The following is a 72,089-nucleotide window of genomic DNA, read 5'->3' on the forward strand; positions in this document are numbered from 1 at the left end:
CTCCTGAAAGTTGCTGCCCAATAAGCATACTTTTGTTGTGAGCTTTTTTTTCTGACCAGTTTTTCAGTACCACCATGTCCCTAACAGCTGAACTTCTCCTCCATTTACCTTGTACTCCAGGTCTTCTACAGATTGCGGGATTTGATAAACTCCCTTCCATCTTATCCCATGTCTTGCTCTGGCTCTGAGCCTGGATGTCCCTGGATGTCTAGTGCCATGAATGGGATAGACAGACTTCTTGACAACCCACTTGATTAGCATGGATTTGAGTATTTTAATTTGGAAAGGGAAAGAAGAACATTATTTACAGGTTCACTTCTAGATTTTTTTCACAGACTGTTCTAAAGGGTAAAAAACGGAACAGTGAACTGGCTAAATAAAAACCGAATATACAGTAAGTATGAAACAAAAAAGCAAAGAGAAGGAGGCAAAAATACCAGCAGAAACCGGTAAATACAGTTTACATGTGTTAAAAAGTATGTTTTTATTTCATGTATAGATACCCTCATAAGAAACACTGCTATGATATCCAACGAGCTGCAGTACCTCAACCTAAAGAATCACCCCTGCACTGTGGTTTTTCTTGCAGGAAGACTCTTCTGCCTGTATAACTATCTGTTCAACTGGGTGATCAATCCCATCTGTGATAATTTTATGATTTCTTTATCTCACATAGCCCTTATCTGTTAGGCTTTTTCTGGCCCATAAGGAAGATTTTTTCAGTGCTAACTAGGTAACTCTTTTTTTTTTTTTTTTCTAATGCCTTCAAGCATTTATATTTTTGTTACTTACTTCATATGAAAAAAAAAAATAATAGTGGCATAATTGGGAAAATGTTTACAAATGCTATCATCTTTTCTCCACCAAAAAGATTCAGAGGACCAATTAATGTTATACTTCTCTCTAATAAAAAATGTTGCTGTATAGCTCCATAGAACATGTTCCCAATCCAGATCTGTGAATCCCAGTTGACTGGGGAAGGGTAGGAATTAATCAGAGAACATTAAGGAACATTTATAAGGGCTGTAAGCAATGCTCTACATATAACTTCACATAAGTTGAGCATCTGACTGAAAACAAAGCAAACCAAAACTGAACCCCTCGGACAAATAATCTGGATGGTCTTATTTCCTGATTCAGGTTATATTTTAATGCATGTTTCTTCCTTTTTTTGGTTAATTGTCTTTAAAATTAATCCAAATATTTCTATTTAGTTCCAAAATAACTTAGAGCCTCATGATGCTTGATAAGCTTGATTATCTGTAGCTAGCAGTCCATGGTCCATGACTTTGGTAGGAAGTTATGCTCTAGAGTTAGGGTCTTGTAGGTAGGAAGACAATTAGAGGGTTTCTGAAAGGGCTTGATATGCTTGAGTGCCCCACCATGTTAAAAGTCTGGTAATTCCTGCAGCACTAAATCCTTCAGTGTGCTCTTCTGGGGAAACAAGAACAACATATCAAGAAAATTATGCTGTCCTGCCTTGCAGGCAACCTCACAGACGATATACTCTCAGTAGGTGAATGGATCCTCAAGGTGAAGAAGCATGCTCCTTACCAAAATTTGAGTTAAGACATTAGTAAGTGCCCCCTTACAACCATTATCTATGGACATCATTTTCAGCCTCTGACTTTCTTTTAATTAAAACTCCATACATATAGCTATTTAAATCTTGCAGATTACAATATTTTAACAAAAATCATGTATTTGTAACACAAAAATATGTTCAGTAATGCCTTTCATTCAACTTTCTTATATTACTTAATGCTGGCACAACAGACACAATAAAACATGGTACATTGCTTGTTCCTGTACCGTTGAAGTGAAAGCAGAATGCAATGAATATAAAAGACACTGTAAACAAGATCATTGTAGAAAAGCCTGAGGCTTGTAATTTCTTACAGTGTTTTTGCTGTAAAGATTCATAGAAGTTTGATTTTTAAAAATATCTCAAGGACTACCTTTTTTTTTTTTTTTTTTTTCCCTCTTTCTCTCAAATTTATGAGAGTTCTTCCTTTGAAAAAATGCCTGATAGTCAGTGTTGCTTCAGTCTTTCAGGCCATCAAAAAACCTGTGGGTGTAATGCCTTATACTTTTCCAGTGGGATCATTACAAGGAACAATCTTTCACATGCTTCGATCTGTGCTACTGCATTAGTATAGCAGGGATTTATTTAGTGCTAGTTGGGCAGAAGTTTTATAAATTAATATCTACTAGGTCATAGACTGAAATTTCTAAATTATGTCATATCAAATAATTTTAGATCATAGTGGTTTTGGCTCATGGTCTGCCAAGTTGGACTTGGTTTGAAATGGTCACCTTGTGATAAAAACCTCCTTATCCTACTCATTGTATTTCCAATTGTAATTTAGTGCTGTACAGAATATGATCTCAGGTTGTGTGGTTCTGGAGAGGGCTTAATTGACACCTCTTACTTCCCCATCTGTACTTATTTCTTTGTGCGGAGTACAATGCCACAGAAACAACCCCACTGTGTGTTTTATATTGTTGTTTCATAACAGTGTTTCAGAGCAGTCTTGATTCTGCCACTTGGCAGAAGGAGTCTTCCAGAAGAGAAGCTACCAAAGCCTCTCTTTAATGCATCAGCATTACTAAGTGAACAGCATTTGCTTATTTAGTTAACATTGCTCATGCCTTAATAGGTTTTGGTTCTTCTGGGAGTAGAGGAAAATTCTCTTTTATGGATTCTGTGTTTTCAATGTAGGCTCTTCGCTGTCATAAATTATGCTTTTTGATACATTTTGGCATTGTTTCCAGTTGCTGTACCTAGTATGGGTATGTATAGTGAAAGCCTAATGAGAAAAAAGACTTCTTGTAAAATCTCTTTGGTAGCCTAGCTGGCAAGTTTATTATTTTTTGCACCATTATCATCATCTACAAAATAACTGTTCATTAATGATATTGGCAAAAATACATCCTTGATAAAAATGTTCAAAGCATAGTTTCATCTTGAGAATACCTTACATCACAGAAAATATAGGTATAGGCATTGGGGAGCAGCATCTAGGTATGCCATATAAATAAGAGCTAATATATATTCAATTCAGTATACTACTTCTCTCTAAATTCTGTCTGCTCTCTTCATGCTCATGAGGGTCTACTTATGGTGAGTAGTATCTTACCCCAAAAGAAGCTATATTGATTTCAGGAGAAGAATTTAAGAGGTAAAACATTAACCAGTTCAAGGAACAGCTGCAGAGGCTTTTGCAAGACTCTTCTCCAATATGACTTCATGCACTACTGACACCTTTCAGATGTAGGAGGGAAATCATTCTATAATAAAACACAATGATCAGTCAAACTCTCAGGAGAAGCAGTGAGATGGTGTAAGGATGCATCCATTACTCAGAAGCTAGATAGAGGATATAGACTTCTATGTTCCTTTGGAAGGAAATGCTTTATTACTAGAAAATCAATTACATTTATTTTGAATCTTATGGTGGCTTAGAGGTGTTTGTTTGTTTTGTTTGTTTTTTTTTTTACCCCCTCTATAACTAGAACAATGACATACTGCTTCTCTGTGATCATGAAGGATCAATATTCACTAGGTATTGTATCAGAATTTAGCACATTTTTTTAAATGCTGCAAGTAAGTTGAATGTTCCAGCAGAACTGAATTAAGGTCACCTATCAACACAAGTATAATTTACTTTTATATTCATGTGTAAAATATATCACAGTCTTATGTCTGATACATCACATAAAATGTGTTGGCTTTCCATGGCATGTTTTACAGCCACAAAAGAACATAGTTGTCAAACAAATTAAAATTAAATTCTTCCTGGTATATTAATTTCTCAGCTTTGTAACCTGGCAATTAAGTGTTAACCTGCCTGGCTTAGCATTGTATTACATCAGTCATACAAGGTTGAAACAGGTTAGATGTACTCATTTCTATAACCAATACTAGATACCTCCTTCACGTACGCATTCTATTCGAAGGCATTGCATGGTTCATTTGATATAAAACTTCATTTGTGTTGCTGTGTTCATACTTTATTTTGCCTATGGATGGGGAGAAATGGTTGTTTTTCTGAGTATTTCCTCATCCTGTCGTTAGTAGATTGTATATGCCTCCATAATTTATTGGGAAAAAAAAAATAACAAAATACAGATACTGCTGTTTCCAGAATACCTTGAGGAATTTTTAGCTTCAGCAGTAGAAACTGTGGTATCGAGTGTCTGCTATCAATAGGCACATGTCAAAACTAAAAGGGAAAAAAACTGCAACTGTTTTTCAAAATTGTAATTTCAAGATACAAATTCAGTCCTGCCACTTGTAATAAAGAATTTGGATCTTCTCATCATCACAAGAATATATTAAAAATATCTTCCCTGGCCATGGATATGGACCTTCTCCAATATGATAGATGTGGCAAAGGATCTCCTTTCTGCAAGACCTGGAATTTGTGTGGTAGATTTAGATAGGAGTTCAGCTTCTGTAATGATTTCTTGGGTAATATTAATATTTGGCATAACTAAAAATCCTTCATCATTACTATGTGAGATTACACTCAATGAGACTTACTGTACATTTATTATCTCAGCCTTCTGGTGGGTCCAGATTATGAAAGAGAGAGCCCAAGATATAACTGGTCCCAAAGCAAAGCAGTACCAAGAACAAGATGCATATGCTCCAAATGGAATACCACAGCTGGGGCTGAAGAATGATTTTGGAATCTTGCTTATTACAGAAATGTAAGTGTGAAGTCTTAATTTTAAAGTTGTCAAGGGCACTTGGTGGGATACTAGGAAAGCTTCTGGATTTCTAAATGGAAAAATGAAGATTTATTTGGTCTTTATGCTGGCATTTGACTTTTGAATGTCTGAGGAGTTCTGACTAAGTTTGAAGAATGAAGTCATGATTATTTTAGGTTTAACGCTCCAGAGTTCAGTCCTGCATTCCTTCCACACCCAATCAGCAACCTTCTGCTGAGATCACTGAGAGTTTCTTGTGCATAAAGAATGCAAGATCAGGTTTCAAAGATATGTTTGAACAGTCACTGTGAGACTTTAGTCCTTTTGTAAAGCCTTTTGTCTTGGTTTCAACCTGATGTCTGAGTTCTTGTCTTCCTTGATGCTTATTATTTATGAAAAATAACTCAGGATTCATTTGCACTGTTGAGCACTTCCAAGAGATTTTTATAAGACATTTTTATGTGCAAGGACCATTTTGGAGAATATACATGCTCTTATGTTCAGTCCTCACTCTAGTTTCTCTTCCTGGCAGTTATAATTATTTACCATGGCCTTCCATACTGTGGTTAGAAAAGAAGCAATAAAAACATGATGAAATCCTGACTCCATTGAAATAGAAAGGAACTCTGCAAAGGCTGTGTCTCCACAACACACTTTTCTCTGGTTCTTGCTCGAATGAGAACTGCCTCATGTGCAGTCAACTCATTCAAAGTCTAATTCCTTTCTGATGGCCGTTTTATTAGAAGTTCAGGTTCATCAAACAAAATCAGGTTTTAAAAGCAACAGAAAATACACCCCAAAGTGCAGCAGGAAAATCTTATTCATGTTTAACAGCTTTTGAAATACTTTCAATGCTGCACTTTTCAAATTATCAAATAGGAATTTGATACTTACTCCAAAGAGAATTTGACTTATGCTTCCTTGGTAAAACTATTAATCTGCAAACTCTTTATGGCTAATCACATTTACCCTTTGTCTCAAGTAGTTGTCAATGATGATGTTTTGGACTTTGCTGCACAGCACGTTAAGCTGCCTTGCACCTCAGAATCAGTGACATATTAACAGAGCTGTCCCCAGAGAACTGATACAATCCCCATGGATGCTGGTCTCAACAAAGAGCACAGGTACAGCTCTGCACATGTGATACTTATGAAGTAGCAAACAGAAAAGCATGTTGTCCATTTGCAGAGACAGTCCTGGCCCTCAAGAGAGATAGAGGCATTAACCTAGATTACAACAAATATGAGATCTTGTGGCACCATGAGCAGGCACAGTTTAAGACTAAACAGAATCAAAATTTTTTGTTTAGTTAAGAAATTTAAACATTTTAAGTCATTCCAAAACCCTACCCCACAAGTCTTGATATTCAACCAATTTTCAGTTGATTTGGTATTTGGAATATTTTATCATCTTGTGAAAAAATATTTTTAGGAAGTACACTTTCTACTAAATAATACTTAGGTGGAAAATCCCCAATCAGTTTTACTGACATGAGACACTGCAAGGGACTGACATGACTTAACAGATCTATATGGGTATGTTTATCTTCTGGTTTTTTTTTAATTCAATGCAGTCACTTCTTTACTTCTCTGTCTATGAACCTCCTGACAAAGCCTACTCTAATCTGTGAGATTTCAACTAATCTTAAAGTTCGTGTCTCATGTTGCTAAATTTAAGTCATATTATAAACATTAATTATTTTGTATTTTAATAATCATTTAATAATGCTAGAGTTACATAGAAATAGCTTCAGAGACCTACCATATGGGTTGTTCATTAGATCTTCTTGCCTTTTCCCAGCAATTGCCGATTTGCTGGCAGGCAGTAGTTTCAGATAATTTCCATCTAATGGTTTGATATCATATAAAGAACAAAGTAAAGTTATAATGAATCATAAAAGACATTTTCATTATCCAGGAAGAAACTGGATGCAGTTACTGAATGAGACAGTTCAGTGTTATTGTATCCTGGAAAATTTCACTGAATTGTAGCTAACAGTATCTTACGCCCACAACTAAATATGAGTAGGAATGAGATTCATGAAGCAAAAGCAGTAATAAAAATTCTGAACTTTCTGGATTTCAAAAATGCATTGAGATCAACATTGAATTCCATTTACTAAAATAATTGCAGTCCTAGTCTATTTGATGACATCTTATATAGAGGAGGGAAAAAAAAAAAAAAAAAAAAAAAAGAAATAACAGTAGAACTAACAAGTATGGTTTGTCACGGATGACCAAATGTATGAATACTATCTTTGCATTTAAAGTGAATACAGAGCTGTGACACAGGGATTGCATCTAATCTAAAAGCAGTGACATATAGCTGCAGGAACATTGTTAGAATTTGGCCTTTTGTCACATCTCCTTTCCATTTTTTTCAATTCCAAACAAAAGGCTAATTGATTGTGCTTGCCTATGGTAGGGAGACTCCACTAAATAATGAGAGAAAAAATGCTATCTTAAAAAAATAATCAGCTAGTGCAGTGCAGTGAAATGCTTAAAAAGTTAAGACCATCAGTTCTTCAAGGGAACAATTCTGTAAATATTAGTTGGTCACTGAAGTCAACAGAAACATTCAAATGAGTAAAATTTTTGCTTGAATCCTAGCTTTGAGCTTGCCATCAAAATTATTTTCTTACCAGCTATTCAGTAGCACTCATCAAATTCACCCATGGAGTTGTTTGTAGCAGTAGCAATGCTACTTACAAGTTGAGTGTAGTTACCCAGGTACAGTATTTTACAAGAACATATAAATCAGGAGCCACTGCTCATATGAGTTTATGCTTATTAGACTGGGAGTGAAGCATCTTGGTGATGAAAAAGATAATAGTTTAGGAGAAACAACAGGGAGTCATTTGGGCAATATCTTTGTAGGAAAGCAATATTATGTAGGTCACTGTCGGCTTTGCTTTTTCATTACACTGAAACTTTCAAAACCTGTACCTCAAGATCTTCAAGTATTTTACTCAATTCGAAAGAAGATTTCAAAAGACATCCTTTGCCCTTATCAATGCTGCTTTTTATCATTGCATGGTTGCAGTCAGAGGGGCGCTTCATTTCAGGCACGGGTGGTATGAAAAAGAATTGTCTCATGGTGGATGTGTGTGCTTTTCATCTTGCCTTGAGATATCATATACAAAAAATCAAACTAGTTATGAAAAACTCACAAGAAGTTGCAGTCCCATTGCTTCCATCTACACTGGTATAAATGACTTTACAATGTGCTGTAAAGTCACACCACTCTTTATTCTATTTTCAACCTTGGAATATTATTATTTAGCCTAAGACAAAAATAATTTCATTTTTCTGGTTCTTCTTTCTCCTGTAAATATGAGATCAAACTCAAATACTTACGTTCCCTTTAAGTGCTTATAAAATCATAACTATAAAATAATAATTTATTATATGCTCATCATTAATTATTCTTATAATGTTTTTTTCCTACCCATATACCTCCTCTTGCTGATCTGGGCAAACAAGTTATGCAGGCCATGAATGGAAACAATTTTTCATATGTGGGAAAAGTGAATGATTGTCTTTTGCTCTGTCATATAACTGGTGACTCAAGTACAGTTCTCTTACAGAAGCATTACAAAGTTTGTTCTGGTAAAAGCACTTAGATAGTCATATCTTACCAGTTCAGGAAGTATGGATGAAAAATGTTTAAATTGAACGCACTATATCCTGGAAAATTATCTCAGAAGCAGAATACTGGTATCAGATAACAGATCTTATCCAGTGTAACAATTTTTATCTTTTTTTGCTCCGTTGCACAAAGTATTGGAAAATCCAGATCATAAAATCCTTAGAGGACATAGTCCTGTCTTTGTATTTATAAAGTGCTATTCGCACTTACGATGATATTAATGGCATGTCTTACCAGTAAACGGGCAACATAATTTTCAAATCAGCATCATTCTTAAAAATCACAGCAATACAAAAATAGAACGATGTCATTGTTGCAAGGAATGAGTGAGAAAAAGAAATGTTATACACATAGATGTTTATAATTATAGGTGGTTGTTAGACATGATAGATACTATGCTTACTATGAAGAAAATAGTTTTATAATTGATAGGTATCTAGTAGGAAAACTGCATGAAGTGTCTGAAAGAATAAGACAAAAACTTGATCTCATTACTTCTGAAGTCTCTTGTGTTGATTTGGATTAGATCCTGTGTATACTGCATCATAATCAGATTTGTGTTTATTTTTTCATACTATGCAATGCATCAGAATTCAAAATCAGGTATACTTAGCTTTAAGAATATAGTCTTCTAGTAAAGCAGCAGCTACACTAAGCCATTTACTGGAGAGAATTGGTACTAAGGAGAAGATCCATTATATTTTTATTGAGAGAAATCATAAGTCCATACTTCACACTTCTGGGAAGGCATTAACAATAAACTAGATAGGAAATCATTCAAAATGACATGAAGAAAAATAATTGTATGATCACTAGAGAACCTTGAAGAGACTAAGAGTTACACTTGTAAAAATTACAATAAGAATACATACTTTACAAATGTCTTATAAAAGGAAAGGTTTATTACCTTTGTTGTATTTTGAGAACCTCGTTTTTCTGGTGATCATTTGAAAATGTTCAAGTGATTTTTGGCAACTCTACTCCTAGGGAAAGTTCTTTTTTATTATAATTTTTTGGAGCTTGGAGGAAATGATAGATAATTTTCACATTTTTGACAGGGACACAGGAAAGAATGGGATAGCAAAAATTGGGAAATTGCTGTTTATTGATAACATATATCATATTTACATCCCACTTTCTTTATTCCTTTAGTAAACAATGAAGGAGAGAGACATGTTTACATACACAGTTATCATCCATTTTTTATAAAGCTCAACAGCTGTTCAGTGCTACACAGCTATTGTGCTTTAGTCAGGGACAGGAAATAAATGTTTTGACTGGATCTGACAAATGCCTTTAGTTAACCACAATATGCATATCTGAGATATAATATGGACAGGATTGTAACTTCTATTTGTGCTAAAAAATCAGAAAATTATTTCATAGCTTCAATAGGGCAGAACTGTGTTCTTATGTATCAGTTGAGATGACACACAGCTATGGGACTGGTTCACGGCCAGTTTCCATCTTACTGTTTGGCCCTTTCTAGCTTATGATATATTAATAGAAGAAAATTTAATATCTGCAGCTGAAAAGAGCAAACAACTTCTGGAGAAAAAAGAAGTGTCATTTTTCTATTCATTTACTTATAAGGATACACATCAATATGTTTGTCCTCTATTTGTGCATAGGTTGCCCCTTATTGTTGATAGGAACTCCACAGATGAATATGCCCTTTGGTGTCTGTAGTGCTCTTCCAGTCACAAAGCCAGCATCTGCATAAAAGTACTTAGGTATAGTATTCACAGATCTTATAATTTTGAAGGAATATTCAGAAAAATTGTATTTTGCCTACCTAATTAAGTAATTGTAAGTTTCAGAGTGCAAGTTCTAACAGGGCTTGGGTAAGAACCTAACATCCTCTGTTTTGAAAACGTAAAAGGAATTTACATATGGTAGCCAAAGCTCATATGTAAATGTCTGTAGTATCCACTTTGTTGATGAGTTAACAAAACAGTAGGATTCAGGGGTCCTGTTATTTCTCATACACTTGTCCTCATTTCAACCTCACAACACTGTAAACTAGGACAACTGAATTCAATAGCTACAATGAATTGCACTAAGGTCAATAGCATTATGCTACTGTAAAACTGGCATAGTCATGAGAAGAATCTGTCTCAGTATCTTTAACTGTCAGTTGTCTCTTTTCTTCTGCTTCCTTCAACTGACAATGACTATGTGAGACTTAGACTCCCAGGAAAATCTATCTAGCATAGACAGGCACAAAGGAAAGCCAGAAGGACAAATGTTACGCTCAGGCTTATAAATCCCTGATGAGACAAGTAAATAAGAAGATGATTTACCAGAGAGGCAATCATAAGTCAATAATGAAGTTTTTCTGAAGCTAAGTAGAGTGTGTATCTTAGTTAACTGCTGAAAAGATTGTATGATGGAATTTGCAACTGTGGTTTCATAAATATGTGTGGGTATTTCCACCCTTCCTAGACCAGGATACCTCTCTGAGTGACTTTTCCTTTAAACTGCAGTAATTCTAGTCTACAAAATAAAGAACAGAAATCCAGAAAATAGGAATACACAAATCTCAAGATATACAAGCCATATTCTGCCAAAGTTTATAAGTAAATTGTCTCCAGAAAATAACTTTTTTAAATGTTAAAATCAGAAGTAAGACAAGAGAGAATAAAAACACCACTGTCCTTGTTCGGGCTGGCATAAAGTTCATGTTCTTTTGGTATCTGGAGGAGTGCTGAAGCACACTGAGATTCCAAAGGCTCTCTAGATCTGAGAGCCCTTGCCTGTGTGCCGTGGGTGGGGGGAGCACAGCTGGAGGGCTGGGCCCAGATTGGCTGATATTCCATGTCATGTGACATTGTGCTCACTATATAAAGGCAGGAGAGGGCCAGGAGGGGCTGCCACTTCTGGGAGCGTTGCTGTGGGGCCTTTGTGTTTGGGATCGCTGGCCGGGAGCAGGTGGGTGTTGGTCGGCGGGTGGTGAGCAGCTGTATTGTACATTACCTACTGATACTGCTGTCAGCGTATTATTCTGTTACTGTTAAACTGTTTTTATCTCAACCTGTGAGTCTCCCTTTGCCCCTCCGATTCCCTCCCCATTCCCAAGTGGGGGGGTGGGGTGGGGTGGGTGAGTGGCTGTGGGGCGTTTAGCTGCCAAGCGGGCTCAAACGATGACAGTCCTTTTTGGTGCCCAATGTGGGGCTCGAGGGTTGCGATTAGATAAGGACATTAATTGGAAGAGATAATGAGCAAAATACAGATTGAACTCCAGTAGTGGAAAGATCTTTATCATGTCTGTAGCTGTGATTGTGGGGAAGTTTTTGTCTGATGTTGATGTGTAGACTATCCTCTGTCCTGAATGTTGGATCTCTTAATTCTTAAATACATGATTCGCAGAGGCAAGGGGTGGAAAATGTCCTGGGTTGAGTGAATGGTGGGGGTCTTTTTTGTTTGGTGGCAGGGGAGGAGGCTGCAGGGGTGGCCCCCTGTGAGTGCCTTCTCAAAGCTTCCCCAGATCCAAGTCAGCTCCACCTCTGTTTGGAAACTGAGCCCATCAGCTGCGCCTCTGCGATGATGTATTTAAGAAGGGACGTGGTGACGGGAAGTGGGACTTGTGAGGAGGAGTTGCTGCAGCTGCGTGGACACCAAGGTCAGTGGAGGAACGGAGGAAGAAAGGAGGGGGCGGGGGGAAAGGTGCGCCAGACCAGAGACTCCCCTGTATCCTGTGGTGAGACGGCAGGGCAGCCCCACCTTGTCATCCATGAAGACCTATGGTGGTACATGCGTTGATTTGTGGCCTGTGTTTGTTTTCACCTGGCTGAGCAAAGTGCTGTGCCTGAAGAAGGCCGGGGTCTTGTGGGAAAAAGTAGATCCACTGCTGCAACTCAGCGCTGAGAGGATTGCAGCATGCGGGGGTGCCCACACCGGAGCAGCTCGGGAAGGGCTGCAGCCGTGGGAGAGAGACTCCTGTGGAGGACTGTTTTCTAGGAGAGGGGGACCATGATGGAGCAAGGGAGGACAAGTTCCAGAAGCTTCCCCCACCGAAGATGGAAGAAGCAGCAGCACTGACTGCACCCCCCATTCCCTGCCCCTGATCCGCTGGGGGAGGAGGTAGAGATATCGGGAGCAGAGCTGAGCCCGGGAAGAAGGGAGGGGTGGGGGAAGGTGTTCTCAAGATGTGGCAATGCTTCTCACTGTCCTACTCTGTTATGTGTTGTTAGTGTCTGTAATAAATGTATGGGTTTTGTTCTTCCCCTAACGAGTCTGCCTTTTGCTCATGACCATCTGTGGTGGTTGGCTGTTAACTCGACTCAAACCACTACAACCACAAAGTTATAATCATTTACATAAAAAGGATGGTTTGAGAAAAGTATTCCTGGGCAGCTTTGCTTTGGCAAATGCGGTATGTCTACAAAATGGCTGATGAGTATGAGCATCTCTATGTGATTTAAGAGCAACTGAAGGCTACTGGTTACATTAGAAATATTAATACTTTACAGCATTAAGGTCATAATGTTTTCTCCATCTTCTTCTACTCCCCCAACTTTGATATCTTTAACACATTTCTCCAGATATCAGGGATATGCTGGTGGTTACTCTCCTTTTAAGTTTTTAATGAGTACACTGCAAGACTTGCAGAGGGCAAGTCACTATGCCAAGATTTTTTGGTGAAGGTTTTTACGGTGACTCAGCTAACACTATGAGCAAGCCTCAGTTCTGGTATATGGATGAGGCTACACTGACTTTAGTGGAGTCAGAATTAAGCAGCTGATGGTCTGACATTATCTGTCAACAAGAGGCACATAAGGATCATAACCATTTTATTATTCTGGACTTTGAATTGACTCTCCCGTTAATATATACTGGGAGCATTAGCAATTTTTGTTGTGTATTATAAATTACAGTTAAACAGGATAGATTTTCACCATAAAAAGTATTATGAGAAAAATTGCTCCAGTTTGACAATAATTTCCATGATATAAAGAGAAGTATGCATGAAACTTTCAGAAAGTCCATTCCCTATGTGCAATTAAATTACTTATATGATGTATAATTAATATGTTCGGTGATTTTGGTAAAGAGGCTTAGCTTTTAATCCTTCTTTAAATATAAGAGATCGCAAGAGTGAAATGCAAATTTGAGGTCTTAATTTATGTTTGTACAATAATATCAAGCACTTTTCACTGTGGATGATTATTTAAAAAACCAAGAAATCCAGAAATCCCCATAGGCTAATGATTACACTATCAATGCAAGCAAATTCCTCAGCACAATGCTGAAAGAATTAGGCATAACAGCAGTTCAGCACTGTCTGAATCCGTGGTGTAGAAGATCAGAAGGTGTTGAAATATCGTAGTTTCCCATAGGTAATTTGGATATCTAATAGGTGTAGTAACTAAGTGCTCTAAATCAATTTATTTAAGGAGAAATCTTCCAAGTTTCATAGGCTGCAGAAGCCCCATATACTGCTGAACTGCCAGTTTCATTACACAAGGTTGGAGAGAGTGAGAAAGAGAGATAGACAGATAGACTCCAGAGTCTCTCACGGCCTGTGGCATCACACTCTACATGCATAGAAGAGATGTCACAACTGTGGTCTGCAAAGTGTGTAAAGCTAGTGGCCATACACACACTCCGATAAAGTATAAAAAAAGACCAGTTCCAGAGCAAATCCCAAGAGATGAAGTCTGATTGATTCATGCATTTCCACTGATACATTTACTCGAGTTTGAGTGGTGTGAAAATTTCAAAAAATGCTATACATACATTTTCCTGTGATGCACGTCACTCACTATTGTTGAAGCTCACAATTAGATTCATAATCAGTTTGTACAAATAGTCAAGCTCCTCAGTGAATTAATGAAATCTGATTTCTTACTGATTCACCTACTACATCTCTCTACTTTCTCTTATCATAATAAAGCATCTCTCTCCCAAGCTCCCTATAACCATATTCTTTTTAACTATTTCCCTTGACAATTGTATTCTCTAAACTATACCTCCCTGCCCATCATCCCTTATGCAGGGCACCTGCTGATTGCAAGTCAGTCTGGTGCTGAGAAGCTCCCTGATAACTGCTTTCTGCCTGAGGAGGAGGAGAGCAAGCAAAAAAAAAATACTTTCTTACCCTGACTGGAGGGTGAACATGGGTCCTACTGTTCCTGTTAGCTGCAGATTTTTATGCAGGAGTTTAAGCTGTCAAACCTCTGTATCTCTGTTAAATCTAGTTGAGGTTGAACAATGGATGTAAAAATTGCTTGGTAGGGATTGACAAGCTAATGTGCAGATGGACATTGACAGTGCCAGGATGCATGGGAATGGTTCAAAGCTGTGCCAGGAGAGGTTCAGACTGGGCATTAGGAAGCATTTTGTTACTGAGAATGTGGTCAACCACTGGAACAGGCTTTCTGGAGAGGTGGTTGATGCCCCAAGCCTATCAGTGTTTTAAGAGGTATTTGGACAACATCTTTAATACTGTGCTTTAACTTTTCGTCAGCCCTGAATTGGTCAGGCAGTTGGACTAGATGACCATTGTAGGTCACTTCCAGCTGAAATAGTCCAGTTATATTCTAATGACATTTTTCATTCACTCATGAAAATTTTGTTTCCATATTTTGATCAAAATTTCATAATCTGGAAAATGTAGAGCAGCCTTTGATTATTTAGGTTTTTGCTCTTTCTAAAAATAGTTTGGTTTTGTGTGATTAAGTATTTTTACTATTTATTATCTTAATTTCTTGTTTTGTTATTAGCACTATAGACTTCTTTCAAGGATTCTTCTTAAGAAGAGATTTGGAACATCTAAATGATGCATCTGATTTTAGGCAAGCAGATCATTATCCCTTTCCTTTTGAAGCATGAGTGACGAAGAGTCATCAGGTTAGATCAATCACTAACATCATATAATAGTCAACCCATCTATATTCAGACAAATCCTGTGGGGTTTCAAGCACTTTTGAAGGGGTTATGGAAATCGTTACCTTGGGAAAGTGGTAGTTATTGCTGGTACTTTCACTCTGGACGTATGCTTTAATAGCAATTCTGTGCAACTTTTTTGATTGTTTATCTCCCTAAAGGAAAAGGCTGTTTACATTTCTTTCCCCCACATGAAGTTGGACAAGTGGTAATGTGTTTTGCTGGTTTTAATCATAGCTATCAAAGCTTCATGGCTGTACATGTTGACTAAAACTACTAAACTAAAATTACATAAATGAAGGAAAATGGAAATTACTTTCTGCAGAAATTAAATCCAAAGCCAGAATATATCCAAGGCCAAGGGGTTGATAGAAATATGTATTGAAATTTCACAATACAAATAATAACAGAAAAGCAGTAATATCCTGTTCTTGTAAAGTACATGAAGTTTCCATGAAAACACACTGTTGTGGGGTTCAGGTTTTTTGTTTGTTTGTTTTGGGGTTTCTTTGTTTTGGTTTTTTTTGTTGTTGTTGTTTGTGGTAGTGGTTTTTTTTTAATCAAGAATGTGGGTAGCTAGGTAACTTTCAATTCTTGTGAGAGAGATAGGACATTATAGCTTGGAAAGAGTTGGCAGACAGGAAAAGTTATTTGCTCCATGGCTGGCAATAGCTGTGTTTGGTATTTGCACAGATTTCAGCAGCACCCCAGTGTAAGTAAACCTAGCAGTGATGATCACATAAATGTATCAAGGTAGCAATGTAAATTCTGTTCAGCCTATATTAGGGAGCTCTGTTAGACATCTAATAGAACTAGTAGTTTCAGATTATAATACAAGATTTTATCTGTTTAATTGTAACTGTAGCGTGGATCTACCATATACACTGCATTTATGTGTACACCAAATAATATCACAGACTGGATTTGTACTAATTTACCCACTGTATTTAGGGAATGCACTGGTACATATGGCTTTCTTCATTTCCCTCTTTCTCATCCTTTCCTAATATCAATATGGTTTGCTGCTATCTCATAGTGTAAAGTGATTATTCTGCAGTGAAGCTCCTGGATTTGATCTGTGATAGCTGTCTGCACATACCAGCATTTTCTGTTACGTAATTGCTCCAATTATTGGTATTGTCTTTGAAAAGAAATGTGCTTTAATTTTCAAATGTGAGCTATTTTATGGACCTATTTTAGCACAAGCAAGATTTCTTGCTCTAAAAACAAAGTCAGGAAAATATGTGTACACTAGATAAAAAAAATTGAAAATATGGGATCATGCAAGCATTTAAAATTAAGTCAAATTAACCCAGACAGAGTGAGTCTGTATCAAAGACTGCATAAGGGAATGTCATTAATTTTTCACATTCATAAGAAGTCTTCCATTATTTTTATTTTTTTTTTTTTTAAGATACAGTCATTCATCCAAACATGAAGAGTCATATCTAATAGGTTTAGTTCCCTGTGAAGAGTATTTATGCCTTTGTTACTGTAAAAATTAAAACAGGGTGGTGGTTCTAAGAAGCTGCAGGGATGAGGTGGTTAGGGGATATATGATCTTTCAGCTCTAAAGCCATAATCTTCCCTGGATGCTACAGTTATCACCTCAAAACCACCCACCAACTTCACGTCAGAAGGGCAGCATTTGTTCAGGGCAACTAACAGGTAACAAAGTTGTTCATGCTTTTTCACATTAAACTGCCCTTTTTTGGTTTTTTCCCTCCTATTGCAAGCTATGATTGCTCTCAAAGGGTCATTTTATGAGACTGATCACTAGAGAAATGCTCTGTCCTCTACGAAGAACCTGACAGAGCACAAATTCAGGGGCAAGAGGAAATAATTTGCTGATGACTTGGTGCATCAGTGATAATAAATATTTGAATGATAACTTGAGCTATGATAGCTGACCTACAACAGTTTTGTAGCAACATTAATGCTTTAAAAAAGCTACAAAGGTAAGGTCATATGGATACAAGGTTCAAGGAAAAAAATAATTCATATGCATCATGAGGAAATAGGAAATTTTCATCAGGAATTTGAAAAATGCATAGTGTTTGCATTGTATCAGAAATCCCTGTGATGTATCCATTTATACCTCCTTACACTTTTCAGGATATCTTCCCAGCTCAAGATACCATAAATTGTCCTAAACAGCCTCCACAATTCCTCCAGGCAAACACCCCTGAGTCCCACTGCAGTGGGTGGTGACCAGAGCTACTACAGAAGATAAAGTCTGACTCCATATGAAGAATAAAGCCCCTGCGTAATATTATAAAGAGCTCATCTAAATGTAATAAGGTCACTGTGATGGTCAAAGCGCTTAGGCTACACTTCTAAGCCAACAATTCGAAGTCCATCTTCAATTACCTCAAAAGTGTCATGAATTTCCTCCTGCCTGTGATGTTTTATTTCAGGGTGAATGAAATGGAATATAAATACAACCTGGGGCCACTTTTGCTGCTTCGCTAGCAGAGTTTGTAGTCACAACTGATGGCAGCCTGGACCATGTTACGTTATGTAGTCTCTTTGAGCTTGCAACAATAATTCTTCCCAAGGCGGGATCTGGAGTGACAATGTCAGACCACAATCACTGATGAAACCAACAACTCTTAAGCAACAAACTATTAAGTCAGACCTGGTGGATTATCTGAGATAGCTATATGCTCAAGTAAACCTTGACAATTAGCAAGCTTCAAATGCCACATACTGAATAAGAAAAGCCAGATTTAGCCAGGACATATATGTATCTCTCAAATCACTTCCCATTACCCCTCATGAGTCAGTATTGCCTTGAAGGTAATTTAACTCACTGTCTTGTCTTCCCTGTTGATAAAAAAATAATCTCTTCCTCTGAGACACCTAATGGATGATCCCCTGAAATACATGCCTAAATAATTATCTGTCTAGGAGACTCTTTTATACGATGAGTCATCATTCACTGTCACTATAAAGGGCTTGTTCTAATTTTGAGACCCTCATTAGAATTAAAATATCAAACGAAGTATATGCCTCTGACAGCTAGTCCACCAGAACGGCAGCAGTAATTCTGTAAAGCAAGAAGAAAACAAAAACAAGTGCTCTGAAGCCACAGTTCTAGAATATCCAAAATTTTCAGCACAGAGCAAAGTCAGAGTTCAAGGCACAGAACATTTGAGTTCAATCCTCTTGGATGAATATTCTCTTACTAATTGTCTGTAAGCAGAAGAGAAAATGTTGAGAAAAGCAAAGAAAGATGCAAAATATTGTACTCCAGTGCAAATTTCAACAGTACCTCCAGGGAAGGAACAGAATGTAAGTTACTAGATACAAAAAAAAAAAAAAACAAAAAAAACAATAGTTTTTCTTCTTTATTATTGTTGTGGAAAAGGAGGTAGGTTTGGGATTACAGGAGCTCTTATTGGTTTCATGAAGGCTAGCATGGAAGAACTAAGGTGGAAAATAATCAGACAAGAATGTTGAGCGAGTTTCAGCTTCTATGGACACCTGAAGTCAGCTTCCCATGCCCTTTCTTCGAACTGTCTTTGGATTGGATTTCTTTTAGAAGACACAAATGTAGCAGGCTATAATTAGAAAAATATCCCTTGCAACAAGCAAAACCAGAGTTCAGTATGAGATCAGACTCCAGAAGTCAAAGTCTGAGCTGGGTGGGAGGAAGCAAACTACAAACTCTTGAGGGATTCAAATCTCCATAGAAGAAAACTGCTATTTGTGCCTAATCCCAGTCATTAGGGAGCAGTGCTTGGTTAGTAGGATTTGTTTAAACCATAGATCAGAATAATTCTTTGAAATAAAATTTGGCTTTTGACTCAAAAAAATTTTGAACTGGAAATGTCTGCTGAAAGCTTTCAGAGCACAAACCTCAGTCTGTAGATGAAAATAGTCGTAATTTAGTAGAGTTAAACAAGTTGAGGGTTTTCCTCAGAATATAAGGCAGCAATGAAGAGGAAGGTTAGGGTACAACTGAAGATGTTAAATGTGTGGGTTTCCTGTTTACACAGCAATTGTGAAAAAGGAATTACACCAGCATAATTCTGAAAGTCAGTTTATACTAAATATATGCAAGCTGAATAATCTAGTTTATATTTATGCTGCTGTTCTCATTGACTGGAATAATTGCTTGCAAAGAGCTTTACATGAAGCACAGCTGCTCTTGCCATGGAGGTACCTGTAAGAACAGGCAGGACCTCCCTGCCACTGTGGGGATTAAAAACACTCGTCCTTCTTTGACAGAGTGTGCCTTGGCTTTAGACTCAGCTGTAACTCAGATGACATCAGCAGCACATGGTGGTGATTTTCTCCCCAGTTCCCACTGTTTAATCTTGGTGTGAGAAACCCTCCTGCTTCACATCTATTACACTAATTTAGCTGCTATTTGACAAGGGTTTTCCCAATATTCCATCACCTGCTGACATAGATCAAGAAAAAACAAAAAAGAACTCCTACCCCCAAAACTATTGCATTTACGTTCCTGTCTCATGTCGGTGCAGTGCTTTGAGCTGAGGTTTGGCAACCTTTGCTTCATTGTCCCACACCCGTAACTCTCCCTTCACATTACCTCTCTGCTTACTTTCATATCCTCTTTTTCAGCTGTAACCATCTTCTTTCCATCTCCAGAAGAGGTTCATGCGTATCAATAGTCAGTTAGATACAGGAACAATTGCTAAGAAACATGTGGTTTGATTCATGGAAAATAAAAATACTTGTGTCTTTATTGTTTTTACAACTATTCCTAACGTCTCCCTGCTTCCTCTTTGCATTTAAGCATTCTGTGTGTGACCTCCATATACACAGACACCAAAAAATGCATTAAAGGTTTAAATAAGTACAAGAAATTTGGGGAACCTCCCATGGATATTTAGCACTGCAGTGAATGACTGCCTCCTCTGTGTCATATTGCAGATACTTATACAGATCTACCATGGCTTTGCTCAAAGAAAGAAGCCTCTTTTTTAACTGTGTGATATTTAGGGCATATCCATGTATTGCACAGCCTATACCTGCTCCCAGCTCAATGCACATGAGCAGCAGTTCAGAGGTTTCATATCTGCTGCCTCAACAACTGGTCAGAGTTTCTGACATTTTTCTTCCCATCAAGAAACCTGTTCTCTGTTTTGACCATGGGTACAGGAAAAGATGGGCCCATCACTACTGTGTTGGGGCTCTAGAAAGGTGCCAGGGCTTGGGCACCCACAGAGAGGGCAAATGAGCTGGCACTTTATTTAGACATCTTGTCTACACCAGAGCCAGAACAGATGCCCTGGTGACTGCTGCTGTCATTACTGGAAGGGTCAGGGTGTGCAGGGGGGTGGCTCCCCCTATCCCAGTCCTCATCCCCATCCTTCCCAGTCTCTCTGGAATGCCTTGCCCTGGAGCTCCCATTTCAGAAACCCACCCAGCCCATCAATCCCATCCTATGGCAGCAGCCATCAGGCCCTCATCACCAGGCCTGGCATGTTCAGCTTGGCCTGTCCTGCTGAGCTGCTCTGCCATGGGCGTGCTGCTGGGGCTCTGGGCTTCCTTCCCACCCTGAAGGGCACAGGCTATACCCTGAGTGACTCTGCATGAGGTGCCTTCCTCAGGAAAAGTCACGTAACACGTTACCCTGGCAGCAATTATCATGCCTGCTATATCAACACTTGTCTGTTACATAAACACTTTCCCCGGCATGTTGCATGCAGAACTGCCCCCCCAGCACTGTTGCCACGATGCTGACCTATGTGGAATGTGTGCTCAGGAATCACTGTGGCTCATTGTACTCTGGCAAGAACAAAAACCCTTGCCCGGGGCTCATCATTTTCTATGCTGTTATGAGTGAGACATCTGCTCTGTAGTGGCTGTTCTTCTATGTCAGTTGTCCCCACTGTAGCAGACAATACTTCATTGCATTTTATACATATACATACATGTATAACATATATCTATTATATTATAAAGCAGCCAGTATTAGCTATTTTTTAACAAGATCCTTTTTAGCCTTATTGCAAAAATTAGGTTTACATGGAGATTATCAATTAGTATGATCCATCAGAGAATGTGTTATTGCTTTAAAGAATAATACTGTAGAGATGGTTGTAAGTTTGTCAAGTGTAGTATTTGGTTCAATGGGTACATGATGCTAGCAGGGTCTTTTGAATCATTTTATGACATTTCCTTTGCTGGGATCCTTTTGCAGGCTTCTGTAATATCTTAAATTAAAAAAAACCCTCCTAAAATATTTTTATTACAAGCCAGAATAACATGACATCCAACTATCTCTGACTGTTATTAAACTGTGCAAGTTGCCAGTTCTGCTAAAAGGTATATGAAGTTTCAGCAACTCCTGAGTCAGCCTGTAATATTCGTGGGTTTCTGTGGAAATTGTGCCCAGTCAACAATGAATGCACAAATTTGGGCAAAATGTGGATATGTAAATGTGTCCGCATTGACACTGAAGAAAAATGTCCACTTTAGTCCCTTATAAGGTGAATTTGATACAGCTGAAATTGACAGCTATAAAATGAGGAGAAATTACTTTTTCTTTGAATAAATTAAGAATGAAGGTAAACATTATTTTTCTGTATTCTATGGCTAGATTAATTTTCTCCTGATATACTTCATCTGTACTCAGTCCTGTCTATCACAGAAGTGACAGACAGAGTGCCATCTTGTGGATAAAGAAGACCTGTACTCACATAATAAGGCGGACTTGGGTTTTCTCCACTGGTTTGAATTGAATCACTTACAGTGTAGAAATATGACTCAGTATAGCAAGCTGCATGCACAGGCATTTGGTGTTTTTTTACACTCCTTCCCTTCTGATACACAGCAACAACCATACTGGGAGTGTACCAGAGGGCAGGTAGAACCCAAACACGTATTTCCCTGGTGCATATTATTTTGAATTATGCTGGTGGCAATATGTAGTAGATATTCACTTGGTTGGTTTATTAATAGAGAACAATTTCTCATAGTGGAAAATGTACCATTTTTATCATGGTATGTTAATTATAATATTTTGGATGCCAGTAATGATCAGCCACAACTTATATTTAGAGATTCTGAATGATTAAGAATATTCCCATAGTTTACGTTTTAATCCAATTTTGGAATAGAGACAAAATCAGTAATGCTTGCCTATTAATAGCTAATAAGAAATTTAAGGCATGTTTCTGTGCAATCTGTCCATAAATTAGTTTAAAAAAAAAGATGAATGCCATACCATAGCATTCAATATACTCTATCTGTGGAATCGCAAATACACATAGATTTCTCTGTTCCCTCTGAATGTTGGCTAGCCCCAGTAAATGGCTAAACTATAAACTGAAATCTGACCTTCTGCTTAGATTTCATCTGTGGTTGCACTATTATCAGTACTATGTTGGTTCCATGTCAGATCACAGAATCATAGAATGGTTTGGGTTGGAAGGGACCTTAAAGATCACCTAGTCCAACCCTTCCCTGTGATGAGCAGGGACATGTTCAACTAGATCAGGTTGCTCAGAGCCCCAGCCAACCTGACCTTGAATGTTTCCAGGGATGGGGCACCTACCACCTCTCTGGGCAACCTGTTCCAGTGTTTCACCACCCTCATCTCAAAAAATTTCTTCCTTATACCTAGTCTGAATCTACCCTCTTTTAGTTTAAAACCATCACCCTTTATCCTATCACAACAGGCCCTACTAAAAAGTTTGTCCTCATCTTTCTTTTAAGCTCCCTTTAAGTATTGAAAAGCCACAATAAGGTTTCTCCGGAGCCTTCTCTTATCCAGGCTGAACAACCCCAATTCTTTCAGCCTGTCCTACCAGAAGAGGTGTTTCATCCCTCTGATCACCTTTGTGGCCCTCCTCTGGACGTGCTTCAACAGGTCCATGTCTTTCCTGTATTGAGGACTCCAGACCTGGACACAGCACTGCAGGTGGGGTCTCCGTCTCACCAGAGCAGAGAAGAGGTGAAGAATCCCCTCCCTTGACCTGCTGGCTACGCTTCTCTTGATGCAGCCCAGGATACGGACCTTGCACTTGGCCTTGTTGAACCTCGTGAGGTTCACATGAGCCCACTTCTTGAGCTTGTCCAGATCCCTCTGGATGGCATCCTGTCCCTCAGGCTTGTCGACCACACCACTCAGCTTGGTGTCATCTGCAAGCTTGCTGAGGGTGCACTCAATCCCACTGTCTATGTCGTTGAAGATACTAAACAGTACTGGTCCCAGTACAGACCCCTGAGGGACACCACTCATCACTGATCACTATCCAGACATTACGTCATTGACCACTGCTCTCTGGATGCAACCATGCAACCAATTCCTCATCCACCGAATAGTCCATCCATCATATCCATATCTCTCCAATTTAGAGAGAAGGATATTGTGGGGGCCCATTACAGAGACCTTATAGAAGTCCAGATAGATGACATGCATAGCTCTACCCTTGTCCACTGAGGTAGTTACTCCATCATAGAAGGCCACTAGGTTGGTCAGGCAAGCCTTGCCCTTGGTGAATCCATGCTGGCTGTCTCGAATCACCTCCCTGTCCTCCATGTGCCTTAGCATAGCTTCCAGGAGGATCTGTTCCATGATATTCCAAGGCACAGAGGTGAGGCTGATAGGTCAGTAGTTCCCAGGGTCCTCCTTTCTAGCTTTTTTAAAAATGGATGCGATGTTTCCCTTCTTCCAGTCACTGGGGACTTCACCTGACTGCCATGACTTTTCATCTATTGTGAAGAGTGGCTTGGAAGCTATGTCAGCCAGTTCCCTCAAGACTATGGGATACATCTCATGGATGGTCTCATGGACTTACATATGTTCAGGTTCCTCATGTGGTCACAAACCTGATCTTCTCTTACAGCAGGAGGGACTTTGCTCCCGCAGTCCCTGTCTTGATGGATGCTCTGTGGAAAACATCCTTAAAGATCTGCCAGCCCTGTTTTGCTCCCTTATCCCTGAGGGAAGTTTCCCAGGGGGTCCTATTGACTAACTCCTTGAACAACTGGAAGTTTGCTTTCCTAAAATGGAGGGTCCTGATTTTACTCTTCTAGCTGACCCATATTCCTCAGGACTGAAAACTCCACTAGTGCATGATCACTGGAGCCCAGGCTGCCTCCAATCTTGAAGTCACCCATTAGCTCACTTGAGTTGGTGACCATCAAGTCCAGTATTGCATCCCCTCTGATAGGGCTATCTATTACCTGGCTTAAGAAGTTTTCCTCAATGGACTCCAGGAGTCTCCTGGACTGTCTACAGCTCACTGTGCTATTCTTCCAGAAGATGTCGGGGTGGTTGAAGTCCCCCAGAAGGTTGAGAGCCTGCGAGCATGATGCCTCCTGTAGTTGGAGTAAGAAGACTTTGTCAATAGGCTCCCCTTGATTGGGTGGCCTGTAGTAGACATCAACCACAAGGTTCCCTTTGTTGCCTCTGTCTCTAATTCTTATTCAAAAGCTTTCAACCTGCTGGTGGCTATTCTTCAGAGACAGCTCTTCACAATCTATCCATTTCTTGACATAGAGGGCAACCCCTTTCTTGCCTGTCACTTCCGAAGAGCCTGTAGCCATCAGAAGACACACTTCAGTCATGGGATTCATCCCACCACATTTAGTAATGGCAACTAGGTCATAGATTTCTAGCAGCATGCTGCTTTCAACTCCTTCTGTTTGTTGCCCATGCTGTGTGCATTGGTGTAGAGGCACTTCAGCGGGGCTGTTTGCTATGTCACCTTCTTAGAGGAACACACCTTAACTCCTTTGAGATATTTCACTAGTGTTTCCCCGTTAGCTCCTATTACCCTCAGGAACCCCTACCTCATCTCTATAAGGTTTCCAGTTTACCCATCATGTCTCAGAGCAACAGGCTGAAGGCCTTTGCTAGCATGCCATCCCTCTAACTTTGGCATGTCATCCCACAGGTTGTCACAGGAAAGCCTGGTATTATCCCCCCTCCCTCTCCAAGCCTAGGTTAAAGCTCTGTCAGTGAACCCCACTAGCTCATGAGCAAAGATCGTATTCCTGCTTTGAGAAATCTGAATCCCATCCAATGCCAGCAGGCCTGGTGGCATGTAAGTCACTCCATTATCAAAAACCCCCAAATTTTAATGGTGACAACAGCCATGGAGCCACGTATTAATAGACTGAGTCTGTCTGTTTCTTCCAATATCACTGCCCACAAATGGAAGGATAGAGGGAAAACCAACCTGTGCTACAGACTCCCTTACCAACCATCCCAAGGCCCTGAAGCCTCTTTTGATTGCCCTTGGATTACGTGTTGCTGCTTCATTGCCACCCACATGGAAGAGCATTAATGAGTAACAGTCTGAGTGCCATACCAGATGAAGAAGTTTCCTAGTGATGCCCTTAACCCAGGCTCCAGGGAGGCAGCAGACTTCCCTAAGAGGAGGGTCTGTCCGGCATATTGGACCACCTGTTCCCTTCAGAAGGGAGTCATCTACAACTATAACCTGTCTTTTCTTCTTCATTGAGGTGGCTGTGATACAGGGGGTAGGCCTTTCTGACTCTGGCAACACCTTTGGTGTAGATGGACCATCATCCATTGACTTGCCTTCTAAATCTACTGCCTCATACCTGTCGTATAGAGGCACCTGGGAAGTCGAGGTGGGCAAGGAGGTGGTTTGCCTGCCACCCCAAGTGTGGACTTGCCTCCATTCACTCCTTCCCAAAGGTACAAAACCAATCCAGTTCAGGTGTACACATAGAGCTGTATGCATTTCTCTTAAATTACAGCACATTATACAGAGGTTACGTTGGCTCTGAGATTTTATTCTAGGTTCCTACTGGCTGTGGGAAGAGATGCATGGATTGTTAGTGCCTGAATGGTCAGCATGATGTTTAGTCTAACAGAAATTTCCTGAACTAACTTGAACCACCAAAGGAAACTAAACATTTTGCAAGGTAACAACAGTTTGTATCCTGCGGATACAGTGTTTGTGATCTGATACTGGAAGCTCTGAGGCTGTACTATCAGATCATGGCCAAAGGAGCATTTTAATTTGTCATTTCACACACACATCCTCTGGGAACTGGTTTAAGCATCATATTTTCCTGTCATTCACTTCTGTCCTTTTGCATCAATTGTGCTAATACAACTGTTTGGCCTTGCATAGTAAAGCAGACTTGGGGAGTGATCCAGGCTAAAAATCCTGATCACTCTGTGTGTGCCTCTGTGTGTGTGTGTTTGTGTGTACATAAGCACACATGATGCATGCACATGCTCCAGCCTGGAGTAGGGAGGATAAGGAAATTGCTCCTTTTGAGATCTACTGGCCCAGCTATGTCATCTAACTGCACTCTGAGATGCCAAACAGACCCAGTGAATTCATCTGCATTTCTTTTGGCTTAAACTGTTGTTGAGCAAAGGACAAACAGGCTGGCTTGTGAGAAATAAGGGCACTGTAGTTTAGCCCACTGAAATTCTCAGGTTCCTAATGAAACCTTTAACAAATTAATCCTCACTACAAAACAAGCTGCAGTGTAAACAAATCAGAGCAGCCTAACTTGCTAAACTGATCCAGGTGCTTTTCTCCTATTTAGAAAGATATCAAGTGAAAACTGGAAAAGTACTGTGCATCTTTTATGTTTTATGCCTCTTCCGTGACTTTAGGCTGAAAAACATTCAGCTGATTCACTGAGGAATGAAGCATTGCACTCACCCGAGTCAGGCCAGCTCTTCTCTTGGCTAGTGGCAAGGGTAGCCTTGCCAGCCTGCTCATGGGGAATACTATCTTGACTCTTGCAGGGAGGGTGGAATGATTTTTATGTTCTCCTCTTCCACAGTAAATACAAAGGCTTGGATCCAAGTGAACCCACAAAAACTAAAATCCTTGTGCCAGGTCTCAACGCTCTTTCAAGGGGAAATGTCTAGCTTACATCAAGCATTGTGGGACTGGGGGCTGTTTTATTTAGCTATGTAGAACATGCCAGTGGCTGCTTAAAAACTGAGTTCAGCAAAGCCCGCCTTCCCCTGCTGTTCATGGGCAACCCCGAGAAGCTGCTCTGTTTGTAACTGGCTTGATAGGTAGCCCTCCATACTCCTCCCCCTTCCTACTCGCCTTCAAGCTCTGGAGTCCAGGCCATGCTGCCTTAGCTCCACAGTTTCCAGTTCCGTCCCTGGAGTGGGCTGTTGTTTATTTGCCAGAAGGTCCTTGCAATTTAAAGTCGATTAGCTGCTAGGCCATCAATCAGTGACAGAACCATGTTGTTCTCTGTCCTAGAGCCCAAATCTTGACTGAGGACACTCTGCAAGATCTGAGCAAATTGAAGATAAGCAGATTCTTATCAGATGGATCCACAAAAAGTTACCAAACACTAAATAATATCTGAGAGCTGTACACTTGAAAAATAGGCTGTGGGTAATTGTGTTAATGAATGAAACATTACAGATACATCAAGTTGCAAATAGTAGCTTTTCTCCTTTCTTATTACTAGGGGGAGTTTCTACTTCCATTTACATCATGTGTGTTGCATTCTTTCAGATGATCATGAATTTGTTTTTGCTGAGAGCCAAATTTGGGTCAACATATACTCTTAAATCAAACACAAAGCTCTTCTAACAGTTCCATATAGCGGCACAAGGGAGCTGTTTAGCAGGTTTCCGGTTCCTCCAATCCTGTTAACAAGTGAAATAGTTCCTTGATGTGTTTCAGAAATTGAGTATACAAAACCAGAAGTTTGTGGGACCTCCTAGACACATGCTGTGTCTAGTCTCACTGATGCAGTTCTGTGAAAAGGAGTGAAGCAGACAAGATCTGTCAACAATTATTCATCAAATGCCTGATTTGTTAAATATTGCATATAGATTGCCTGCTGAATAATAAGAAGCCAATTCTGGAACTTGCTTCAGTGTAATTCAGAGCTCCTCCCAATCAGCTATTAATGTCTGGATTTTCAAGTATATTAGACCAAGTTATTAATTTAATTGCTGCCTTCTTACAAGTTCCTATCTAATTAACAATGAATCTGCTATTTGAAAAGCTCTTGATTTTTTACCCCATGGAGCAGCGTAGAAATAATGCTAGCTGTCTTAGCAGATCAGTCATTTGTTTTGATAAGTCAGGTGATTAGTACATTGAAATGCAGATACCTTATTCCAGATTCAGAATTGTTGAAACATAACACACAATGTATAAAAAAGCTCTTTAGAAAACACTGATGTTTAAGCATTCCTCAGTTTGTCAGCTCTGGTAGAAGAAGCAATGAAAATAACCAAGGAATGTTCTTCCTTAGTGAAATTACAGAAGAAAACACTTTTCACCAATGAATCAATTCCCCTTCCCTGATGAAATAAAGTATGGGTTTGATGCAGATGAGAGAGCAAAAGCAGAGAGAGCAAAAGCAGAGACTGCAACAGTAGACTACATACTCCTTCATGGGAATTACTGCACAAGTTAAATAGACAGTAATGTTTTCCAAATCACTGAAGGTGTATTTTCAAAAGAGGCACTTTTTAGAGTGAAGCGTTTTGATGCAGCTTCTAATGTCATTAAATACTTTTCATAGATCTATTCAGGCTGCTTAGCTTCTTCTTAAACTCTAAATAAGGCTTTAAGAAAGATCTGTGATCGTGTCTGACTGACTCATAGTTTCAGCCCAGTTGCTGATGAGCGTTGGCCTGTTGCTCAAGGCCAGAAGAATGGCCCTCCAGGAAATGTGGAGCAAGGGGTGTTGTGAAAAGGCCTAGGTTCCCAGTTAGGGGTGGCTGCAGCTAGCAGATTTAGACACATAATATGTGACATCAACATGTTCACTTACTGAGCCCAATCTTTTCAGTGACCCAGATGCACAACTTCACTTCCAGAGATGTTCCAGAACTCCAACTCTAGTTTCTCTATAAGGCAGGGAATAATGGCACTGGACTAATGACAGTCAAATCTGGAGTAGCTCTGAGAGCTCTTCAGCTGGAAAGAAAATATATTTGCATTCACTTCAGCTGACTCCCACCACAATTCCTCCATTTCTCAGAGGTGACAGGATAAAGTACTTGCAGATAACACTCTTCCCCCAGCCCTTGGCAGTCCAGCATGTTCTGTTCCATTTTCCCAGGCAATGAGAAGGTGTTTACAAATAGCACAGCTTTACATTAGTTGAATCTGTTGTCTGCAATAGTATTGCAGACTCCAATTTTAACTAAGAGATTTTTGTTATTTCAAACTGGTTCTTGTACATACAGTTTCTCTCTTCTCTTAAAAAAAAAACAAAAAACAAAAAACAAAAAAACAACAAAACAAACAACCCCCCCCAAAAACAAACAAAAACCCACAAAAAACAAAACAAAACAACAACAACAACAAAAAAAAAAAAAAAAAAAAAAAAAAAAAAACAAACACCAGGAAGACTTAATAATGATTTAAAGTGGAGCTAGAAGGGGGCTGAGAAATGGCTTGCTAATGTTAAGTACCTCCTGCAGTCAGGAGGAGCTTTAGGCATAGTAAGAGACAATCCTGGGCCACGAATCTGTGTTGATTGATCTTGCACACCAGTGGGGAGCAAACCCAGCCCTCTGTAAGCAGAGACAGAGCCACTGTTTTCTTAGATCTAACAGTGCATGTTGGGTTCTTCTCCTGTGGTGTTCAAGTGTCAGGTTAAGGGATTCAGTAGCAGATGCAAAACTGGAGCAGCTCTGCATATACCAGGAGCAAAATGTGCTTCCTCTCCCCATCACCTCCTACCCACCTGGATGCCTTGCACATGGACTATGTATCATGTACGTGCTGGCTCCATATGCAGGCAATGCACATCCACTTGATGTCTACTCATTGCCTAATTCAGGTCACAGGGAGAGTCTCTGTGCAACCCCAGTTATGGTGATATGCAGATACCCACTGTGTTTTGCACACAAGTGCAACTTCTCAGAGCATTTTCCAGACTGCTGTAATACTATTTCACAGGTACAAGAGTAGGCTAATTTCTGCAGTGTGAAAAACCTACCATTTTTAAGGAGCCATTAAGCAAACAGCAACTCACCGAAGAAATCACTGCTTGCCCTTTCTCAAAACCTGATTCTGCTACCATTCATTGCAATGAAAATAATTATTTGAAAGGATGCAAAACTAGTCTTTGAGTATATTAATATGGGCTTCCTCTGTGCATCCAAACAGATCTCTGCCAGTTTCACTGGGCCTCTGCAATTGCCTTTGATTAACCTAGACATGATAGGAAGCTGCAAGATTGTAATGGAGATGAGAATTTTACTTAACAAATGGTCTTATCAGGTGCTAGTCTGTATATCTGTATTTGCTGCTTCACTCTTCAGAAAAACAGGCTGGAGAGAATACAAGTGAGGTGGTGAAATAAAATCTAAGAAATGTAAGCTCAAACTACTTCAGAGATGCAGTGAACCATAATGTTCTTCAAACCACAGGCTGTACTCTCTTATTGCACATGTGTTTTGATGGTTCTGATTTACAAATTGTTTGGAAAAAAAGAGAACTAAAGTCACCATTATTTGTCATTTGAAACCTTCAAAGTAATTCACAAAGAAAAGTGATGTGATTTTCTCATCAGACAGACCAGCATAAAGGCAAATGTGTGGATCTCTGTAGTGGGAACTGTGACTTAAACAAAGCATTGATAGTCAGGAATTTGAGAACTGAAATCCTCAATCAGATTATACCACCATATCCAGTGTTTATTTATACAAATAAGGCGATTAAGAGAAGAAAACACATATCTAATTCTCATTCATTTTAATGAAATTATACACCTGAATTAGAGTTAAGCAACTGGAGACACTTGCAGATCAGTCTGTTCCAAAGATCATTGCATTAAGCGGGTCCCTACTCCTGATTTTAAAAAAATAGGCTCAAGATCTGTTCCTCAGTTTTTCCTTCTGACATGCAGTAATAAGGAGTTAAAAAGAGAGAACTGTGATGATTCATAAAATGTGTTATAAAGAACATGATCAGCTGAGATGAATATTATGTCATGTGAAATATTTATTGTCAGAGTAAGTGGAAATGTTTTCTAAATTTTAAATTCAGCTATGAACTTTGTCATATTTTCAAATGTTAATGATTTTTGGAGGATTCCATGCAAAATTGTCAGTGTGTTTTCTGAATTTGGTTTGCTTGCTTGTTCCAGTTTATGTTTATCCACTTGCTTTCTTAATTCTTTCCAGATGCAGAAAGTTTTTAGAAAATCAGAAAAAGGTTTAATTTTCCATTCATATGTGGAAGAAGGATCTGAGCACCTCATCTTTAATGTTCTTTGTCAAAGAACTGACTAGTTAAGCCACTACAATGTAACCGTCCCCGGATAAATGTTTTGGGGTAGATTTCCTTACTCTGTTCTGATATACTTAGTATCTGACATTTCTACTTTAGGATTATCGGCTGTGCTTAGCATTAAGTATTGCTGAAAATTAGTTTTTTGAAAATAAGGTTTCTTTTAAATATACTTATTTAATTAAAAAATAAGTCATCAGGGAAATAAAACTAAATGATTAAATGTTGGGTAGGGATTTTTCATATGATAGAGATGTCACTTCATGAAAGAAATCCAAAGCAGACAGAAGCTGACAGAACAAAGGCCACAAAATTCATCTGTTAGCCTTTGTGATACATTTGGGAAATATTGATTCTCAACTCTGACTACAATAATAATACTGGTTTCGGTAGGATCAAGAATGTCCACATTCTAACACCTATTCAGTAAATTACTAGAACTGAAATAGTTTTCTTCCATGATTTATGAGACAAACACATGAACAAAAACATAAGTAGAAGATATGGCCTCAAGGCCTGTGCTAAGCAGAACAAATATGCAAGTGAGTAAGTACTTCCAAAAACTGGATAATAAATAGTCTGACAGAGTATTATGATTTTGACTTTAATTTTTTGTAGGCTAGCTCCTAATCTGCATTGTTTAATGCCCAACCATATTTGGGTGCAGGCAGAGAAATGCTATTAAATGCTGGTAAGTAGCACCAAAAAAATTAGATGCTAAACTGAAACCCAAAGGACAGCTTCACTCCCATTGACTACAGACCACTGACCTCAGCTGGAAGTTGGGCCACTGTACACATGTATGCATATTGACCTGCTAGCTATACATCAGTTTTAAAGGGCCAAAATGATACAGATAAAGAGCTTTTTGGCTTCTATTATATTTCATTGTGCACCTGTCAAAACTAACAAGCTACAACCTGAGGAGAGAAGCAATACTTGAACATCATTTCATGGTGTTAGTTAACTGAATTTTGTACTTATAGCATCAGCTAATGATGATTTGCACACAGAAGTAAAGTTTATTTTCAAAACAGTCATTACACCATGGAACCTTTTATTAGATTAGGAAGGCATCAGAAATCCTTATTTTAAACAAAACTGAGTTTGACATCATTGGCTTCAGTGAAAGATGCATTAAACCTCGACTTTGTCCAAAAATTACTTCAACAACCTCAATGAAAACCACAGGGTTACTAACAGGAACGCTGTCAAGGAAATATAGTTACATCCACTGCAAGTCCAGTGAGTTTCCTTCAGTAAATGTAATAATGGCAATGATCTTGGAGATAAAGGAAATGGCACAAAATCGTGTAAGAAAAAGGCATGAAGTCAATACAGAGAATTTTCAGAACAAACTGAAAAGGGGAAAAATGAGATGTCTTAGATCCTTTAGCATCTGTAAACAACAAGAAGACATCACGTTTGGGCTAAACTCAAGGAAAATCAGCCATATAAAGTAAATCTATAGACTTACTTGGCCTTCTAAAGCATGTGAGATAATAGAAAGTAATCCTCTTACTTTTTTGCTAAAAAAAAAAATACTTTAAATAGGGTGGACTTATTTTTTCTCTCACTTTGTAGGATCTATTTAAAATGACCTATTTAAATGTTCTGCAATTACAGTGCTTTTGTATATTTTCCATGCAAAGAGAACAGAAAGGGAATCCCTTGAAGTTATGGTATTTTAACCAACCAAAGAATAATCTTTTTTTTTCTTTCTCTCTGAATTCCTCATACAAGGTGTCTTAAAATAGATAAGACAGGTTCATTACCATTGTCATAGTTGTCAGCTTCTGTCAGTTCCATTAGTGGATAAAGGTGTCTATGAATACTATTCATGCACTCCTAGCCAGCCTCCCAAACTCCGTAAAAGCTTCCTAAAACTATCGCCTCTGCTGCTCTTTCCAGTCACTCAAGTCTGTTCTTCAGTTATTTAATGTGATCCCTGCTAGGGTCCCCTTGTTACCATATGTCAGTCTTTTCTTCTTAATCCTCCTGCAATGCTTCTTACTTACTTTACTGATATGTGAGTATCTGAATATCTTTATTGATATATGAATCACTTATTTAATAAAATAAATTTACCCTTATGTTCAGAGCATGCTGGCTTCAGATTTGTCTAGCAGTTTATAACTTCACATCTCAAAGAAGACCAGAAATGTATGTCAGAAGAGTATTCAAGCCATAGATTCTGAGATTAAGCAGAGACAATGTTTTTAGTTCTGCTGTTATACTGAATGTATCTACTGGAGCATATCCCCTTCTTGACATAGGGGGATTCCAAAAAGGCCAGAATTCTCCTTTAGACTATAGTGTTTCCATCATTCAGGCATCTGTTTAGACTTTTCACATAAATCTGCCTTTAATTCCTTCACTATTTAGTAAATATATATGAAGATTTCTTCTGAAAATGAGATCTAATGGACATGTGAGGAGAAAATATATATTTCCTTTTTAAATGTTAAAAGGCCCAAATGTGAGAAAATCCAGACCTTGTTCTAGTGGAGTGAAGGAACTCTACATAAGTTTACTTTTCTTCTTTACTTTTCTATATAAACTTTGATTAAAATTGATTTTACATTACTGTGAAACTACAAAAGACATTGTAAAACATTTAACATAAGTTGTTGCTGTGTGTTTAGTCCAGTTCACCCTCTCCTCATACCTTCCCCCATCTCTCTCTCATCCTGTAAATATCTGGGTAGTCCCACCACAAATCATACATGAGCTTTGACACATGCTGAAGCTCTTTATAAGACAAGTCAGTTCACTAATTTGACTGAAAACTGACCTAATCAAGAAAAGAAAAAAGACATTATTTTGAGGTTAGTGTGTTGGTTCGAGAAGGGTCCAATAAGTGCCAGAGATGGCACATGGGAAGAGTATGACAAGACCTTTTGACTGGTATCAGGGACATGATAAGTGGAAGTCCTTCCCTCTTTCATGAAACTACCCCATAAATATAAAAATGAGTAGAACCTGGCCCTTCTTACTAATGTACCTACATGTCTGTCATTGTTTTCTAAGGTCCCACCTCAGTTTTATCTGTAGATGCCAGGCATGTCATGTAGCTAGAAGCTGGGACACACTTAGGAGTGCTGTGATTATAAGAGTTGTGTCATATTGTCAGAATTCTCTTTCTTTTGATATACTTTGTAAACTGTAGGAAGCATTAAAAAAATAATATGAAAAAATTCTCTGCCCTGAATAATTATCTTACCCACCTTCAAACCTAACTTTAACTTTTTAAAGGTATTTCTGTTTTTTTCAATCTTACTTTTGATGGTTCAGCTCCCATTCCCTGTTGCATCCATACAGTGGAGTATGCAGCAGGACTGCCTCTAAATATTGCTGTGCTTAAGCCTTTTCTAAGATGAGGAAGATTTAATTTTACGTGCTTTTGGAACAGTCTGGATTTGCTTCTCAGGAATTGAAGACAATTATGTGAGAGGGCTAGATAATAAGACATTCCCCCTTCCACCCAGGCAGGGCTGAAATTTTTAAAGATGGTGAGACATCCATCTCAACCACAATCTCTTTCCTGATCATTTTGATATGGTGTCAAAATGTTTGTTGTTAAGAGAAAACATCTCTTTTTTTTCTGTTGTTACTGGTTCAGCATCCCTTCCCTGAAGCTAGTTCATATTAAATCAGCACTGGTGTTTAATTATTAGGTTAAAAAAATGTCATCACTCAGTTACTGAAGTAGCTGCAGTTTCTCTTATTTCTTGAAAGACCATAGTCCTACATTCTTTTGCAAGTCTAGAGTCAATAGGAAAGATAGTGTAGGCCTGCTTTTTTAAAAACAATAATAAAAAGTCTGTCAGCTCATGAGCCTATGGAGGCCTTAACTGAAATTAATAGAAAATATAAAAGTAGAGGAAATTAGGGCAGCTGCAAAAGAAACTCCAGAAGCAAACTACATTGAAGTAGAGCAATGAGCAAATCCATGCCATATCTTAACTTTGCTTCAGATATTTCCTACTTACTGTAACTTGCTCCCTAAATCAAGCAACAAGTCTAAAGCACATGGTTTATTCTGTAGATGCCTATTCATTCTACCACAGTGGTATTCTAGCTGATGAGCAAAGAAACTGCAGTATTTGTGGAATGACTCTCCCAGCATGCCGAGACACACAAGGAACTCAAAAGTTGCTCTGTACTCATTCCCTGTTCCACATTGTCACAGCTTGAAGCTCTTCATCCAAGAACCAACTCCAGCCTAAACTTCAGCAAAAATTGAGTATTTGTTTTTCATTCTAAAGATTGTATGACAATTATTTTATCATACTTTTATTGTAAACTTTGTTCTTGAACTTTCTATGAAATAAGTTAAAGAGACTTTTCTGCTTGCAGGCAGCTTAATGAGGCAGTTATACCACCAGCCTTTACACATGTGAGAAGCCCCACTTAAATCTGTCCAGAAGCTGATAAGAAATAGTCTCACATACGAGGAAAACATGGAGGAGTGAGATCTTAAATTATAATAGTCTAAATTCATATTCTGTTAATGTCAAGTGACCTTAACCCATCCAATCCTGACGGGAAGCCTGACAGGTATTGTATTCAGAGCATAAAAGATTTCCCCTGCTCCACTGTTGAAGACAAAGTTATTAGCAGCAAGCAAAGAAACAAGTCTTGTAACATAATACATTTTCCCCCCCCTTCTTTGAGTACCTCTTTCCTTCCTATCCTCCATCATTTCCAACCACAGTCAAATTTCTTTACGTTTGCTCTGCAGTGCATGGGCATAGTTCTTTTATTCAGTTAATAGGCTGTTCACTCAGGGAGGATGAAGTGTTATTTCATGACTCGGTATATTCAATAATGTCAGAGTTTTCTAGCATGAAATCCTTATTCTAAATATATTTCTCTTCTTGAGGAATCACTTTAGTGAGCAGTTTCCACAAGAGGCTTGGTAGGACAACAGCAGTTGCTTCTAGTTTTTGATTTAACCTTATATTTTACAACCTTATGGAAAAATATCACAGCTGAGTTCTTCATGCATTACTTTTTCATTAGTTTCTTTGTCTTCTGATTTCACACATTGCTTTGTCTCAGGAGGCAGGAGGACAGGCCAAGCGTGGCTTTAGCCTCTGACAGTGAACTGAAGGGTGAACAACCCCTGGGTAAATGAGCACAGAGAAAGAAAATAAGCGAAGCACTAGACATCTTGCAACTTAGTGACATTAAATGCTTATCTACTGTGCCTTGACAGTAAAATCTGGCAAGAGCAGTGTTATGGAGCTGGACATCCCTGCAGGTTGAGTTTACAAAGAGAATTAGTCAGAAGACCCGCTAACAGCAGCATTCCTAGTTTATCAAACGTTCAAGACAACAACTAATTGCAAATGAGTAGGAAAAGATGGAATGAAAAATCCCTGCCAATCCCTGTTGAAGGGATGCATGCATTTCAGTGTTTTCTCAGGTGATGCTTTACTGGAGCAGGTGATGGGTTACTTGTTGCACATTGAAGAGGGCTCCTAGATAAAATGGAGTAATTTAGGTGGAAATAATACAGAGCCAAGCAGAGACATATATCTGACAGCATTTCTTCCACTTTATTTAGCACAATACTCTTTCGCAGTGGTTCCATCTTCAGTGTATTTCGGACTTGCGCTGTTTCCTATAACACTGTACCTTTAAAAGGATGCACATGTGGGACCTAACTCTAGTACATACAGGGTTTTCAAGGATGCTCTCCCTCCCCCTCTTCTGACTGACAGTCTGGCAACATACATAGAAATCAGAGCCAATGGATGGAGTTACTGTCTTATTTTTTACTCCTCAAAAGGCTATGTCCTGTCAGTTGAAGCCCTGGTATAAGACAGTGCTTCACAGTTGTATTCTGCTGTGTTGGATGTTATCTGCTGAGTACGGCAGTTGTTACTGATCTATCTGGGAGCAAAAACAAGTTGTAGACTTGTTAAACAGAAATTGTTTAACCATGGAAACTCCAGAAACAGACAGAACTTTGCTCTTCCTATACAAAGAATTGTTAACCAGCTTTCCATGTGTTCAAACAAAATAGTTTCTTCTCTACGTGGGCTCTGTGTGAAGGGCCACAACATTAACTTTCGGTCTATTTTTACCATTCTTTGAGAAAAGGAAGGAGTAACGTAGTGCTTTCATAATGATAAAATAAAGTTTGATCCAAAGGTATTCCCATTCATTTCTGGAGACTTTTTATATGAGTTTCTTCCCCTAGCATGAACCTTTTCAAAAAGAACAACTCAAATACATTTGTGTGCTTCTCTCTCAGGTGTTTTTGGCAGCCGGGTATGCAAGGCTCACTCACAGCTGGCCAGTACAGATGTTGGCACATGAACAAGGAAAGCATGCTCCCATGCTAGTCACAGCAATTGCAATTTCTTGTCTTGGTCTTATGATTTCAGTAGCCACAGGTGTGTGGGTCACCAGTATCTCTGGTTAGTTCAAACTACCAGGGCCCAACCCTTATTTTTCAGGATGACAACAAACAAGCTGGAGAGAAAGCAGAAAAGTGCAACTCAGTGCCAGTGGAAAAGTGCTTAGGATGCCCATGCATCCATAGGTAGCATAAAGGTAGGGTGTTGGCAATTGTATGAAGGACACCTCCACTCTGCCACTTATGTGTACACGTACAGCCTGAGTTCAGATACTGTATCTTAAATTGTTCATGGAAATGCCCAGGAATGAGAAGGATGTTTATCTCCTGTTTCCTATCAGTTAATTTCTCACTCAGAAAATTACTGCAGATGGGAAAACAAAGCAACATATTGTACAGAACTCCCCTCGACTTCAGCTGAAGTCCTATTTGCATGTGTGCCTAACAGCTTGAGGAAAATGCTCTCCAAGGTTTCATGCTGTGAGCAGTAGATTCAGAATCTCAACTGGCCTCTGCATGTTGATTATTCTGTTACAGGAAGGTTTTTCTGCTGGCAGACTTTGAACACATGTAAAGCACAGTTTCATTCTCAAGTTCCTGCATTAGCCCAGAAGTAAATTTGGAGAGATAGGTGACCAAGCATGTCTGTGTGTTTAGAAGAAACGTGTAAAAGGAATGTGAAAGGAAACAAAATATAAATAGGCTTCTGTAGTTTCTGAGCAGATTGCATGATGAATTTCAGTAGACAACATTAAAAATTACCTTTCTCTTCCAAGAACATCTACTTAGATATGGTAATGACATTACTGATAAGCTGCTCATACCATTATTGAACGCCACCCTGTATGTGTCTCCTTGGGTGGGGGAAGTAGTGTATCTCACATTTCTACTTTTTCTTCGGATGCTTCTCTTTACAGAAATCATGTTACTAATCTATCTGCTTGTTAGCTTTTGCTCTCCTTTTGCTAAACTGAAGGAAAAATACATGCTCCTGTGTCAAACAACAGACAGATAAAAAATCAAAGGAGATGAATGAGGTTCCATCACAGCAAGAAATTTAAGAAAAGGTTAGAGATTACAATAATGGTCATGGTGTGTAGCCTGAAGTAATCTTGTAAACTTCAGGGAACCAGACCAGATAATCCAACTTGCCCTTTCTGTCTCTGCTGTCTTCCAATTACTATCTACCATCAGGCTACATGGAAAATTTCTACTGATGGTGACAGAACTTCTAGCAAGATCTCAAAGAAAGGGGTGTAACCAAGTGATTCTAGGAGGTAACCCCTTAAAGTGATTTGTTCCTTAAGCACGTCATCATCTTGGATCACAGTCTTGACCTTAAGTTTGTGCTTATGTTATACTTTTAAATTATCCTCAGTTTGGTTGGTTTGTTGTCCTGACATATAAACCTCAATCTTAATGAGTTTGACATGTTGTAGATTAGGACGAGAAACTTAGAAACCACTTAAATAAGATTTGGAGGAAGAGTTATTTTTCGTGACTGTAAATTAGAAATTAATATAAAAATACAACATACTAAAACCCTAATAATGCAATTGTGTTGCATAACTAAGTTTCCTTCTCAGATGAGTTCTACAACACCATAAACATATGTCATTGTTAATAGCCACTTACAATAGAAACGTCAAGAATTAGTTATAGTACAATTTCAGTTATCTTAAATACTTATTCATATAATGGTTTATTTGGTTAAAATATGATCTTTTATTATGTTCCTTGTTTGATTTTTTTATTCAGTCTCTAAGCAGTTGTTTGAATGGTGGTGGGAGTAGTGATCTGTCTTCGATACAGCCTATATGCTCTTTCACCTAATAAATGAGCAAGGAATTAGTTTAACATCCAGCTTAATATAGCTGGTTAAACAAAATTGGCACCTTGATGTCTACACCTGCATTTCTGTGCCTGTTATTAAAATAGACTTATAAGCCCAATATCTTCCTAAATTAATTTTATTCTAGACCTTTGCTCTCTATTCCGTAAGTTTATTTAAGTATATTTTTTACATTTCAGCTTAAACTGTATGCAAATAGTTCTAAACTGGGCCCTTTATATACATGTATTCCCTTCTATGTGAACAGCACTTTGTTAATGATTCAATAATTAAGAGAGTTTACATTTTAAAGACTTCAGTTTTTAATTGGTTGAATATTAATCACAGATCACTTTCAGTTCTGTTGTGATATGCAAATTATTGATGTCTCAGCTGCATTTGTTTTCAGGTATCAGTCTATCCGCATAATGCAAAACAACATTCTGCAATTATTTCAATTAGATGCAGTCAGCCTTTGGAGCAAGCTTTTTATTTCATTTCTGTAAATGAAGAAAGCAGTTGCTGCTTTCCATTCCCTGATGTTTACTGACCAGAACTAGCACTTACAACTGGTATGTGTGCAACACATAAATAGTTTTCTAACTGAATTATGTTAGCATTCATGGTAAAGGACAAGCAGCTGAACTCCCCTTGCAAGATTTCATTTGGTTAACTGACTCTTCTGCCTTGGAAAGAGATGTCATGTTGTTCGGGGGTATTCATTACCATTTTAAAGTATATTATGAAAGGTAAATAGTTCTTAATTAGCAGAATCTGTTTTGCAGAAGTGCATAACATTAAAGGATATTTTTTATCAGACTGCAGCTGTTACCTAAGCAGAGGAGAAATTTCACCTAAGCGCAAAGAATGAGATACACAAATAGCTGTGTTGTCTTACGAAAGGGTCGGGTATGTCTCCTCACAGCGATTTTGTTCCACAATTGCAATTCACATTAAATGCAGCAAATGTTACCATCCTGCCCACTCAGTTTCCACCTCTACTTTTGTTTCAAGGCCGGGGGGGAGGGGGGGAGCGGGGAAGGGGAGGGGGGAGAAAGAGTCCTTTCTTTTCTTCCCTTTTCTTCCCCGACTCCGCGTCTCCCATCCGCGGAGCTACGCGGCGCGCAGCCCGGCGCTGGGCGGGCGGGCGGTGGGGCTGGCCCCGTCCCGCACTTGTAGCTGCTGCGCGGCGCCCATGGCCGCCCCGCCGCCCCGCCGCTGCCGCTGCCGCCGCCGCCCCGGGGGGCGCCTCCCGCCCCGCCGCACCGGCTTGAGCTCCGCGGGAGCGCAGCTCGGCATCTCCCCGGGAAAGGTAACGGCGCGCGGGAGAGGCTTTCGCGGCTGCGATGCGCTGGCATTGCTCCCCCCGGAGCGGCGTCTCCTTCCCCGCCAAAGCAGCGCCCTGAGCGTGTGTGCGAGTGAGTGTGCGTGTGCGTGTGGCGAAGGGGAGGGGGCTCTCTCTGCGTGCAAGGGGTGGGCGAGAGCAGTGCGATGGGAGCGGGTGCCCGTGTGCAGTGGGATCCTCTCCCCGCATGTGTGCGGGGGACCGCGGTGCCGGGGCAGGGCTCAGCCAGGCGGTTGCTGCATGCGGCGGAGCCCGCCGGGCTGCTGCAGCGCCGGGTTTCGCCTTGCTCCGCGCCTCCGCGCTCGGCGCCGCCGGGGGTGCTCGCCCGGGCGGCCGCCCGGCTGCCCCCGCCGCTCGGTGCCTGCGCGGAGCTGCCGGCGGGGAGACCTGGCGGGGGAGCGGCGGAGCGCAGCGGAGCGGGGCCGCGGCCACCCCGGCCGCCGAGGTAGGGAAGGTGCCGGGCTCGCCGCGGAGCGCTGCCGGGATCATCGCCGGGGGCGGCCGGCCGCCCCGCCGGGCGTGTGAGTTGCGGGCGGGGATGGGGCCACGGCGGGGCTGCGTTTACGTTGGTGGTTTCATTTATTTTAATTATTTCGAAGGTTGTTTGGGTTGGGTTTTTTTTCTTTTTCTTTTCTTTTCTTTTTTTTTTTTATTTTTTTTTTTTTATTTCAGTGCTAATAATTACTGCTGTTATTTTTAAGGGGGGGGTGTGAGGGGGGGAAGACGAGGCGACAGCGGCTTCCTGCCGGAGCCTCTCTGCCATCGCGCTCGCCTCTCCCCGCCAGCCGGCCGCCTCCCGGCGCCCCGGGCCAGCGGCACCCGGCGCAGCGCTCACCGCTCCCGTCCTTTCCTGGGCAGCGGGCGAGCGGAGGGGCTGGGGTCGGGCGGCCCGGGTAAGCTGGTGGAGGTGTGGGAGGGACGGGGCGGCAGGATCTGCGCAGTGGGGCTGGGGAAGAGGAGGCGGGGGGGGGGGGGGGGGGGGGGGCCGGGGTGGGGGGGGGGGGGGCCGGGGTGGGGGGGGTGAATGTGATGCGGGCTGGACTTTGCAAAGGTGCCGAAGGAGGGGTGGAGGAGCAGTTGGCGGCGCGGAGCGCGGTTGTGCCTTGTTGCAAAGGGAGGGTGGAAGGGATGCGGGTCTGCATCGCCGCGCTGTGCCCGTTCCTAAGGCGGCATGTGCGTGCGGTGTGTGTGCGCCCGTGTCCCTCCTGCCTTCCCCCGCCGGGAGGCAGAGGGCGACGGGGCGCCCACGGCAGAGGGGAGCCGGCACCATCCGAGCCGGCTGCGGCAAAAAATTGCGGTAGTGCCTGCGCTCCTGGCCGGGCTCGCTGACCCGCCGCCAGCCCCGCGCAGCGCCCGCAGTGTGCCCGCTCGGCATCGGCCGGGGCACTGGGGCTGAGGAAGAAGAGGGCACTTGAGCGTGGGCGATGCGGGGGGACGGCGCCTGGGAGTGGGGAGGAAGATGGAGCGGTGGGGGCGCGGCGGCATCGCGCTGCCCCAGTGGGCTCGCTCGCCACGGTCAGGGTCGGGAGCCTGCGGGGATCAGCAGCGGCTGCTCTTCTTCTCCCCGTGGTCCCCCCTCCGCGGCCTCCTTGACCCCTGCAGCAGTCCCTTCCCCTCTTCCTTCCTTGCCTCCTCTCAGCTTTTTCTCTCCCTCTTGTCCTTCTGCCCTCCCTTCCTTCCTCCCTCACCCCTCCTCTGCCCTCCCTTCCAGGTCCCCCGGCGCATCTTCCCCTCCTTGCGGCTCCCTCCAGCCCGATTCTCCTCCCTCCAGCTGGCTCCTGCTTTCTCCACTTCCATCCTGGCTCCCTCCTGCCAACTCAGTGGCTTCCCACAGCAGGAAATTAAAGGGACAAGTTGGGAAATGGGGGGAATGGGGAAGGTGGGGGAAGCAATGTATTGATTATCAACTGATAAAAGCTACCTTCTAACTCAGAGAAAATGCTGTGGCTCCAGTTCTGCGTAAAAAAATGGCAGCTCAGCTGGCCTGACTGTATGTGAAGGGTTCTTGAAAGCCACCTCTCTATCAGTGCAGGGATAAGAGCAAATTACATAATGGTTTGGATTTTGGTTTGGTTGTTTTTTTTTTTGTTTTTTTTTTTTTTTTTTGTTTTTAAAAAAAAAAAAAAGAAGTTATTCTCAGGTTTCAGTAGTGTCAAGCTGAATTTTGGCTTTATTTTGCCCTGCAAGTCAGGGTTTTGTTGTTATTACTGGGGATGGGGCTGTATGCCTGTGCATGATTCTTCCGTATCTGTGTGCTTCCATTGGTCACCCAGAGCTGATCGTCTTGTTTTATGGATAGTTCATCATATTTCTGCAATCAGTTTGCCACCTGTTTATTTAAACTAGCAATAATAAGTGACAGAAACAGTGTGTGTGCATGCCTGTGTATCCCTTGATTGAATTTCACAATTATCACAGTGATAATCTGTATGTATTGGTGCTGTAGATACATGAATTGGGTATTGGCATTGCTTTTTATGTCTGCATCTTCATCCTTTCTATATTGTGCTATCCCTACCCAAATGTTCAGGCATGCATAACATCAGCATTTCTATTTAATGTCCCTGAAATGCACAGCAACATATGAGCAGTGCAGGATTGAAGAAAGTAAATATGCATAAAATTGGAATCTCCTTTGGTTATTTTACTTTGTTAGTTATGCATGTTTAGCATGTACAAGAGAGAAAAATACATTTGACAGAGCTCAGAGTTATTTGTGTTTGTCTACAGAAATTTACATTCCGTATTTGAAATCATTCTACCTGCAGTGTATTTGTTTGGCTGTTAAAATCTTCCACGTTATTTTAAATTCAGTGCTTGTATTTTATCTATAATCCTTGGCAGGTACAGTAGCTCAGTGGAATACAATTTTTAACCCAAATGACGTTTTGGAACAATGACAACTGAAAAACGTTTTCTTTTTTCTTTCCTTCTTTCTTCTTTAGATTCTTTATCTTTGTTCAGGAGCCTAAGGTTGCTTGCTGATCACAAGAAGATGTTTCTGTGGCTCTTTCTGGTTCTGTCATCTCCAGTTTCTTCTACAACTGCAGATGCTGATATATCTGTGGAAATTTGCAATGTTTGCTCCTGTGTGTCAGTTGAGAATGTACTCTATGTCAACTGTGAGAAGGTTGCAGTCTACAGACCAAATCAGCTTAAACCACCATGGTCTAATTTTTACCACCTCAACTTTCAAAACAACTTGCTAATTATTCTATATCCAAATTCCTTTCTTAATTTTACACATGCAGTGTCCTTGCAACTGGGTAATAATAAGTTACAGAACATTGAGGGAGGGGCCTTTATGGGTCTTAGTGCATTAAAACAGTTGCACTTGAACAACAATGAATTAAAGATTCTCCGAGCTGACACTTTCCTTGGCATAGAGAACTTGGAGTATCTCCAAGCTGACTACAATTTAATCAAGTTTATTGAACGGGGAGCCTTCAATAAGCTTCACAAGCTGAAAGTCCTGATCCTTAATGACAATCTGATTTCATTCCTTCCTGATAATATTTTTCGATTTGCTTCTCTAACCCATCTGGATATACGAGGGAATCGAATACAGAAGCTTCCATACATTGGAGTTCTGGAACACATTGGTCGAATTGTTGAATTGCAGCTGGAAGACAACCCCTGGAATTGTACTTGTGATTTATTGCCTTTGAAAGCGTGGCTGGAGAACATGCCCTATAACATCTATATTGGAGAAGCTATCTGTGAAACACCCAGTGACTTGTATGGGAGGCTGCTGAAAGAAACCAACAAGCAAGAGCTGTGCTCCATGGGGACAGGGAGTGATTTTGATGTGCGCATTCTGCCTCCCTCGCAGCTGGAGCCCGGTTACAGCACACCAAATGGCCACACCACTCAAACGTCAGTGCACAGATTAGTCACAAAGCCGCCAAAGACTACAAATCCTTCGAAGATCTCGGGGATAGTAGCAGGCAAAGCGCTATCTAATCGCAATCTCAGTCAAATAATATCTTACCAGACCAGGGTGCCTCCTCTAACTCCTTGTCCAGTCCCCTGTGTTTGCAAAACACATCCTTCAGATTTGGGATTAAGTGTAAATTGCCAAGAAAGAAGTATAGAGTCAATGGCCGAACTCGTACCGAAACCTTTAAATGCCAAGAAACTGCATGTAAATGGCAATTATATTAAGGATGTGGACACTACTGATTTCATTGAGTTTGAGGGGCTGGATTTGCTACACTTAGGCAGCAATCGGATTTCAGTGATCAGAGGAGAAGTTTTCCGCAACCTTACAAATTTACGGAGATTGTATCTCAATGGCAATCAGTTAGAGCGTCTGAGCCCAGAAATGTTTGCTGGCCTCCACAACTTGCAATATCTGTATTTGGAATACAATGTTATCAGAGAAATCCTAGCAGGCACTTTTGACTTAATGCCAAATTTGCAGTTGCTCTACCTGAACAACAATCTACTACGAAGCTTGCCAGCATACATTTTTGCTGGTGCACCACTTGCTAGACTGAATCTGAGGAACAATCATTTCATGTATTTACCTGTAAGCGGCGTTCTTGATCAGCTAAAATCTCTTACACAAATTGATTTGGAAGGTAATCCATGGGACTGCACTTGTGATTTAGTTGCTTTAAAACTGTGGCTTGAAAAGCTAAATGAAGGTATTGTGGTGAAGGAATTGAAATGTGAAACACCTGTACAGTTTGCTAACATTGAACTTAAGTCTCTGAAAAATGAGATCCTCTGTCCTAAACTTTTAAACAAGCCATCTGCTCTGTTCACTAGTCCTATGCCCGCTGTTACTTTTACAACTCCACTGGGACCAGTTCGGAGTCCTCCTGGTGGCCCAGTTCCATTGTCCATCCTAATCTTAAGCATATTAGTTGTGCTTATTTTAACAGTGTTTGTTGCTTTTTGTCTTCTTGTTTTTGTGCTTCGGCGCAACAAAAAACCAACTGTAAAGCATGAAGGGATTGGAAATCAAGAATGCAGTTCTATGCAACTGCAGCTAAGAAAGCATGACCACAAGTCAAACAAAAAAGACGGACTAGGTGCAGAGGCCTTCATTCCTCAAACCATTGAGCAGATGAGCAAAAGTCATACCTGTGGCTTAAAAGAGTCTGAAACGGGCTTCACATTTGCTGACCCACCAGGGCAAAAAGTCATTCTGAGAAATATTAATGACAAGGAGAAAGATTTATTGCATGTGGATACCAGAAAAAGACTTAGCACAATCGATGAACTGGATGAGTTATTCCCTGGGAGGGATTCCAATGTATTTATTCAAAATTTTCTTGAAAGTAAAAAAGAATACAACAGCATAGGGGTCAGTGGCTTTGAAATACGTTATCCAGAGAAACTACAAGACAAAAAAAACAAGAAATCTCTAATAGGTGGTAATCATAGTAAAATTGTAGTAGAACAAAGAAAAAGTGAGTATTTTGAACTAAAAGCTAAACTTCAAGGTTCACCAGACTACCTACAAGTCCTTGAAGAACAAACAGCTTTGAATAAAATATAGGTCATGCAATCTTATTGCCTACAGAGGACATTTATTTAATGATGAAAGTGCCTTTTGTTGACTTTTAACTTCCAAATACTATATTATATTGATAGGCATAGAGGCAGGTGCATCCAAGGGTGTCTGATTAACTGTAGCTGCATATGATTTCTCAAGTAGAGGAGAATCTCCTTAATAGATTTTACTACATAAAGCTCATGCCCTGTGGAATCCTGTAGGGATACTGCAAACTCTATTGCCAAAGGGATGCTTTATACATGTTACACTGAATTTAACCTCAAGAGGCATATATGTTTTGTACCTTAAATGCAAAACCATCGTCTCCTTGTGATTTGTTAGAACAAACACAAGAAACCTGGTACTGGTATTTGTACCTCAGCTGGGTCCTTCATCCTGCACGTGGATTTAAGTTGGTGGAACTGGAGTAATCCTTTGATCTGTGGTGTTGTAATGGCACTGTTTAAAGATTATCTGGAAAGTAACAAGCATGCAAAGAGAGAACATTCGATAGTATGTGTAAATTGGTTACATTTATGGCCTGCATCTTGAAACCACTGGAATTATAATGTTAAATTGTGCAAATATTTGTTTAAAATATACCATGCATTACATACCTATGAAATAAATTTGACCACTTGAAACATACATGTCTATACATAAAATTAAAAAAAAGAAAAAAAAGAGAGAAAGTAGTTCAACATGACTTCTGCAGTATTTGTGGCATCTGAAGAAAATATTTGATGTTTATGCAGAATCTGTCCTAAGACTCATCTCCAATTAAAACTAGAGTTCCTTCACAGTTACATGAAACTCTTGCAACCCCAACAGGTTGTCCAAAATTTTCAAAGTGCTTACTGTGTGAGCGTAGCAGAAATTATTTTTGTAATATAATTCATATTTATGAAATACTTTGTATACTAAATAGGAAAAATATGTACTCCTTAATATGTATTTAATATGCCTGACTTGTTTTCCTGATCACAATGCATTAATCATTCAGTATAAATAAAACCAGAACGATATACCAAACAGAAACTGGGGATGTAATGTATAGAATTATCCAGAATTAAGTGATCAGATATAATAATAATAAAATTGTTCTGTACTATTCTTGTGAAATTAGCATATTATCTTATTTCAGATTTGTTACCAATGGTGCATTTTAAAATAGATTCATTAGTTTTTTAGTACTGTGTCTCAGGCAATTATTTGCCATCAGTTGTCTTGCTTTTCAGGGTTCTACTGCTTAATCTAAATAGATTTCACTACAAGTATTTACAGGAATTCATAGTAAGGGTAATATTTTAATTGAATATGCATAAGTTTTCTGTTCTTATTATCTGTCTGGCTGCTGTCAGTCAGAAAAAAACTGATCAGAACAGTGAACTATATAGCAAATCATGTCTGTTTAAAACCACAGTGTAAAATGAATATAGTGGTCTCAGTTCAGAGTATTGTGTAGCTCATATCCAGAGAGTAAAAGCTTGCCTTTGTGAAAACTGAATCTGAATAGCCAGGAAAAAAAATAAGAGAATGTAAAATCCCCACTGTATCTCACTGATAGATGGTACCTTGAGATGAGAATAGAGATATATCGGTAAAGCATCATACAGCAAATCTATACTATGAGATTAACAAAAGTTCTTCGACTCGAAAAGGAAATTTTTCATTCATTGCAGTGAGCTTTGGGTAAGACCCTCTACCTCCATTGCTTCCAGAACCTTCACACACACACACCCCCTTTTATAATCAATACATAAATCAGTTAAGATTAATAGGATATAAACATGATTTTTTTCATGAATTTGAAACTAGCAAATATTACAGCAAGACCCAATAATAATACTGTGGAGAAGGCTATGTCAGCTATTTCCGTTATAAACCTCTAATATCAGGGCTTTATGACACTGCTGTGAAATTTTTATTCTGGAATGTTATTTGGCAAACAGCCTGCAGTACATTTTTAACAAAGTTTATGAAAAAAAAAAAAAAAAAAGCACTGCTTCTATATTTAAATGAAAGCAAAACAAAGCAACATTTTTCTACTTTCAGGCATTTGTTCATGCTCTTGTAACTTCGAAAGAGCATTGTTTTATTATTTTTCTCCATACTGCAAAGTATATATACATGATTTCAGATAATAAAATTATAACCAATAAATTAATGGCTGAGTTTCTCTTAAAAAGCTGCTGCTATCCATGCACAATAATTGACTTAATTCAGGATGTCATAGGGATTTTCAGGACATGGATTCTATGCACATACACATTTCTAGCATAAAAAGTTCTTCGTAGACCAACGATGCAATACATGGCCAAGGCTTGAATAATAACATTTGAGTTTATTGTGTCAAGGGCCTGGATTAATGAGTGTTAAAGATGCACTGACATGATAGACTGTAATGGCTCTATCAGTAGTCTAAGAATAATGGGTGCTAAACAGTGCTGCATGGCTTTGAGGAAGTGTCAAGGTTCACTGGGTTTTGCCAAAGTATAAAGCTACTGACACTTCAGTACGTTGTCAGAGACTGTCATGTCCCATACTGTTCTCTTGAGAGGCATGTGTTACAAATATGAAAAATAGCAAATAAGAAAATACTTTCAAGTGATGTTAAAACTGATGTGCTTATGGCTCATGTTGCCCTGAGTTAAAAGAACAATGATAAATGATCATACCTTCCTCAGCTAAAAAATTGAGGGTTTGTTTTGTGTTCTGGTTTTTGGTTTGTTTGTTGTTTTGTTTTGTTTTTGTTGGTTTTGGTTTTTTTGGTGGTGAGGTCTTTCTTCTATTCACTGATCAAAAGAGGAAGAACTGAGCTGTTACGTTGTACCATTACACTGGGTCAGATTTTCCTGCTCACTGAGGTTCCAATCTAGTAAAGCATTTAAGCTCAACCTAAATTATGTGCAGAGGTATTATTCATGAGCTAATAATTAAATATCTGCCCAAGAATGGAGCTCAGGAAGAGTTTTGTCATTGACTTCAAAAAAAGCCAGCTGAAAAACTTTGCATATAATACATAGGGCCCAGCGACTCTTTTGGGTTTATGCTGTTGAGTGTAGGTTCACCAGCATCAATAAAGGTTGTGCAATCTGGACCTTCCTGTAGAAAATGTTCCAAAGTGTTTTACGTATACAGTGCAATATGTAGGCATAATAGTGTGACTGAAGAATGAAGAAGTTGGTAAAACACTATATTTCTGTGAAATAGTTACTTTGAATGATGACGTCAGTTTATTTCTTCCATGTTTTGAAACAGTGTATGTGTCTGCACAGCATTTTTAATGTAATGTCCATTCAAATCTATAGTCAGTCTGTCTGGGAGGGTGACTCTTCAGATGTGGCTTAACAGGTCCATCCATTCATTGTATTGATTTGAGTGGCCATGCTTGTAAAACAGCTGTTAAGACCCATAGGCATAAATTAAATCAGTGAAGGTGTTAACATAATCTGTTGTCTTGATTGTATTAAAAAGAAGTTTCCATTTTTAAATAAAATCAATGAAGTGTAATTGTTTCCTTGAAAAAGAAAAAAAATGTTCAGTTTTATCAGAAAGCAACTACCATGGTGCAAGAACACAAGACCATTAGATGATTTACATTTTGCATTTAGTGTTCAAGATTGATAATAATACAGAAATCTAGTACAAAAATCTTTAAAGAATTTTTTTTTTAAAAAAGCCATAAAGATGATATAAATTATAAAAGGCATGGCCTTGTGAGTAATGTTAACAAATGTTTCAGAATCAACAAAACACATCCAGAAGTTGATGATGATATAATAATATCTTTTGCATGATTTGTACATTGATATTGTATAAAATGAGCACAGTGAGATTTTTTTTTTTTGGTTGCATCCAAAGAGTTAGGAAGGAAATATAACAAGAATGTATTTATAATCACTCTATTTTGAAATAAAGTAAAGAAAACAAAATGTATTGGTTTTACCCTGCTTCGATCATTACTATTCTAGGTTAGTTTATAATTAAGATAGTTACTTATCCAGTCCAATGTAAAATACAGAAAGTTACTGGTTTTTAATTTTGTTTGCCTTCAGCAACATTTAAATAGTAGCCAGCATTAACTTAAAAATTTGTATGAAATATTAATAAAATTGTTTGGTACTGTTGTATTTCTGAAATTAGACTTTGTTAAGTGCCTGTAATATTCTCTTTTGGATCATTTGTATATGGATAAAAGAGAATCCATAAAGTAGTTCAAAAGTAATATTTTCTAAACTCGACAATTTGCTATTATTTTTTATGAAAGTTTTTCCCATCTTCTGTTGTCCAGCAAAATCCTCCTTGCCTCTGTTATACAAACAGCCCTTCTAAAACCAGTGAAATTTTTTTGCATTAGTAACACAAGCAGAATTTAGTTTTTAGTTAGATTCTGAGATCTTTAGCACAGAAGTGCTTAGAGGAACAGTCACATAATGCATTTGTTTTGATTCTGCTCCCTTCTCATTAATTATTTTGAATAAGACAGTTTTTCAGAGGAAAGAAAAGTTAGCTTATCCATAGCAGAAACGGAAATATCAATCCATATACCATTTCAAATGGTTAGGTGAGTTTTATAAATGAAAGTTGAAAAGGTATCTTTAGGATAGTTTAACTTCCAAATTTAGATTTTGCAGTAAAAATGTTTTACAGAGTTTAATAAAAATCTTCATGGGAGATGAGAAGAGAGGGAACAGAATTGCATCTAGATTAAACATTCCCCATTGTGTAGGATTTAACATGCATTATAATGGTGGTGAATGAGAATCAGAATGTTATATGGACTAGAGAATCAGGACATGATACAGATTTTTTTCACCGCCAGTTACAGTGTAATGTTAGGAGAAAACCCACAGCATTAACTGAAAAAGGCCTATGTACATAATTTCTTTTTAAAGAAAAACTTGAGAATGAAGAATAAGTATTCCCGTTTTGAAAATAATATACATGCACTGTTATCCTGAATGTGGAGGAACTTGGCAGCTTTATGTTAATATGTTTTTCCATTATTTAGTCTTTATTTCTAATTGCAATTCATTCATCCTTATGTATTCTGATTGATGCTGTGTCGAAAAATAAAAATAGGAATGTTAATGCTCAGGGACAGACTCAACTCAGTAATGTGCCAATGTAAATTCGGACTAACTAAAGAGACTTCAGTGGAATCAGATCGGCCTTAACTGTAGTGAAAACAAAAGCAGAAGTTTAGCATATTAGTTGAGGATATCATCTATCTGCCATTGATATAAAAAATAAGTAATTTTTTACTTGAAATAAAATATAATCTTGCTTTATGCTCTATTGATTTGTGTGGTAAAGCTGTTATTAGTTTTAAATAACCATAGGGTATATATAGAGTATGTATATATATATATAGAGAGAGTATATATATATATATATATATAGAGAGAGAGAGAGAATATATATATATAGAGAGAGTATATATAGTGTATATATAAAGAGTAGGTGCAGTCCTGTGTCTGAGGTCAATGGAACTCTACAATGATTCAAGAGCTGTGGGCACCCTGTATATGTACTATGGATACAAATCTATTTACATTTGCTGGTTTAATACATTAATACATAGTCTTGGGATATACATTGCATAAAATAAAATATGCTACCTTAACAATACAATCTATTTTCTCCCTATAATGGAACAAGCTTACTCTGCTCTTCTTTCACATTAAGTAGGGACTTTATTGCAAGTATCTTTATTTTACTGTTATTTTTTTCCATATTCATTAGTAATATTTGAGATAATTTATTTATTGTCTGAAAACAGTACATTTTGAGCAGTCTCTTGTTTTAAAAATAGCAGTTACTAGTAACTGACTGATGGTATATTTTACTGATTTTTCATTCTCTTGCTGGGAATTTTTGTAATCATTTAACACTAAATAATTTCTTAAAAGCACAAATAACAATCAGAGAAGAAAAATAGACCTAGCTGGTACTAAATCTGTTTTTTTTTGTATGCATGTACGTGAAAGCTTAAAATACTGTAAATCAACTCTGATTGTCTCTTTGGTCTTTGTTTAACCAGAAAACAAAAGGTAATCTCTATATGATTTGGTGGTCATTTTGCATATGTACAATAACAAATAAGTCTTCTTCAGTTTCCCTCATTCACAAGCATTTAATTTCTTGATTTCATTTCATGTGATTTCCTAGTAATTACCTTCCAGGGCATCTTTCCACTTCATTCTCTCTCTTCACCTTCAGTGTGTCCAGTCCCTTACAGCTGAATGTTTGTTTAGACATTGATTAATAGCAGTTTCCAAAGAGGCAAAGAAGTAGGATTTGTCAATTTGGAAAAAACAGCTAAAAAAGGCAGATTGTAGGAGACTGTCCTGGGTGGTTTCTGAGTCATGTCAGATGGTGTACAATCCGAAACAGAGAGGAGGAGGAAATCATTTAAGCTTCTGTTAGGGAGATTCATGGCGGCCTTTTGAAGCTGGACAATCATGGCTTTTCATGACTGTAAGGTATACAGTGTAAAGTATATGTGATTCAGTCAATTGAATCCTGACAGTCAAGACTGTGGCCTAAATCTTGCAGACATCTGCACCCATTTACCCAAGCTAGATTTTGGTGTCACTATTCACTGAAGAGTCTTGGACAAATTATTTAGGTTAAACCAGATGTGATACATATTTCTTAACAAGACTTTTAACTGAGATGTAGATACATTTGTGTGTACATTAGATGCTGTTTGAGTATGGAGTTTAGTCCATACCTAATGTTTGTTGAGCAGTTTCTTTGGTAGAGTCTCTCTCTCTTAGTGATATACACTAGTGTTCATATCTAAATATGAGATGCTGCACAGTAAGTACATCACAATGAGACAAGTTATAAAGGGCAGAGTGTTTTGACAGTTTTTGAGCTCTTCACTGCAAGAAACTACAGGAAATGATGTACTATACAGTAGATTTCCTTGCTCCCTGGAAGAATTTCATAGACTCTGTGACTCCTTCGCAGCAGGGTATTGTTCTTGTCTACACACCACAAAAAAGACTCCAGTTCACCAGTCTGGTATCTGTCCAGTCTGTGTTTGCTTATACCTAAAAATAATTTTGTGGAGAAGGTTGAGGGAAGAACTTTTTTTTTTTTTTTTTTTTTTCTGAAAAGCAAAATAAGCTAAATCTGAATTTGTCAAGATTGTAAAAGAAAAATACAGATATTTTAAAGAATGGTCACATTGTTGGGTGATATCTGTATTTAGAAAGTATTTTACTGAGAGGGAAAGAAAGCAGTTGGGTTTATATTTTTAGTGTGCAGCTTTTCAACTTGTTCCATTCTTGGGTTAGTGTATGCCCTGGGAGCCAAGGGACTCACGTGTATAGCTCAGGCCGCAGTTTAGCTGCAAAGATACATCCTAAATGTCTTGCAGCCTCTTGCATGATAGAAATTAATTGCAAGGTTTTGAACATTCTCTCTCTGTTTGCTTTAATGGAAGTTAGATCAGTTAATGTTCTTCAGGACCACTCTTTAAGCCTCTGTTGATGTCTGTCTGCAATTTGGTGACGTTAGCAACAAGAATATAAATGTCATAGAAGGGGTGATGTCTTTGGATGAGGTTAACACTTTGAAATAATTGGGGTTCTTACAGTTTCTTAAATATTGTCATGTAGTTGCACTGTTTTATCCTCATGAAAATCTTTGCTTTTGGGATCAGTTCAATTAATTGGTATTTTTACAAATGTGATCAGGAGAGTGTGTCCGAATGTCCAACAAAAACTTTGCTTTTAATTCTCTTGGGTTTCTAAGATGTAAATAAAGAACAACAACATCATGAACAACCTATATTTAAGATTTGTTTTTGTTCAATGAAAATGCCTTTTGCCTTAACTTAGTGAAATATTCAGAAAGTACTTTGAGAGAATTGGGATGCTGCCAACAAATAAAGTCCCTATTCTGTAATCCTTTCTCAAGAATATAAGCTATGGAAGCACTAAGAGGTTTTATCTTTTAAGTAGCTTCCCAGAATTTGGAGTTTCACTTTAGCTGTTGGAACAATGCCATGAACATGATTTTATGATTTTGTTGCAATAGTTACATACACAGTAACTAGCAGAAGTAATGGTCAACAAGAACTGTGTGATACATTCTTGTGTAGCTTTGTCAAATAATTTATACCCTGTGAGCATATGACAGCAAAACTAGTAAGGATTACATATTGTACAGTGTGTTGGTAAGGATTCCCTTACATTTGTAATGTGCTTTCAAAATGAAAGCAATATGCAAATGATGAGTATTATCAGCATACAATCCATTTCAAAAGGGGAATACCATTGTACTCTGTTGTTCAGATTGAGTAATATCGCTGAAAGTGAATAAGCTGGGTTTTCCTTTCTGTATACCTTTCTCCTTCAACCATTAAATAGACCTGTTTTCTCTATACAGAGCAATACAGCTCTGAGCCATATGCAAGAAAATATATAAGCCTAAAAAAGGCGATCAAATACGTTTCCTCCAAAGAGAACATCAGCATTATAATAATAAAATCACTCATCTCTTTCAACAACATTGGGACCTTTAGCAGTTTTTGCTTATGGCAAGTTGTGGGTCTGAGATGTAGAATTTGAATTGATTCCTGTTTCCTTTCTCCACACAAATATTTGCTTTGACATTACACATGCATGAGGTCAGTTTGCCTAGTGTCTCTTAGTGCCATGTGAGGTTGAAGCAACAACATGTATTCATACCTACCTATGCAGTCATTTGCCAGGGACCTCAAAAACAAGATGTCCCCAGAGACTATAGAAACATAGCAATGACTTTTGCTAAAGTGTCTTCTCTACCCTCTGGAGCAGACCTCTGTGGTGTGGTCCAGAACATCCATGGACTGGGCCAAGGAACAAGGTTGTAGCAGGGCTCAGTAACATCCTTGTTTTGACACTGCAGGGAAGCAAAGTAACAGGAGCAGAACAGTACAGCAGCTTTGTAATCAGGAATGTGAGACTCTTCCTCTTTGACTGCTACTTCATTATATGGGCTAGTGTGTTTTGCAACAGAAAAAGCAGTCTTCACTTCTGCATACAATCTAAACTCTGAAGTTTGGGACCAGGCTGGAAGAGCTTGTTTGACCAAATCTGTTGCTTTTCACAGTACAGTAAGACCAGATCTCCTGTCGAATTTGTGGAGATGTGTTTGTTTTCCCTTTCTGTAAATGGTGTACAGTCAAACTTTCATTAACAACTTTTAATGATTCTTTAATGTACTACCCATAACGCATGTTCTCGTGCAACATTGTCATCTCCATGCAATATTTCTAAGTATCATTTGCAGTAAATGGGGACAACCATTTTTTACCTCAAAGCCTATTGTGGAGGCCAGACTCATATTGTTTTGCCTGCTAATTACACATGCTTCTGATATAAGAATTCATTTATTTTCTAAAGCACAACACACTGTTTCTCATTAACAAAGAGAGAAGGCTTTCACCTTTGCTTCCCTATTTTGTGCAGTAGAAATTCCTTTAATCCATTTCCAATCCATAAAGAACAATGAAAAATTCACTGCAGGAAAACTCCACTTTAGGTAATGCACTGAAGATGGCACTGTAGTAACAACTTCACACTGTGAATGATAAGATAACACTTGTGTTTGTTGCTGGGAATTTATGATTTTTTTATTTATTTAGCTCAGCTAACATAAAGCCAAAGGTCAGTTTAATGCAGCACCACCTGATACTGCTACTGTAATTAAGGCTGGAGAAGTGTTTCTGTCGCTTAGACTTATCTGCAAGGAGATTCCAACTCAGCCCAAACTATGTGGAATAGTTTATAGTTGGTCTTTGTAGAAAGTTTAAAAAAAAAAAAAAAAAACAAACCAAACAAACCCAAGGAAGGTAACAAGAAAAATTATTTCTGTTAATTATATCACTTTTCCACATTTGGAACCTTTACATGCCATATTAAGGCACGTTAACATGGCAGCAGATATCTAAACACCTAATGGAACCCAGGGCAGGGTTTTATGGTATTAATTGCATTATACAAAACTTCCAAAATTCATTTTCTTGTAGAGAGTTTGGAGGCTTTTATTAATGTGAAACAGGAGCTTCAAGTTAAAAAGAAAAAAACCAACCCAACAAATACACACACACCAAGAATGCCAGTGATAGGTAAGAGTCACAATTAGATTAATGATAATTTTTAATAAGAATAAAGAAGAACAAATTTAAGCTGACAGTTGCATAGGTCTGAAGTGATGCTTTTATACATTTCTTAACCCTCTCCTTTTAAGCCCTTCACTCATACCAGGTGGGAGTTTTGGTTTGTTTTGAAGTATGTGAGTAATTGGGCCCCTGTGCAGCAATTACTTCTCACTACTACTTCTATCATACATACCTAAGCTATTTGGGAGAGGATTAAAGATGGAAACCTTACATTCTTTTTAGGATTTGCCTTGCTCTTGAGAAGTCAGTGGAACTATTTGTGTGAACTGCCACCATGGGGCTTTTTTTCAGGTGTTGAGAAAGAAATGCAGGAATTAAAACCCCACTGATTTCCATGAGAGACAGCAGCTGCCCTGAAAGACCTAATACTCTCTGTCAGCAAGCCAAATTGGGGGAGGTGGGTCCCGACCTCTTAAAAACTCCCAGAATATGTACTTATATGCCAGGCTGCAGAAAGAGAAATGCCTAGGCTGGTTGAGAGGGGCTCAGCTTTTCTCTCTGTCAGGGTGATGCAAAGCCAGCCAAGTATTGCATGACTTTAGAAGAACCTCTGCAAAAGGCCCAGGTGTTGTTTCCAGTTAAAGGCCCTGACCCCATAGCCACTGAGCATCCCTTTCTTTGAGCTGTTGAAGCCGGTTGGTGTCCCTGTTCCTTCTCCCAGCAGGGATTTTTTCAGAAGCAGCAGCCTCAGCCCTGGTGTGGTGGGCGGGAGGGAAAACAGCACTTTGCTTTGCTTGGCACAGGCTCTGCTGATCGATTAATGAGAGGTGTTAACCTCTGCAGGCTGTCTTTGCTCATGTTCCTCAGTGGGAAGGATGACAGCCACACGGGTCACAGGGAGAGGTGTTACATGAGTGGATTGTAGCGGAGACACAAAGAAATAGATGCAGAAATGCTTGTTTGGGAAACTGGATCTAGCTGCATTGCACACCAGCACTGCAGGCTGGAAGCCAGTGTGGGGACTATCCTCAGGCACTAGCCAAAAGCTGAGCTGCTAAACCCCAGCTCTGCAGCATCACTGTGGGTGCAGGTCCCAGGAGCTGCTGGGACTCGGTAGCAAGTACTTTTGGGGCTAGTGATTGGGGTCTTCCCTTCCCCCCCTCCCAGAACACGCATTTCAGAAGTCCTTTGTGTGCAGCTCTTCAAAGATATGGAAGTTAAATAAGTAAATATGTTTAGGGCCTTGATCTTGAAATAAATCCAGTAGTAGCTCTTTAATTACCCTGGCAGGGTGCTCCTCTGTGCATAGTGCTTCCCAGCTGCCTGAGCTCTGCATCCTCCTCAGCTGCCCCTCCTCTGCCAGCTCAAAAATTCCAACAAAAGCTCTGCAGTTCCATGTTGCAGAGGAGGATACTGTTTTTGTTCTGGTGTGAATGAAACTACGGGTTAATGTTTTCTATTTGTGCCACTGCAGGCTCCAACTAAAGTAAAACTGAATGTGGGTGGTGGAGACAGACACAAATAAGCTCGTGGTAAGGTGATATTTGAGAGATGCTGAAAGAAGAACTGAAACAACTTAGGTTTTGTGGTCTAGAGCTGGAATTTTTGCTTAGAGTTGACTTTGAGGCTATGGGATTGCTTAGAGGCCTGTGAAGCACTTAGCAAGCAAATTAATGAGTTAGGTGGAAATGGGCTGAGCTGCTACAAAAATAAGCACTCTAACTTATATACTCATGTAAACTTTTAGAGATCTCTGTGATGCATTGGCCATTAATATTTAATTTATCACTTATTAAATATTTAATTTTGTATAGTTCTTTAATGGAAAGGTGATGGATTGTGTTGTCTACAAGAACCTGTATATAAAGATCTGGCAGATATATCCATCTTTTGAAAAATAATTATATTTATATTCAGTTTGCAGGAGGTAAAATGCATTATGAAGAGATTAGTCATGTGCAAATATGTTGTCTCTTTTTAGTTTAGAAAAAGGCAGAAGTAAACACCAGCAGGCAGTATTTGTATTGCAAAGAGAGAGTTGTTATGAACCTGTAATGAAACTGCCACCTGGATATTCACTACCCCCACCCCCCAACCCCATCATCACACAGAATTTGAGCTGTTTGCTTCTACCTTCCATGGCTGATGGGGCAGTGATTATGTGAGGAGTTGAGCTATTAGCACAGGCCCTAGTGCAAGGAAGGCATAGAAGCTATGCAATGTCCTTGTGGTCCTCACCACCGATGGGCTGTGCAATTAAGTCTCTGCACCTTCAGGAATTAAGGCCTTTGCTCCTGTGCCTCCTTGGGATTTGTGCCACTTTAACATCTAGAGGGTGAAGCAGCCTAAGACACAAGCCAGTAGAGCTGAAACACTGTCAAAAAGTAGTGTTGTACAATCTTTCCCTTATATTTTTTTCATGAAAATGTCATGTGAAAGCTCCATGCCACAGTGTCTCTCGTGTTTTGTGGTCACACATGGCCACCATATTCACCCACTATGTCCCATACCACATACACAAATCCTGGCATATCTTGAAAGCAGTCTCCCTCTCACTTCTCAAGCCTCCAACTGTGTAACAGATCACAAACACCCTCTTCCTCTTCCAGTAGTTTTTGCACTTAGACTAGTAAGGCACTTTCTTAGGACCTTAACAGCAAGCTTAAGGTTAAACATTTGTTTAAGCACTTCGCTAAAGTGTGTTTTGCTGAATCCCTGCCAAATGAAAACAGATGGGCTAATTTACCCTGATGTTCTTCTGTGAGTCTTCAGGAAAGCTGTAAGAGCAGCAGTCTACACAAAAGGTGTACTCTAAAGCAAGTGAGGGGCAGAGCTGAGCAATTCCAGGCCACAAGACAGCTCTGAGTTCCCTGGGAAGCTGTAGATTTGGGGATTGTGCTTGTCCTCCTATCTCTCCTCTTCCAGGGAGGAGGACCACCCTCTCTGCAAGGAGTGTCATCCCACCAAGTCATTTCTAGTGTCATCTCAGGTACCTAAGGGGGACAGAGCCAAGGAACAGCAGATGTCCCCTATTTGTCACCAAGAAACAGCTGTAGCTGTGTTGTATGCAGTGAGCAAGGCAGCTCTTCCTGCCATATCATCCAGTCTTTGCGGTAGGATGTTTGAAACAGAAGTGTTCTCCTCTTCTGATGGCATTTCTGATGAGCCAGAGGAGACACAAACTGTTGATTGATCCCTAAAGCTGTTCCCTTTTACTAAAGAGCAGCCAGTATAATTTGCCATGATGTGGGGTTGACAGATTTTGGAGGCAGATGTTAATACATTAGAATTTGGTATAAAATGTTTTACCACTGTCCATCACTCAAGAAACAATGTGGTAAGTTTAAGGTTTTGTAATATGTCACATACTTTAAAGAAGTATTAAATAGTGGCTTATACAACATATTAATGAAACAAATTATTAGCCTAGGAACGCATATTTGTGGAGCTGTGTTTTTAAAGTAAGTGTCATTCACAAACCTGAAAATGCTTCTAATGCTGACATTCACATCCAAATGCCCTGACTGTAGTATAAGGTGTCAGAAAGGTCTATGACTAAATGTAACACAGTCCTAAGGAAAAACAGCAAGTGAACATGGAATTAAAAGCTTTAACATAATTCAAGAATAGGCTGAATTAATACTACATTGTCAGTATTTATTGTTCCAATGTTTTATTTAAGGGTTGTTTTGTGTGCATGGTTTGGTTTCTGTAACTGATGATATTCCTGCCATCCACAGGGAGTCTAGCTTGTTACCAAAATGTGCCTGTTTGTAATAATTTTAATGCCAAATGAAAATATATGTGGAAGAAAAGCAGGGTGGAATTTGGACTTTAAAATGTTTTTTTTCATGAATTATTTATACTATTTATTCTGCAAGATCAAATGCTGGTTTTTAAAAAAGTATGACAAGGAGTGTGCAAGATATTTCAGAGGTTGGATACGAGCAACAACTCTGCTAGGAAAGGAAAAACATTAAAACCATCTTCAAACCTCAAACAGAAAGTTTGCCTAAGAAATATCAAAGATCAGTGTTATGGGACTGTAAAATGCAGACCCAAATCTATCATTTTATTTTTACAGCAAGGTGTTGTCAAGCTCTTCTCTGATCCACAACTAAACAGCAATTTGCAAAACAGGGTAGCAGAACACAGATCACCTTCATTTTTAGCATACCGTAGCCTACCATGAGCCACTGCATGTGTTAGCCTCTGTAAAACCAGTGAATTTTAGCCTCTTTCACAGCACTTTATTCTCTTTAGATAGTTTACTCTGGTATGCTAATGGTGAAGTCCCTTGGTTTAATATAGTGAGCAGCAGAGGGTGTATATGAAATGCCAGTCTTGTCCTCCTTCAGTTTTTGTAGCCACTTAGAAGACAGCAGTGGACATCTTTCTAATTGTCAGTGGATGTGTTCTGGGGAACGGAAGGGGTGCAACAGGGCAAAAAAGAAATCTGCTTTTTCTCAGTTTGCAGAGTTTAGGCAATGTTGGTTGATGAGAAGCTCGGTATGACCCACCAATTTGTGCTTGCAGCCCAGAAAGCCAAATGTATCCTGGGCTGCATCAAGAGAGGTTTGGCCAGCAGGTCGAGGGAGGGGATTCTCTACCTCTACTCCACTCTCATGGGACCCCACCTGCAGTGCTGTGTTCAACTCTGGGGCCCCCAACATCAGAAGGACATGGACCTGCTGGAGTGAGTCCAGACGAGGGCCATGAGGATGATCAGGGGGTTGGAGCACCTCCCATGTGAGGACAGGCTGAGTTGGAGTTTTTCAACCTATAGAATAGAAGACTCTGGGGAGACCTTATAGTGACCTTCCAGTATCTAAAAGGGGTCTACAAGAAAGCTGGGGAGGGACTTTTTACAAGGGCATGTAGTGATAGGACAAAGGCTATTGGCTTTAAACTGAAAGACGGTATATTTAGATTAGATATAAGGAATAAATTCTTTGATGTGAAGGTGGTGAAACACCAGGACAGGTTGCCCAGAGAGGTTATGGATGCTTCATCCCTGGAAGTCTTCAAGTCCAGGTTGGATGAGGCTTTCAGCAATCTGACCTGGTGGGAGGTGTCCCAGCCCGTGGCAGGGGGTTTGGAGCTAAATGATCTTTAAGGTAATTTCCAACCCAAACCATTCTGTGACGACTTCTCAGGAAAGCTTGATCTGAAATATCTAGCAGAAGGCACAGAAGGTGTCCAGGAAAGAGCTTGTTGCACTGACTTCATACAGACATTTCAGTGGAAGGGAAGCAGAGTGACATCTGTGTTATCTTGCAGAACCAAGTACTGGGGGCTCTGTCCTGTTTCTTTCGATGTGCTTTGCAGATTCTAATGCTAGCATTAGCACTGACATTCAAGCAGATCCTACACTACTTGCTAGAAATGGTGTGAGGAAACTGCTATTCTGTGCAGAGTCCGACTGAGGGGCAGGAACAGAGAGAGTATGTGTTTTGCGGGCACATAGACCAAGCGTTGCCAAATAATTATCATCAAACATGCCTGCTCCTCTCTGACGGCAGTACTAAGTCTGCTTGTATCTTATGACTTGCAGGATACTCAGCCTCTGGGCAGCACAGTCACCCAGGAGCCAACTGCTCCATGCCAAAGAGCTGAGGATGTTCCCAGCCTCACCTTCACTGTCTGGCTGGAGAAAGTAGGCTCAGCCCTCACTAGCAGGGAGCATGGAGACCCTATAGTACCATCTTCTGCATCTGCTGGAGTCAACAAAGCTCCACAGACCAGAATAGCCCCAGGATGACTTTTACCAATGGAGCTAGGCTCCACAGTGTCTCTGGTGTTCATGGAAGTTCAACGTGGTGGAAGAACTAGTATCATTTTTTCCAGTGGATACCATGGAAAGATGATGTGATAAAATGCCTTATACTAGTTAATGCCTGTTTCTCTCCACTTTTCTTGCTTATTCTGCGTATAAACAGAGACCAACTGGGGTTGTATCAGCTGCCTAATTTATTCAGATATTCAAATTTGTAATTTAATGACATCTCCTTGTAACTATGGTAGACTCTGGTTCGGACCCATGGTATTTGCTGCTGCAGCAACTCTCACTGGCATAGAAACTAGAAAACAAGCAGGATGTAATTCAAGAGCTCTTTATATCTATGTAACCACGGATACCTAAATAATGCATAAGACCGGTGTTTACAAAGTTTAGTGCATTGTTTCCAGAAATGGGAAGCACAGATTGTGAGTTCTCCCTGGGACATATGTGCAGGAGAGGAAAAGTAAAAATAACGTTCTTCTACTTTTATGAAATAGTGTTCTGTAGTATATTCTGTTTTCAGCACTTGTGACTGTAGTACACATTTATGGCTGTGGGTTTGTGGGTTTGATGGCTGTGGTAGACTTTGATGGCTGAATTTCATATTTAATGTCAGGTGGGGTGGTCAACAAATTGCAGACATAGAAGCTTGTCTTCATAGAGGCTGTTGCATCAGGTAATGAGTTCATTGATTAAAAAAACCATGTCTCTCTAGTATAGGCACTAAATGACCTAGGATTCGTTATTGTAAGTGAAAATTATAAACAGACCCACAAAAGTATTATTTTTAAAGCAAAAATAAACACATACATATCATGTCTTTTAGCATTTATTTGTACTGTATTTTATCTCCTAATGCTTGTTACAATTTTAAAAAAATCCCTACATGGGGCAGTATTGCTAAGGGTATCTTTCAATTAGAACTAGTTTGTTGAGAATTTTTTCTTCTCCTCAGGCAAAATGACTGGTTCTAGGATCAACAATTGCTATCTGTTTGCTTCTGTAGTACTTCGGAGTACAATATACTGTTGCCTCAGTTTCTACTTCCCAGGTTAATGTCATCGTCATTCATTCACTCATTCATTCCTTTTAACCATTCAGTTTCAAAGTAGGTTTAGAAGGATGCCCAGCTAAGACTATAAAATGCCTCAGCAATAAGTAAAGAGGCACAAGTAAAAAACCCCAGACCTTTCAGGAAAAAGTCACACAAAGCAACAGACCCTTTCAATCTCCTGATGCTTTCCCAGAGAGTCATCAGTATCATCATGAACTGTTTGTTGTTTTTTTTTGCTCTTTCTTTCATAGAAAAAGGGAAAACCATGATATGGGGGCAGGGAAGGGATAAAAAATACATATCTCAGGAAGAAAATATTCCACAAACTACATGAAACATTAAAATGTTTTGCTTTGAAATAAGCTTTAAATAATGTTTAAGAGTTTATTGCTAAACCACTCGGAAAAATCTAATTTTTCATTGCTGAAAACCAAGTAATCTGTTTCAGGTTGATATTTATGCAAAAGCCTATAGGGAAAAATTTTATGAAATTGAAGATTTTCCGCATTTTTCCAGAGTTTGAAGAAAAACCAAACAACAAAAAGCAGTCCTGAAAAATTCTAGCAACACTTCAGTATGTTACTGCTTTTAGTAAGCACAGATGGCACTTTCTTCATCTTACCATCTTAACCAGCAAAATCCTCTAGGCAAGGTCAGCAGAGGCATGTATGATGGATGCTCCAACACTGAGGACTTGTGGGCAAATCTTGCATTTATGACGTATACCTTATTTGATTGTTAATGTTCACAACTTTATATTGTATGTTTTCCTGTGTATTTAATTTGATACAGAAAAGCATATGAGCTAGCAGCCACAGAAGTCAACTGTTTCAAGACATTTGATCAAAGCTGGATCCGCAGTAGCTGGAGGCCAGTGCTTGCAGTAGCTACAAGAGACAGTTCTTGCTCCTGTTCCAATCCTGGGCATGCTGTTTTACAATCTGCTTAATGTACATGTAAGTAGACTGTGGTCTGAAAAGGAAAAGTATTACATTATCTTTAAAAAAAAAAAAAAAAAAAAAAATAGCACCAGGAGCCAGAAATGCCCCTTTTCCTCCAGAACCCAGCACAGACTTGATTCAGAGATCTTGATGGAGCAGAAGACTTTCCCTTAGCTTTATCAGCCCTTTAGGAAGTCCCTCTGCTTGGTTAAATTTAAGCACCGTATGATCAGCAGCTCTTTGACTTGGAATTACACCAGGGTCTAAGGCAATTTGGGATCTCCCTGCCAGCTGATTGTACCGGATAGGAGGTGAGAACATGCATGTGCACACATGCCTGCTAACCCATGCACAGAGGTGAAGTCTTTTTTTACAAAATCTACTCTCTACCATACAAATGTGACAAGTGTAAAGATTTGTGAAGAGAGCATTTACTTTACAGCTGGTTTTTGTTAATCTGTTCCATATAAACAGTTCAGCATTATATAGTGCATGGGTACTGCTTGCTTAAGAGAAAAACATAGTCCTCAAAATAAACAGAGCTATGAACTTGGTGGGAAAATTGACCCTGAAGAAAAGCCAGCATTTGATCCTTGCTACTGCAACAGGCTTATTCACTCACTGAGTGAGTAACCGTCCTGCTGGTGTACCTTTCCCACATCAGTTTTGTTTCTTTTAGCTCTGCTACTGTGACTAGGATATCAGCTTAGCTTCTAAATAGTATTTTTATATTTTATTTTTACTGATTATTTCAGTTTTGCAGTTACACCTACCAACTTGAAACCCATGATGTAAGGCACTATTTAGGGGCTTTATGCTGTACATAGCAATGTGGGGAATCTGCAGCAAAAATATGTTCCTCTGCAGTATTTACTTTTAACAAGCAAGTGATTTGGGTTGCGATAAGGAGCATCACTTTGAACATGCTATTTTCTTTCTTCTTTTTTTTTTTTTTTTTAAACTAATCTTACAGCAGAACTGCAATATGCTTAATTTATAGCATGCTACTATAAATATTGTAATAATGATTGTTTATATTAGATCCTCTTTGTCCTGGGTCTGAGCTATTTTGTAAGAAGCTTACATTTTATTAATTTAAAGTAACACCACCAGTAAATACTCATCTAACTTTCAAGACAGCCTCAGTATGAAAAGAGGCTTAAGTCTTATAACCCAGAAGTCAAATTAAACTGCATGCAAAGTTATTCATTATTCAAGTCTCAAGATTTTATTTAAGTAAATCTTACTTTTTAAAACATGATTTTTGAATGCTTGAGGTCAACAAACTAGAATTGTTTGAAAATCACGTAAGCCCTGAAGCCAATACTTGTCTATACGACTCCCACATTTAACTGTATGAGTGACATTCACCCATCCAAATGTAGCTGGATTCTCCCGGAAGCGTCTGTGGTGTGAAGAAGGAAACCTGTGTGGTCAGACGTAAGGGGGGAGGGATGGGGTGAAGATGAAGTTTGGCTCAGAGCTCCTGCATGATCCCTGTTGCTGTGGAAACGATGGCCTTTGCAGTGCCTATTGCATCTATATACGTTCAGAAGAGCCATCTCCTCTGTGTATCATCAGGAGTCTAAAATGAAGCTGATCAATTAAGGGCCTGTGCTATGAGGGGAAAACGTAGACAATAACTTAAACTGTGTGCAGAAAAAGATGTAATGAATCACCTTTTTATGCAGCGACATATAGTTACATCCAAATGCCATGCTGTGCTTCTTAGAGAGAAAAAAAAAGAATTATAAAAATGGAACTGTGCTTTTAAATTCAATTGCTTACGAAAGGCCTTTCACATGTCTTCCTTATGCTCATGAGTGCACCAATCAGTATATAATATTCCCCTTCCATTCATTCACTACCTTGTGAATAAGACCATATTATATGATTATTTCTTAAATTAACAAGGCTCAAGATCTGAGAAGTAGATGCTTCCACTTAAGACACATTTCCTTCTGCTGTTTGCAGTTTGTTTATTTGAGCTACTGTCTGATTGTTACCCAGGCAACCAACGCAGGCGTGAATTTGATTAGATACAATTTCACAGATGTGGGCAGTGTTTCAGGCATTGTTTGGTGTTTCTGTCAGAAACAGAATTCAGTTTGTTAACTTCTAAGAGTTTTTGTTTAAAGGGCAGGGAGGAAAAAGGCAAGGGTCTTAAAATAATCATTTTTAGTTGGGGGTTATCTCAGCTTGCTAGTTGCTATTTGTGTTTGGTAAATGATTCCTCATTTTACATAAAGAAAAATGTGGAAAAATTCCAATATTGACAGCAGGGAGACATGTAAAAGTACAAGAATTTTTATTGTCTCCACTGAAGCAGATTAAATTATTATCATTGCTCTAGAAGATAACATCATTAAAATGTGAAGACTATTTGGTCATATCGTAATAATAAGAGTACCGGGAATGTATTCTGATGCTTAGCCATGCACGGTCTGTCTTGTGAAGAGGCAGCATGATATTTTAACTGATGGCAACATTGTGCTCAGTGTGTTTATTTCTCCAGTGAAACTTGCAGCCGTAAACATCTGTTGAATCTGTGTAGCTAGAGGACAATGGTTTGACTTTCTGCATGAGCTCTCTTGGTGAGCAAAGCTCACTTTCTTTTCCCGTTACAAAAGCAGAAGGGGAGAGTAAACTTTGGAGATAAAATAAAATGAAAATGACTACACCTAAAACTGAGCATTTCAGATTTCAGAATGCAATTCAGTGTTGCAAAGACATATGCTTACATGGTAATGTTCAGCTCAGTTTCCAGGTAAAAAAATCAGGGGAGTTGAGATTTTCTGTTCTGTTTCAAGATAAACTTTAGAATAATCGGGATTAGCTATTTAACTGTGATAATTTGTTTGGGATTGCAATGGCCTGCTGCCTAGGAGCTGGAAACAAGTCTTCCCCTACTGCAGATTCAGTAACCTTGAGAGCTTTACTCACTCTCTTGGAAACGTACATCAGAATTAGTTCTTGTGAGCAAATGAACCCTTCTTTTATGACCCCATTCTTGAAAATTAATTATTTGACTGCCAGTGCACTATAATTCATACCTGGTCTGCGATTTTATAAGACTATAACCTTCATCTGGGAACATTTAGTCTAGCTTTTTAAGGAAACACAACTCTTGGTGACATTGTCCATCTCTCTGTGAATCAGTTACTTGATGGCAGCTTTTGATTTTTTTTGCAAACTCCAACCAAATTTGCAACTAATTTGATCGCACAGAGAGATCTGGAGGATGTTAAATTCCTACACATTCTGTTAAAATTGGAAGCTGGGTAAATGGGAAAGAGTCTTTAGTGAGGGAAAAACCAGGGAGTGCTCCATTGCTCTCAGCTGGGTTTATAGCAGCCGTACAACCGCTAACCCTTCAGGCTACTCCTCGCTTGCATAGCATGATGCAGAGCTATCAGCGTGGCAGGAAGACCGGTTTGACGTAGAATATAGCAGGGGAAGGGCTTGGGAGCAAGAGGGGAACTGCTGTTGGAGAGGAGAATAATACCAGGGGGACTGGGAATGTGCAGGACAGAGCCACTGTGGTAGAGCTGTGGGGAAATGGGAGTTATGAGTGGAAATGGGGTGGGGGTAGTAATAGGACAGGAATTATCTGGAAATCAGACTTCATAATTTCTGCTGTTCATGAGACAATTTGTTTTACCACATCATTTGGCTGTGATTTGATCCTGATAGTCTGTAGGGCAAATGAAAGAAATTGTCACAGATCAGAACTTCATTAATGGAATGACTCCTGCTGAGTTGAATGGTTGTTGGGTTAGGATCCTGTTTGGCAAAAACAAGTAATAAGGGATCAAAAAAGCAAAAGAGTAATTGAGAGTATTTAAAGTCCATAACCAGAAGGCTAGATTTGTAATGTAGCTCAACCTTCTTGATTACTGGTCATTTAAAGATGTATCCAATGAGCAAAAGATTCTTACAGATTGAGGTGAAATTTTTACTGAAATGGTTAGGAGATATGCTGAATATAATATAGTTTAAAAATTTAATGCTTCTTTGGTAGATTGCTGAAAATAACATAGCTACTTATAACTATTTGTCCTAATAAAATTAGCTCTTTTTTTCTGAATCCCATCAATACAGGCTTTGATTTTTTGCAGATGTATGTACTGTTGTTAACTGAGAAAGTGTGAGAATGAATTCTATCCTTCCAGCTGATTGCCAATAAGTGTTAATCCTCTGTGCTTTGTAATCAAATGGTATTGTTTCTGCACCTAAACTAAATAAATAGGATCATTTTTTATAAGACAATTGCTAGGATGCACACTTTTTGGGTGTGCAAAACAAGTCTTTTTGTTTCATGCATAACTGGGAAATTTGCATGTTCATATTTCCACATTTATATTTGTGTGGCAAGTTTATATTTGCACAAAGAAGAGCCATCTTCCAGTACAAATGTTGTCAAAATCCTGCGTATATGGTTGATACAAAGTAGGACAAATACTGACACCTGTACCCCACTCTACTCCAGAGAGTTAACCAGCCTCTCAAGCTCACTCACATTGCTGCTCTCCGTTTGCCTAGCAGTGGGTGCCAATTGTGGCACTTTGACCATTTTTGACCCTATTAAAATGGGCCATGTTATTTGAAATGAAGAGGGAGAAGAAGAATTGACATAACTCAACATAATTTCATCACCTAGTAAATTAAATGAGAGTGGATTTTGCTTTCTCATTTGAATTCAGAGTACTAACTCCTCTACATACAAGGGTAATTATTCTGCTTTAAATATCCATGCACACAAAGAAATACATACACACACACACACACTACTGAGTTGTAGAAATGTAAGAACAGAAATAGATCTATAATTTGTATTTTGATTTTTATTTTTCCTCATCCTCTAGACTGTCAGATGCAGCACCATAGGGGAGTCTAAAAGCCCCTATAGCTGTGTAGCTAGGTGCATTTTATACAGCGTGGCTATTGGTTTGACTTCACAGAAATGGACTCAGATAAAGAATGATAAGTCACATGTTAGTGATGGTTTATGTCCTCTAAGAAATGAACAAAGAAGCCCTGTCAGGGCTGTAGATCTGGTACGTGCTAATCGTACTGAGCAACGAATCACATTGTTGTAAATGTAAGGATACACGGACAAAAGCTTGTCAGTCCTTATAAATTTTCAAGCCTTATGCAGGGAAACGGTACTTTTCCTGTGCGTTAAATTCCCCTCAGGATAGAAGTTGCAACTCATACTTTTTAACAGTAGCAATAGTAAAACTGGTTTATATAGCACCTTTTTAATAAGAATAATGTATATACTTGATATATAAGCATATGCAGATGTGGAAACAGTAAAAATACTAGAGAATATAACAGCTGGAGGTTGGAAGCTGTGCCTCAGACTGGTTCAAATGCTCAGGATTCCATCAGATTTCATGGAAATGAGAGCTCACTATCATCTTCCATTTAAGTAGTAACATAAATTATCCAGTATTCAAGCCTTAGCATAAACTGCTACACCCTCAGCAACAGCCCTTACCAACTCACCCTAGTGACCTGAGCAGAGGCCATACCATGACTGGATTCTGCCAACTTTACACAGGTTCAGCAGCACTATGAAATCTGTGGTATTATTTGAATGGGAAACTCTTCATCATAAAAATGCTTCACTATGACTTGAATATGGTATACTGTTGTCATCAGTAAAACTACTTTTACCTGTATAGTGTATCAGCTATGTAAGGATATAAAAACTCAAGAATAAGAGTAACAGAATACATATTGTAGCTATCAAGAATTTTTCTGCTTTTGACAAAAAAAAAAAAAAATAAAAAGCAACAACCAAAATCAAACAGTAAGGTATTTCATTGGAAGTGGACAAATTTTATACCAACCCCCTGAAGAATTCAAGATGTTATACAAATATGTTATATTCTGGAAAAAAACAAGCAAAGAAAGAAAGACAAAAACCCAAACCAAAACAAATAGAATAAAATCAAATGCTGCTTTGAGCTTATGGTTGAATTGTTTCTTCACTAGCTAAAAAACACAAAGAACTGAACTAAAGAGGTCCAGAATGTATGTCTGGATGTACATCCATTATTTATGCTGTTATATTCACAGTCCTTGATTAGGATGAGGCTGTGCTACCTCAGAAATCAGGTTGTCCCAAATTGCTCAGTCTTTCTTAAATTAACTGGAGAGTCAGACAGGATGATGTTCTTGTACTATGCATGTACTCCCTGTGTTGTTTTTTCATTCACTTGCCAATACAGGCAAACCCAGTTTTTCTTCTGGGATCAAATTTTTAAAAGAACTTTTGTCTCAGTGGTGATTCAGAGACCTCAGCATCAGTTTGGCCACTATTCAAAAGCTGTGTGGATCTGCACCAAGACTGAGATCCTCAAAGAGCTTTAAATACTTGCAAATATCAAGCACCTATCTTTAAACTAGTGGCCAGCACACCTTTGAAGATAGAGCTATATTATCTAATTATTATAGTAATTATTAATCTACTGGTCTGTAACAATCAGAAGACACATGGATATCGTTTTTCTCTTAAACGAGCAGGTCTGCATAGTAAGCTCTTGTAGATCTGCGGTGCCCATTAACATCCCCTGCTGCTGCAGCCTGCCTGGCATTGGCAGCCGCCACTGGGCAGCTGGGCCACCCAGCACAGGAGCTGGGAGCCACGTGCCACTTCTGCCATTGAGTTATTTTAATGGTTCAGGTTCTGACCCGCAACAGAGGGGATGAAGACCTGCAGACAGCAGAAGAAGTCACCATCTCTCTTAGTCACTGATTAAAGCATAGGCGTGAGGTGGGACTGGCTCCACTGATACCGCTGACCCAGGATTTCTGTGAGACTGAATTACTTGCATGCTGTGAGACTCCCAGATTTGGGATTTGCTTTGGACTCATTTGTTACAATGAAAGCGAACCCCAGCTTCACAGACCTGGCGTCTTCCCTACTAGATGACATGGCATTTGGGCACTATAATATCTAGACAATGCTGTACCACCCAGAAAAACAGTAAAGGCTGCCTCAGGCTAGAGAAAGGACGGTTTCTGAGTCATTGGTAAAAAATAAAAAGATAATTTAAACTGCTCTTTACTGGAGCAGAGGAAGTCTCTCAGAGTTGCAAAGTACATTCATTCAGCCGCATTGTGCTCAGGGGCATTTTGAGAAAGGTGAAACTATTTCAACTACACATGTTTAAGGTTTTAAACCTTGTATTAATGTATCTTTCCTCATTTATGTATTAAACTCAGTTCTAGCAGATTACACTTTAGATTCTGTGGTAGACTGGAAATTGCAAGCGTTTCTAAAAGGAGTAAATGCTACATTGCTTCAGGGTTGCTGATATCAATAGTCCATTCCATTTCTGAAGTAAGATTTTTGAGTCCATCTGCTGCTTCACTGAAGCTACAACATATTGTCTTCCCTGTAATGCATTGCATTTCTAATTTGATTTGGAAAAAAACACTAACAACAAAAAGACCAAAACCGAATCTGATTTGATAGAAGTCCAGGCTGTTCACTGTAATTAAAAAAATTTACTTCTCTGCAGTGCCCATAGGAAGGAATTTTTTATAGCTTTGAATTAAGAAATCTTAAGTACTTCAGTTTGGGAGAGCAAAACTATTTTGACTTTCTTTGGCTCTACTCCAAATCCAGATATGTATCATGCTTTCCATTTTCAATTTATTTGGAAT

The 72,089-nt window shown here is 39.2% G+C and overlaps 1 protein-coding gene across 5 annotated transcripts; it reads left to right on the plus strand.

The window, feature by feature from the left end:
• Nucleotides 1-40,835: 40,835 nt before the first annotated feature.
• Nucleotides 40,836-47,620, plus strand: SLITRK4 (SLIT and NTRK like family member 4). 5 transcript variants are annotated; one of them, XM_032988316.2, is made up of 2 exons: nucleotides 40,836-40,970; nucleotides 43,949-47,620. In XM_032988316.2, exon 2 carries the CDS (start codon nucleotides 43,999-44,001, stop codon nucleotides 46,510-46,512), a length of 2,514 nt encoding a protein of 837 aa, XP_032844207.1. In that variant the 5' UTR covers nucleotides 40,836-40,970; nucleotides 43,949-43,998; the 3' UTR covers nucleotides 46,513-47,620. The 5 variants fall into 5 exon arrangements, with proteins under 5 accessions (XP_032844207.1, XP_032844216.2, XP_042663380.1 ...); XM_032988325.2 differs by lacking the exon at nucleotides 40,836-40,970 and adding an exon at nucleotides 41,119-41,524; XM_042807446.1 differs by lacking the exon at nucleotides 40,836-40,970 and adding an exon at nucleotides 41,158-41,448.
• The last annotated feature ends 24,469 nt before the right edge of the window (nucleotides 47,621-72,089 follow it).

The sequence above is a fragment of the Tyto alba genome, unplaced genomic scaffold, assembly GCF_018691265.1.
Source record: "Tyto alba isolate M040663 unplaced genomic scaffold, T.alba_DEE_v4.0 Super-Scaffold_5, whole genome shotgun sequence".
NCBI lineage: Eukaryota > Metazoa > Chordata > Aves > Strigiformes > Tytonidae > Tyto > Tyto alba.

Excerpts from the sequence above, each read along its gene's own strand:
- SLITRK4 (XM_032988325.2), top strand. The coding sequence starts at position 41,191 with ATGTGTGCGGGGGACCGCGGTGCCGGGGCAGGGCTCAGCCAGGCGGTT. Across the intron at positions 41,525-43,948 it reads CCGGCCGCCCCGCCGGGCGT|ATTCTTTATCTTTGTTCAGG; the intron begins GTGAGTTGCGGG and ends TTTCTTCTTTAG.